Below are 72089 nucleotides of genomic sequence, written 5' to 3'. Positions count from 1 at the left end.
TATCAATTCATCTCAATGAGGACCTTAGACAATTTAGGGACTCAGTAAAATGCTATGTATTTTCAAGAAGAGAGCTAATTCACTTGTTATTGTTACATTGTGACTTTGTGAGTTTTGTATTCATTAATCATTTTACACAATCTGAGTAAGGACTTCTCAATCCCTGCAGGGAAAATTGCTTTCTATCCCTGATGGAAATTTCACAGGATAGTCTTTTACTGCTCTATTTTTGCCTGTGTGCAGTGAGCATGTTAAGTGAGAGATCAGAACTGTAGAGCCACTCTAATGTGAGTTGGGATATGTAGCATTTGCAATATTTCTAACTCCTTCTTATAGGGGCTCTGTAGTTCAAGTACCCAAATTCCATATGCATTTGTTACTAGGCGTATATATAAAGGTTGGAATCTGGGGGGCGGAGTCAATTGACACTTTCAAATTCATGTTTTTCTTACTTTGCCATTAAGCTTGAGGATATTTTCCCTCTTTTAGATTGTCAGGACACCATGTTGCTATGTGTATTAAAAAATATTTACTTCTTTTAAATCAAAATGTAGCATGTAAAGCAAAATTATACTCAGGATCTAATAATACTGAAATAAGAAAAGATACTGTAGTAAAGGAGCAGAGTGGTGGTTGAACATTAACAATTTCCACCTGGATTCAAGATCTGTTAATTCTTAGGCATGTGATCTTCATTTTAGATGAGTTTTCTTTTCTGTTAGAAAGTGAAGATGATTAACTAGATGACCTGTAATTGAGCTCCTATTTGTAATATCTGTAATTTTCTGAAATGAAATCCATTGAAGAAAGTAGAAAATGCTGGAGTCCAGGGCTTGAGAACCAATCCTGTTATTTTTGTGCTGTGTAACTTTGGCAAGACCTAGACTTGACTGTACTTAAATGGGCCTCAAAAGGCTCATTGACAAAATGGTGGGGTAGGGTGTGCAGGGATTCAGGGGTCTTCAGGCACTTTTCATGGTAAAATTGTAACACTGTAATGTTCTGCTATAGGTACTCCACTACTTTTTCTCAGATGTGGGCTTCAATTATAATTACTGTAAAACTGTATTCTGTAAACTCATTTATTTTCAACTCTAGACAAATCGTGTTACTTTCTTACACAACAATGGTACCATTCCTTCATGGATTCATATCATTATACACAGTTTAAGTCTATGTTTCCATTTTCCAATTGAGAGATAGCATGTGTGTTTGGTAATAAATTTGGACATTCTGAAGTGTGGGTCAAAAACAATATTTATTGCTATACATAAAACTAGTATCTAGTTAAGCTCTCGGCATGGTATCTAAGAACTGGCCTTTTTATCTTCTCTTCATTCACTACCAATATGTAAGGCTAATGAATAATCACTACCCTCTAGGGGTGCTGGGGTAACGTGATGGCAATTAGTGTGATGATCCCCATGCCACAACAGTGCCACCATTTATCTAGGATTTATAAACTTTAAATAAACAACAAGTATAGAAGTATTAACTGCCTCAAACATATTTTTGGAATGTTTCCCTTATATAATAAATGGGTTCAAGGAATACATCTTAGTGAATTAAAATTGAAATAAATAAGTTCATCACCTATTCTACAGAGGTAGTAACTTGTCTTTTTCACAGTTAACATTTGCTGTTTTGGACATTTAAAGAGTCTCTAAAATAGATGTTGTTCCCTCTGAAAAATATGTCATAGAAATAAATTATACAACTGGGAAGTGAGCCCAAGTTCAGCCTAGTTTTTGCCCTTCTGCAGCCATCATCATGTGGCCATTTGGGGTAACACGTGTGCTTCAATGTTGTCATGGGTTTGAGAACTCAGGAGAGCCTCCGAGTGTGTTCTTTACACATATCAACATGCTTCTCTACCCATATCTATATAAAAGAGACATTGGGAATGTATTTTGAATAAAAGAATTAAAGCAAATGTGTTTTGAGAGAATTTCACCCATAAAACTGGAAACCCTTAACAACAACATGCATATTTATTGAGTGGCAGTCAAAAGGAAGAAATGATGAAGTAAAAGAGCTGAACAGAAGATTTCAAAGAGCGGCCCGAAAAGACAAAGTATTATAATGACGTGTTCAAAGAGCTGGAGATAGAAAAGCAAAAAGAAAGAACATACCCAGCATTTCTCAAGCTGAAAAAACTGAAGAAAAAAGTCAAGCCTCGAGTTGCAATAGTGAAGGATTATAGGGGGAAAATATTAAACGACGCATGAAGCTTTAAAAGAAGAGTCACTATACCAAAAATAATTGATTGACGTTCAACCATTTCAGGAGGTAGCACATAATCAGGTACTGATGGAAGAAGTCCAAACTGCACTGAAGGCATTGGTGAAAAACAAGGCTCTAGGAACTGGCAAAATATCAATTGAGATGTTTCAATAAAGGGATGCACTCCTGGAAGTGCTTACTCGCCCATGCCAAGAAATTTGGAAGACAGCTACCTGGCCAACTGGCTGGAAGAGATCTATATTTATGCCTATTCCCAAGAAAGGTGATCCAACTGAATGTAGAAATTATTGAACACTATCATTAATATCACACTCAAGTAAAATTTTGCTGGAGATCATTCAAAAGCATTTGCGGCAGTGTATCAACAGGAAACTACCAGAAATTCAGGCCGGATTCAGAAGAGGATGTGGAACCAGGGATATCATTGCTGATGTCAGATGGATCCTGGCTGATAGCAGAGACTACCAGTGTTTTACTGACTAGGCAAAGGCATTCGACTATGTGGATCATAACAAATTATGGATGACATTGTGAAGAACGGGAATTCCAGAACACTTAATTGTGCTCATGAGGAACCTGTACATAAAGAGGCTGTCATTGGAACAGAACAAGGGGATACTGTATGGTTTAAGTCAGGACTAAGTTGTGGGTCAGTGTTTTATCCTTTCACCATACCTATTCAGTCTGATACTGAGCAAATAATCCAAGAAGCTAGACTCTATGAAGAAGAATGGGTCATCAAGATTGGAGGAAGAATCATTAACAACCTGCATTAAGCCGATGACACAACCTTGCTTGTCAACCAGTGTGATAACTTGTGGTGTCATCCCCACCCATGGATGGACCTCCTCCCATACTAGACCATACAGAGACCTTAGCAATGTTTTTTGTACTCATGTTACTCATAATATAATTCTCATGTATCATTTCTTCTTTTCCTTTAATTGCTACTTCATTCTCAAAAAAGTTCTTAATATAGAATACTAATTACCACAACATTATAGCTAAAACACCGGAAAAATTTGACAAAATCAGCCACTATAAAAACAGTGGCAACAACAAAAAAACAGCAGCACCTGCTTGTAATGAGTGCAAATGAAACCACATGATTCAATGCTTCATTGTAATTGAGTAATAATGACAGCTCTGAATGGAGCACGTTAGAAGGTCCAAAAAGAAAATTAGCATAGAGTTTTAGCCTTGTAGGTATATTGATACATGTAAGCTGGGCTTACGAAAACTGTTTTTGTTGTTATAACTAACTACAGGGATATTTTTACAAAAAAATAATAAATTTCTGCTGGTACACTGTAAAAACATTTTATAGACACTCCTTCTGGTGTCACTCCCTCTGATGGTGCCACCCAGTGTGGGCTGCATCCCCGATAGTCCCCTGTGACACCATTGTGGTAGGCCCCTGTTCTCCACCTTTCCTGTACCCCCTTTGTTTGCAGTATGACTGTGCACCTTTTCATCAAAGAAACAGAGCAGATTTCTCCACTTCTTCAATTTGGACAATAGAAATGGGAGGAGTGATGTGCAAAACTCTAGGCCTAGGTGTCAATGGGCCATACTCACTTCTGTGCTCTTTCCCACTTCTCTGCTTCAACCAAGTGTTCTAGCTGAGCCATCAGACATGTGTGAGAGCCCAGCCAAGACTGACAGAGCCACATAGCTGAATGCAGATGCATGAGGGAAATCCCCTACCCCTGAACCCAGCTCAGACCAGCAGAACCATCCAGCTGATCCACAGACTGTGAGAAAAATCAAATGCCTGTTGTTGCAGGCCCCTGAGGTAATTTAATTATTTGTTACACATCGATATTGTGGCCATAATTAGCCATTATACTGTGATTTTATGCAAGTCATCAGCCTTTTTTTTTTCTAGCTTTATTTTGTTGTTGTTGAGAATATACACAGCAAAACATACACCTCAATGGTTTCTTCACGTACAATTTTGTAACACTGATTGCATTCTTCAAGTTGTAAAACGATTCTCACCCCCCTTTTCTGAGTTGTTCCTTCCCCATTAATATAAACCTACTACTCCCCCTAAGGTTCCTATCTAATCATTCCAGTCGCTATTGTCAATTTGATCCCATATAGATAGCTCTTAAAAGAGCATAAAGCTCATGGTGGTCCTGCATTAGTTAAGCTAAATTATTGTTTGGTTTTAAAGTCATCAGCCTCTTGACTGGTGCAGCCTGCCCAATGACAGCAGACATTGGTGTTCTCTCAGAGAAGTCCTGTATGAATGTTATGTGGGTCTGCAGAACAGGGCATTTTAATGATATGGTATCAGATTGTAAGGTACCTAATATCCTTTACTGTCAAAATTTTGGGTGAGGAGGGTAAGGAAAAACTGACATACAACCCTAATAGGATCCTGATTTTCTGATAGATCACAACCTATATGTTTGAAGTTATTGCCAGACTAAGATGCACTATGAATAAAGGACTGGCAATCTATTTCCAAAAATCAGCCAATGAAAACTCAAAGAACTACAATGGTCTGATCCTCAACTGATCATGGGGATGGCACAGGACAGGACATTGTTTTGTCCTGTTGTGCCGAGGTCATGATGACCCGGGGGCTAACTCAATGGCAGCTGACAACAACACATTTCTCCTGTAAGTTCTTCCCGAATGAGAAAGAGAAAAAGTGATTTAGAGACAAAGAAGACAGAGAACAGTAGGACGAGGAAGAGAATGAAGGGAGACAGACTTTTAATTCTAAAATAATAAGAATTATTTGCTTCTTTGATGTTCCCTCACTACTTCTTCCTCCTTGGCTATGCCAGGTGTGTGAGATGCAAACCTCACAGATCATCTAAGCCATATTACCAGTAGACTTTAAAAATCATACTATTGAATGGAACAATTCATGACAATTCTGATAGGAATGAAGGTTTGATCATACATTAATAGCTAGTGCCTGGATACAGTGCATAATGTCATCTGTATATGGACATTACATAAATAGGCTGGGCAAGGGCGACAGAGCTTTTTTCCTTCTCAATACTTTTCTTTGTAATCTGACCTCAGCCTCACTATAGGCAAGAATTTAATCTTCTGGGCTTTGCAGGACCTTATGAGTATAGTTTCTTGACTCTGACCTGCATATCTTTTCTTTTCAACATTGATAAAACCCAAACCAAACCCGCTGCTGTCGAGTCAATTCCGACTCATAGTGACCCTATTGGACAGAGTAGAACTGCCCCATAGAGCTTCCAAGGAGCCCCTGGCAGATTCGAACTGCTGACCTCTTGGTTAGCAGCCACAGCACTTAACCACTATGCCATCAGGGTTTCCTTCCATATTGATAGAGTTCTCAATTTCTCCCTTACAGAAAAATGTGCCCCTTCTTCTTAGATTAACCAGCCTTACAGCATTCCTATCCTAATTGTCCTTCAGTTTCACTGATGAAATGTGAAAAATAATATCTACCTTTTCTAATATTTCAGGGATATTGAAATGATCAAACAAAATAAGATAAAAATAGATTTATTGTTGTGGAACTCTGTTGGATTCTAAAATGATTTATCTACAGGTACTGTCCTTCTATTGTGGAGGTAAACTTGCATAATTCATGGATTTGCCCCTAGTTTATCTTCCACCTCCACACTGTTAGTAGTTATTATAGAAATGAGGATCTTTGTAATAGGAATCTTTGATAACTGTCCCTCATTAGAAAATGGAGGTGGTGGGACCAAAATGGCAGAGTAGTCAGATGTTTCCTGTGGTCCCTCTTACAACGAAGACCAAAAAAAACAAGTGAATCAATTACATATGACAATCTAGGAGCCCCGAACATCAAAGACAAAGTTCAGGAATTGGACTGAGCAGAAGGGAGAGAGAGAGATGGATCAGAAGTAGAGAAGAGTTGCCAGACCTGACCTGGCGGTAACAAGCACCCTGCAGGCCAGATCCACTGGCGCAAATGCAGTGAGGCAGGCAGTGGCGTTCGAGACGCGTTTTCCACATCAGGAGAGACTGAGCGGCAGAGAGCCCTCTCACACCTACAGAATCAGCAAAAAGTGGCATGCAATTGGCAAAAGGTAAGTACTTACATCTAATCTACCCTGTGGAGCAAAAAACATCCCTTTGGGAAAAAACTCTCTCCCATTTACCTGAATCCTCCCTGCTCTGCAATGGGTTCCCAGTCAGCTTCAGTGATAGCCACTTTCCCTGGGCCAGAAGTTGGACCTGTCGCACACCCTGACCCATTCTCCCAGCCTTGGAGAAAGAACAAATTAACAAACAGGGGAAAAAAAAATCTGCTGACTCCCCTAAGCTGGGAACTCAGGGCAGAAACAGCTCCTTTGCCTATGTACAAGCATAAGGGGTCTACAGGCTTTGAATGCCTTTCACCTTTGGATAAACCTGTGTGGACTCATTTCAACAGTGTAGGCCCTCATTAGCACAGCACAACAGGGTATATACCTGAAGTCTAACTTCAACTATTTCAGCTAGAGGTGGAGAGGCAGGTTTGTGACATTTGACACTGCTCTGACCATTAAGCAGGGTCCTCACTTACCCACATCAGGGGCCTTAGGACTGGTGGCTCTGCCCATGCCACCTAGCCACCTGCAATAAGGGTCCAAGGATAAGTGGTGCCTCCCAGTTCTTACAGCCAACAGCATTGGGTGCCTATAGTAAAGCTGCAAAACTCACCCACCTATGCACTCTAGGGAAAAGGAACATGCTTTCCTCACACAGTCTCAGGGGCAGTTGTCAGCATCGTACCTTGCTCAGTGTGTGACCTCCTACTGCATCCAGATACCTGTGCCTACACCAATCACCTCTGCTCGTCTAAGACTGTAGGTGAAAGCCTGCACCACACACTTGGTGACCAACTACCTGGACACCTGAGTTGAACCCATACAAGAAAATTAAACAGACTCCTGGGCTTATATACCTAGTAACAGCTCTAACCACCTGGTGACAGGATGTAAGAGCATCTAAGGCACCAATAATCAAACAAACTCACTCGAGCAACCTATTTGGGCATATCAAAACAAAAGACACAGTAAGCAAAACTAAAATAAATAAATATAATAAAATTGATGGCTTGGAGACAACAGTCAATATCAAATCACATAAAGAGTCAGACAATGATGGCTTCAGCAAACGTCGATAACAAAGAATCAAAAAATCTTCTGGATGAAGAGAACTTCCTGGAACTACCAGAGGTAGACTATGAAAGATTAATTACTACTACTAAAGGTATTTCAGAGCATAGAAAAGGATGGAATACTCCCAAACTCATTCTGTGAAGCTAGCATAACCCCAATACAAAAACCAGGTGAAGACACCATAAAAAAGAGAATATTGCAGACCAATATCCCTCATGAACATAAACATAAAAATCCTCAACAAAATTCTTGCCAATAGAATTCAAAAACATATCAAAAAAATAATTCACCATGACCGATCAGGATTCATATGCAGGGATGGTTCAACATTAGAAAAACAATCAATGTAATTCATCACATAAATAAAAGACAAGAACAATGTGATTTTATCAATTGATGCAGAAAAAGCATTTGGCAAAGTCCAACACCCATTCACGACAAAAACTCTCAGCAAAATAGGAATAGAAGGAAAATTCCTCAACATGATAAAGGGCATTTATACAAAGCCAGCAGCCAACATCATCCTAAACGAAGACAGTCTGAAAGCATTCCCCTTGAGAATGGGAACCAGACAAGGATGCCCTTTATCTCCACTCTTATTTGACATTGTGCTGGAGGTCCTAGCCAGAGCAATTAGGCTAGATAAAGAAATAAAGGACATCCAAATTGGTAAGGAAGAAGTAAAAGTATCTCTATTTGCAGATTATATGATCTTATACAGAGAAAACCCTAAAGAATCTACAAGAAACCTAATGGAACAAATAGAAGAGTTCAGCAAAGTATCAGGATACAAGAAAATATACAAAAATCAGTTGAATTCCCCTACACCAACAAAGAGAACATTGAAGAGGAAATCACCAAATCAATACCATTTACGATAGCCCCCAAGAAGATAAAATACTTAGGAATAAATCTAATCGGAGATGTAAAAGACCTACACAAAGAAAACTACAAAACACTACTACAAGAAACCAAAAGAAACCTACATAAGTGGAAAAAAATACCTTGCTCGTGGATAAGAAGACTCAACATTGTAAAAATGTCTATTCTACCCAAAGCGATCTATAGATACAAAGCAATCCCGATACAAATTCCAATGACATTTTTTTAATGAGATGGAGAAACAAATCATAAAATTCATATGGAAAGGGAAGAGGCTTTGAATAAGTAAAGCGTTACTGAAAAAGAAGAACAAAGCGAGAGGCCTCATACTACCGATTTTAGAACCTATTATACTCCCATGGTAGTCAAAACAGCCTGGTACTGGTACAACAACAGATACATAGACCAAGGGACCAGAATAGAGAATCCAGATGTAAATTCACCCACTTATGAGAAGCTGATATTTGACAAAGGCCCAAAGTCTGTTACAACAAAGACCTGAAAAAACAAATGAAATGAGTATATTTATGACAAGCTAGGAGCCCTGAACATCAAAGGCAAGGCTGGAAAACAAACTGAGGGGTAGGGGGAGGAAGACACAGTTGAGAAGCAGAGAGGAGTTACCAGACCTGAATCCCCGGGAGCCCCCAGGCACCATTCCCTGGAGTGGCTGTGGTGGCTGGTACTAGCATTCGGCCAAAGTTTCCTCAGGAAGAAGCGGCCAGCCACACAGCCTACTCATATCCCTGGAATCAGAGAAGAAAGGTGCTCTCCGCAAAACTAAGTACTTCTGTATATTTTACTATGCCCCCCGACCCCAAAGCCTGCTTCAGAGGCTGATTTCCCTGGGCATGAGATAGGCACTGTTGAGTGCCTAGAGCCATCCTCCCTGCCTTGGAGAAGGAATAAATTTGCAATTCGGGGAAAAAATAATTTGCCAGCTACACTAACCAGGGGAGCTCAGGACAGAAGTGGCTCCTGTCCAGGCATAAATGGTCCCTGGACTCTGAGTAGCTTTTCCCTCTGCACGGACCTATGTGGGCCTACTTCAGGAGAATAGGCCCTTGTTGGCAGACTAGAACTGTTTCAGCTCTGCTGCAGGAAGTTGGGTGTTTGATGTTTGACATCGCTTTGCCTATTAACCAGGGTCCTCACTTACCCATATCAGGGGTCTAAGGACTGGTGGCTCCACTCGGGTCACCCAGCCACATGTGACAGGGGTCAAAGGATAACTGGTAACTCCCAGTCCTTACAACCAAAAACGTTGGGTGCCCGTGCTCTGTCTGCAGAGCCCACCCACCTGTACGCTCTAGGGAACAGGGACACGATTACCTCAGAGACACTCAGGGGACAATTCTCAGCCCCCTGCCTTGTTCAGAGTGTGAGCCCCTATCGCAATCAGATACCGGTACCTACACCAATCACCCCTGCCCCTCTAAGACTGTAGGACAGAGCCTGTACCACACGCTTGATGATCCGGTACCTGGACACCTGAGCTGAATTCATACAGGAAAAGTGAATGGATTCCTAGACTGATATTCCTGATAACACCTCTAGCCACCTGGGGACAGGACATCAGAATTCCAAAGGCACAAATAATCAAGCTAGCTCACTCAAGCGACCCATCTGGGCATATCAAAACAAATCAAAACAAGAAGCTATGACACAGTAAGCAAACATAAAATGAATTAATACAATAACTTATAGATGGCTTAGATGCAACAGTCAGTATCAAGTCACATAAGGAAACAAAGCATGACTGCTCTCAAAACAAAGAATCAAGGGATCTTCTAGATGAAAGTGTTTCCTGAAATTACCAGAGGCAAAATACAAAAGATTAATATACAGAACCTTTCAAGACATCAGGAAGGAAATCAGGCAATACACAGAACAAGCCAAGGAACACACAGATAAAGCAGTTGAGGAAATTAAAAAGATTTTTATTCAGGAACATAATGAAAAATTTAATAAGCTGGAAAAATCCATAGACAGACACAGAAAAAAACTTTCTTTTTTTTCCAAAGATTAACAATAAAATTACAGGAGTAGACAACTCAGTAGAAAGTCAGAGGAGCAGAACTGAGCAAGTGGAAGGCAGAATTTCTGAACTCGAAGATGAAGTACTTGGCACCAACATATTTGAAGAAAAGTCAGATAAAAGAATTTAAAAAAAATAAAGAAACCTTAAGAATCATGTGGGACTCTATCAAGACAAATAACGTATGAGCAATTGGAATACTAGAACAGGGAGGGATAACAGAAAATACAAAGAGAATTGTTGAAGATTTGTTGGCAGAAAACTTCCCTGATATCATGAAAGATGAGAAGATATCTATCCAAGATGCTCATCGAACTCCACACAAGGTAGATTTGAGAAGAAAGTCATCAAGACATATTATAATCAAACTTGCCAAAACCAAAGATAAAGAGAGAATTTTAAGAGCAGCTAGGGATAAAGGAAAAGTTACCCTACAAAGGAGAGTCAATAAGAATAAGCTTGGACTACTGGGCAGAAACCATGCAGGCAAGAAGGCAATGGGATGACTTACACAAAAAATTGAAGGAAAAAAATTGCCAGCCAAGAATCACATATGCAGCAAAACTGTCTCTCAATTATGAAGGTGAAATTAGGACATTTCCAGATAAAAAGAAGTTCAGGTAATTCGTAAAAACCAAACCAAAACTACAAGAAATACTAAAGGGGGCTCTTTGGTTAGAAAATCAATAATATCAGGTATCAACCCAAGACTAGAACACTGGGCAGAGCAATCAGAAGTCAACCCAGACAGGGAAATCACAACAATAAATCAAGATTTAAAAAAGCACTCAAAACAGGGAAACGGTGATGGTATTATGTAAAAGAAGACAACATTAAAACAATAAAGAGGAACTAAGAAATGTAGTCATAGATCTTCCATGTGGAGAGGAAGACAAGGTGATACAAAGAAATAAAAGTTATGTATAAATTTAGAAAAATAAGGGTAAGTAATAAAGTAACCCCACAGGAGACAAACTATCCTATGCATCAGAATAAAATACCAGAAAAAAATAGAGACTCAGCAGACAAAAAATCAACAAGAAATATGAGGAAAGGACAATATGTAAAGGTAATCTACTAAGCATATAAAATGAAGTGGGAAAAAGAAACTGTCAACAACACACACAAAAAAGACATCTAAATGATAGTACTAAATTCATACCTATCCATAATTATGCTGAATGAAAGTGTACCTGATGTACCAATAAAGAGACAGAAAGTGGCAGAATGGATTAAAACACACGATCTGTCTATATGCTGCCTACAAGAGGTACACCTTAAGAGTCAAAAACAAACTAAAACTCAAAGGATGGAAAAAAATATACCAAGCAAACAACAATCAAAAAAGAGCATGAGTAGCAATATTAATTTCTGACAAAATAGACTTTAAAGTGAAATCCATCATAAAAGATAAGGAAGGACACTATATAATGATTAAACCCTGGTGGAGTAGTGGTTAAATGCTACAGCTGCTAACCAAAATGTCGGCAGTTCAAATCCACCAGGTGTTTCTTGGAAACTTTACAGGGCAGTTCTACTCTGTCCTATTGGGTCGCTATGGGTCAGAATTGACTTCACGGCAGTGGGTGGGTTTATACCAGGAGGATATAACCATATGAAATATTTATGCACCTAATGACAGGGCTGCAAGATACATAAAACAAACTCTATCAGTGTTGAAAAGTGAGATAGACAGCTCCACAGTAATAGTAGGAGACTTCAACACACCACCTTCGGTGAAGGACAGGACATGCAGAAAGAAGTTCAACAAAGACACAGAAGATCTCATGCCACAATAAACCAACCTGACCTTATAGACATACACAGAACACTCCACCCAACAGCAGCCAAGTATACTTTCTTTTCCAAGGCACAGGGAACATTCTGTAGAATAGACCACATATTAGGCCGTAAAGCAAGCCTTTATAGAACCCAAAGCATTGAAATATTACAAAGCATCGTCTCTCTCTTACCATAAGACCATAAAAGTGGAAATCAATAACAGAAAAAGCAGAGAAAATAAATCAAACACTTGGAAACTGAACAATGCCCTGCTCAAAAAAGAATGGATTATAGAAGACATTAAGGATGGAATAAAGAAATTCATAGAATCCAATGCGAATGAAAACACTTCCTATCAGAACCTTTGAGACACAGTGAAACCAGTGGTCAGAGGTCAATTTATACCAATAAATGCACACGTATAAAAAGAAGAAAGGGCCAAAATCAAAGAATTATCTCTACAACTTGAACAAATAGAAAACGAGCAGGAAAAGAAACCCTCAGTCACCAGAAAAAAAAACAAATAATAAAAATTAGAGCAGAAGTAAATGAAATAGAAAACGGAAAAACAATTGAAAGAATTGACAAGGCAAAAAGCTGGTTCTTTGAAGAAATCAACAAAATAGATAAGACATTGACCAAACTGACAAAAGAAAAACAGGAGAGGAAGCAAATAACTTGAATAAGTAATGAGATGGGAGATATTACAACAGACAGAACTGAAATTAAAAGAATCATATCAGTTTACTATGAAAAATTGTACTCTAATGAATTTGAAAATCTGGAAGAAATGGATAAATTCCTAGAAACACACTGTCTACCTAAACTAACACAAACAGAGGTAGAACAACTAAATAGACCCATAACAAAAGAAGATATTGAAAAGGTATTCAAAAAACTCCCAACAAAAAAAAAAAAAGCCCTGGCCCGGATGGCTTCACTGCAGAGTTCTACCAAACTTTCAGAGAAGAGTTAACACTACTACTACTAAAGGTATTTCAGAGCATAGAAAAGGATGGCATACTCCCAAACTCATTCTATGAAGCCAGCATATCCCTGATACCAAAACCAGGTAAAGAGAACCAGGTAAAGACACCACAAAAAAAGAAAATTACAGACCTATATCCCTCATGAAGTTAGATGCAAAAATCCTCAGCAAAATTCTAGCCAATACAATTCAACAACATATCAAAAAAATAATTCACCATGACCAAGTGGGATTCATACCAGGTATGCAGGGATGGTTCAACATTAGGAAAACAACTAACGTAACCCAACATATAAATAAAACAAAAGACAAGAATCACATGATTTTATCAATTGATGTAGGAAAGGCATTTGATAAAGTTCAACACCCATTCATGATAAAAACTCTCGGCAAAATAGGAACAGACGGAAAATTCCTCAACATAATAAAGGGCATTTATACAAAGCCAATAGCCAACATCATCCTAAATGGAGAGAGCCTGAAATCATTCCCCTGGAGATCGAGAACCTGACAACAATGCCCTTTATCAGCTCTCTTATTCAACATTGTGCTGGATGTCCTAGCCAGAGCAGTTAGGCTAGGTATAGAAATACAGGGCATCCAGACTGGCAAGGAAGAAGTAAAAGTATCTCTTTTTGCAGATGACATGATCTCATACACAGAAAACCCTAAGGAATCCTCCAGAAAACTACTGAAACTAATAGAAGAGTTCATCAGAGTATCGGGATACAAGATAAACATCCCAAAATCAGATGGATTCCTCTACACCAACAAAAAGAATATTGAATAGGAAACCACCAAATCAATACCATTTACAGTAGCCCCCAAGAAGATAAAATACTTAGGAATAAATCTTACCAGAGATTTAAAAGACTTATACAAAGAAAACTACAAAACACTTCTGCAAGAAACCAGAAAAGAACCATATAAGTGGAGAAACATACCTTGCTCATGGATAGGAAGACTTAACATAATAAAAATGTGTATTATACCAATAGCAATCTATAGATTTAATGCAATTCCAATCCAAATTCCAATGACATTTTTTATTGAGATGGAGAAACAAATCACCTACTTCATATGGAAGGGAAAGAGGCCCCGGATAGGTAAAGCATTACTGAAAAAGAAGAACAAAGTGGGAGGCCTCGCTCTACCTGATTTTAGAACCTATTAACCACCACAGTAGTCAAAACAGCCTGGTAACGGTACAACAACAGATACATAGACCAATGGAACAGAATTGAGAATTCAGACATAAATCCATCTACATATGAGCAGTTGATATTTGACAAAGGCCCCGAAACAGTTAGCTGGGGAAAAGACAGTCTTTTTAACAAATGGTGCTGGCATAACTAGATATCCATTTGCAAAAAACTGAAACAAGACCCATACCTCACACCATGCACAAAAACAGGCTCAAAATAAAATCTAAAATGATAAAGATCATGGAAGAAAAAATAGGGACAACTTTAGGAGCCCTAATACATATACAAAACATAACTAACAATGCAGAAGAAAAACTAGATAACTGGGAGCTCCTAAAAATCAAACACCTATGCTCATCCAAAGACTTCACCAAGAGTAAAAAGATTACCTACAGAGTGGGAACAAGTCTTTAGCTATGACATTTCCAACCAGCGCCTGATCTCTAAAGTCTACATGATACTGCAAAAACTCAACTACAAAAAGACAAATAACCCAATTAAAAAATGGGCAAAAGATATGAACAGACACTTCACTAAAGAAGACATTCAGGTAGCTAACAGATACATGTTGGAAATGCTCATGATCATTAGCCATTAGAGAAATGTAATTCAAAACTACAATGAGATTCCATCTCACTCCAACAATGCTGGCATTGATCCAAAAAGCACAAAATAATAAATGTTGCAGAGGCTGTGGAGACACTGGAACACTTATACACTGCTGGTGGGGTGTAAAATGGTACAACCACTTTGGAAATCGATTTGGCACTTCCTTAAAAAGCTAGAAATAGAACTACCATATGATCCAGCAATCCCACTCCTTGGAATATATCCTAGAGAAATAAGAGCCTCTACACGAACAGATATATGTACACCCATGTTCACTGCAGCACTGTTTACAATAGCAAAAAGATGGAAGCAACCAAGGTGCCCATCAATGGATGAATGGATAAACAAATTATGGTATATTCACACAATGGAATATTACGCATCGATAAAGAACAGTGATGAATCTGTGAAACACTTCATAACATGGAGGAATCTGGAAGGCTTTATGCTGAGTGAAATTAGTTGCAAAAGGATCACTATTATAAGAACTAAAGAAATAGTTTAAACAGAAGAAAATATTCTTTGATTGTTGGTGGGGGGAAGGAGGGTGGGAGAAGGCTATGCACTAATTAGACAGTAGATAAGAACTACTTTACATGACAGGAAAGACAACACACAATACAGAAGAGGTCAGCACAACTGGACTAAACCAAAAGCAAAGAAGTTTCCTGAATAAACTGAATGTTTTGAAGACCAGCATAACAGGGGCAGAGGTTTGGGGGCCATGGTTTCAGGGGACATCTAAGTCAATTGGCATAATAAAATCTATTAAGGATACATTCTGCATCCCACCTTGGAGAGTGGTGTCTGGGGTCTTAAACGCTAGCAAGTGGCCATCTAATGATGCATCAATTGGTCTCAACCCACCTGGACCAAAGGGGAATGAACACCACCAAAGTCACAAGGTAATTACGAGCCCAAGAGACAGAAAGAGCCACATAAACCAGACACTACATCAGCCTGAGACCAGAAGAACTAGATGGTGCCCAGCTACAACCGATGACTGCCCTGACAGGGAACACAACAGAGAACCTCTGAGGGAGCAGGGGAGCAGTGGGATGCAGGCCCCAAATTCTCGTAAAAAGACCAGACTTAATGGTCCTTCTGAGACTAGAAGGACCCCGGTGGCCATGGCCCCCAGACTTTCTGTTGGCCCAGCACAGGAACCATTCCCAAAGCCAACTGTTCAGACAGGGATTGGACTGGACAATAGGATGGACAGGGATGCTGGTGAGGAGTGAGCTTCCTGGATCAGGCGGACACTTGAGACTATGTTGGCATCTCCTGTCTGGAGGGGAGATGAGAGGGCAGAGGGGGTTAGAAGCTGGAGAAATGGACAGGAAAAGAGTAGAGGGAGGGAATGGGCTGTCTCATTAGGGGGAGAGCAACTGGGAGTGCGTAGCAAGGCGTCTATAAGTTTTTGTGTGGGAGACTGACTTGATTTGTAAATTTTCACTTAAAGTACAATAAAAATAAAAAATGTCTTCTAACGTCTTCGTAAGTTTTCTGCCTTTCTCACAGCCCGTATTAGCTCACCTGACCCTGTCAGGAAGGTCGGACTTCAGGAGCCTAAGTGCTACATAAGCCTGTCTTGCCCTGGAAAGCAAGAATATTTTTTACACTTTCATATATAGTATTATGTAGTACTTAAGATCCCCTCATATTTTGGCACATTTTCATTGCAATCTTTTCTTAAGCAATTTTTTCCACAGGCCCTCCCAAATGTTTTACTAAAAGCTTCTTGGTGGCTTATGGTGTAGAACAGGGGTTAATAAACTACAACCTGTGTGCTCACTGCCTGTCTTGTAACTAAAATTTTATTAGAACACAGCCATGCGCATACATTTACATATTGTCTAGGACTGCTTGTGTACTACAACAGAGTTAGATAGTTGTGACAGAAACCGTATGGCCTCCAATCCTAAAATATTTACTGTGTGACCCTTTAAAAAAACAATTGCTGACTCCAGGTCTAGAATAATTGCTTTCAATCATTTTGGCCATCCAGTGCTATCTTTAAAGGGAATCTTAAATCTAATGTGTAAAATAGATAAAAGAAGAGCTGTTCTGGTTGACGGTGGCAGCACTAGAACCCTTCGATGTGGCCCCTAAAATGTTGGAAGCTGGGGTAACTTCATGGAACCCCAAATGCTCCTTGAAGTACCATTTTTAAATTAGGGTTCCTAGGAAGATGCTCTTCAAAAGGAGATGACCAGTTAAGCACGTTTCCCAAAATACTATTCTTAGTGAAAATGTGAACACTTACAGGACATAGTTTTAACTTTCTCAAGTTCTCTTAGCATGGGATTGACTTGTCTACAAAATTGAGATTGCAGTCCCTAGGTGGAGTCTTATGTAACATCTATCACACAGAAAATCGTAACCCAGCTATTTCAGATGAAACATCTCACCTAATAAATTGCTACACTATGAACCTATATTTATGTTGGTTTTTAGTAACAAAACCATTCCTAATTAAAATTCTTGGAAAAGAAACAACAGGATGAGTATCAACATTGTATGTGTTGTTTGATTTAGTAAAACAAACCCAAATCCTGATATTGTCCCATATAATTGATCGTGCTCTTCTGTTTTGGTGTTTTTTGAAATTCCACTTGGGAAAAGAGACAAATACAATATGATTTTGTTTCATAATGTATGTGCTTAGACGGCAGTTAAGCAGGGAAAGTCCATAAAGGATACTCATAGTGGATGAAGCCCCAACCCCAGTTGTATCAAAAACACAACTAGCCGCCAGGGCAGGGAAGAAACCACTTGCATGTTATTCTTCACTGGTGAGAATCTTGGGACCAGATGTAAGGCACCGGGAGGAGCCTGCAGCACAGACATGAAGGGAATGGACCTGCCTCAATAATTTTGCTAACCCCTATGTTTCCTGGTCTTTGGTCTGCAATTTGAGATGTTCATCAAAGATTTGGGGGACATGGTGATCCTTCTGCACCCCTGATTGACGCTGTAACAGTGGTTACTTCTGGAGAGGTGGAGAAATACTCTCACCAAAAGAATTTCAAAGATGGAATCTTAATGCCTTCATGAACATTCCAGTCTTCAAAATAATCAACGGTAAGAATTAGTGTCCAAAAGCACCTAAAGCTTACACGTGGGAGTAGAATGCTTTTTTACAGAAACAATGAAAAGCCAAATGAAATAAAGGAAGGTAAGTTATCATAAATCTCTGGGGCTTTAAAAAATCTTCCCTTTTTCCAAATCAACTCTTGTTTATTTCCTTAGGAATGATTCAAACAGAATACTGTGACAAATAAATCCAGAATTTTTTCCCACTTGTACATGTTGAGTCGGAACTGACTCAACGGCAATGGGTTTTTGTACATGTTGAGTCATTACCGGTAGTAAATAGCTCTTTTGCATGCAGCATCCATGAAAGATCTAGGAAAATTCAGTCCTGAGCAAGGCTTCAATTATTAATAATTAAAGTAAGAAAAAAATTCCTATCACGCCATTTGTTTCTCGTTAACTCTTTCATACTTCAGTTAATCATTCTTGATTTTATGCCTCCAAGATCACAATTAAGGGGTTATTCCGTGTTTCCTGATGGGGAAGTCAAATGTGATAGCTTATGTATTTTGTTCCTGGTGATTTAACATAAATTAATAGATTTAAAATTCATAACTCTTATGTTAGAATTATTTCTCCCATTTTACAGATTCATTAACTGAAGGCTTCTAATCTCAGCAGCATCACATGATACATGGCTAATATGTGGTGAACCGGGACCCGAATCCAGGTGTGGTTAATTATTCTATGTCACTATTCTCTAGATAATGACTCCCTTTATTCTGAAAAAGTATGAGTCTATTTCTTCTTATATTGGGTAATATCTTCCATTCTACTTACTGTCCCTTTCAGCATTCTGGTATGTCTTTATTAAAGTAATTGATAAAATATACTGCTAGCACCAGAGCCCAAGAGAGAGAGCCCAGAAACTTACATCTACAGATTCAGCCACTAGACTGATGTAGATCCACAAGAGATACTCTCTGAGTGTGTTTGGACATTCATTCATATTCTGAAGGTCTTAGCTGGCTCCTTTCCTGGTTTGTGTGTCTGGATGCAGTGGGTCGAACTGTGCCTCCAAAAAAGATATGTTCAAGTCCTAACTCTTGGTATCTGTTAATGTGACCTTATTTGGAAATAGGGTCTTTGCACATGCAATTAAGGCCATACCAGAGTGGGGTTCACCCTAATCCAATCACTGGTAACCTTATAAGCTGATAATAGGCACCACACACAGAAGAAGGCCATGTGATGACAGGGGCAGAGATTAGAGTGATACAGTTACAAGCCAAGGACCACCAAGAATGACCGCAATCACAAGAAGGTAGGAAGGGGCAAAGAAGGATCCTCCCCTAGGGCTTCAGAAAGGAGCGCAGTCCTACCAACACCTTGATTTTGGACTTCTGGCCTCCAGAACCATGACAGTAAAATTTCTGTTGTTTTAAGCCACTCAGTTTGTGATATTTTGTTATCACAGTCCTAGGAGACTAACAACATTGGTATATCACCACCCACACTCTACTCTTTATTAGGGAATAGATTTTCTACATGCCATCCTCCCTCACTAGCATTTACCTGAAGATAAATGGCCTGTGAGTTATTTATCTCTGAGTCCCAGGGAGATACTACTCCAGGGTACAGCAATTAGTAGGGACGCAATTGCACTGAAGTTAATATCCACTGTATGTTAGAGCTGGAAGAATCCTTAAAGACCATCTATTGTTCAGATAGCAAAACTGGGGCCCAGTGGGATTACTGACAGAGATAAGTATGGGTTCTTGTTGTTTTTAGGTGCCGTCGAGTCGGTTCTGACTCATAGCGACCCTATGCACAACAGAACGAAACACTGCGCGGTCCTGAGCCATCCTTACAATCATTGTTATGCTTGAGCCCATTGTTGCAGCCACTGTGTCAATCCACCTCGTTGAGGGTCTTCCTCTTTTCTGCTGACCCCGTACTCTGCCAAGCATGATGTCCTTCTCCAGGGACTGATCCCTCCCGACAACATGTCCAAAGTATGTAAGATGCAGTCTCGCCATCCTTGCCTCTAAGGAGCATTCTGGCTGTACTTCTTCTAAGACAAATTTGTTCATTCTTTTGGCAGTCCATGGTATATTCAATATTCTTTGCCAACATCACAATTCAAAGGCGTCAATTTTTCTTCAGTCTTCCTTATTCATTGTCCAGGCTTCACATGCATATGATGCAATTGAAAATACCCTGGCTTGGGTCAGGCACACCTTAGTCTTCAGGGTGACATCTTTGCTCTTCAACACTTTAAAGAGGTCCTTTGCAGCATATTTACCCAATGCAATGCGTCTTTTGATTTCTTGACTGCTGCTTCCATGGTTGTTGACTGTGGATCCAAGTAAAATGAAATCCTTGACAACTTCAATCTTTTCTCCATTTATCATGATGTTGCTCATTGGTCCAGTTGTGAGGATTTTTGTTTTCTTTTATGTTGAGGCGTAACCCATACTGAAGGCTGTCTTTGATCTTCATTAGTAAGTGCTTCAAGTTCTCTTCACTTTGAGCAAACCAGGTTGTGCCTCCTGGATAACACAGGTTGTTAATGAGTCTTCCTCGAATTCTGATGCCTTCATATAGTCCAGCTTCTCGGATTATTTGCTCAGCATACAGATTGAATAAGTGGTGAATGGATACAACCCTGGCACACACATTTCCTGGCTTTAGACCACGCAATATCCTCTTGTTCTGTTTGAACAAATGCCTCTTGGTTTATGTACAGGTTCCTCATGAAGAAAATGAAGGGTTCTGAAATTCCTATTCTTCACATTATTCATAATTTGTTATGATCCACACAGCTGAATGCCTTCACATAGTCAATAAAACAGAGGCAAACATCTTTCTGATATTCTCTGTTTTCAACCAAGATCCATTTGGCATCAAGAATGACATCCCTTATTTCATGTCCTCTTCTGAATCCATCTTGAACTTCTGGCAATTCCCTACTGATGTACTGCTGCAACCACTTTTGGATGATCTTCAGAAAAATTTTACTTATGTGTGATATTAATGATATTGTTTGATAATTTCCACATTCTGTTGGATCACTTTTCTTTGGAAGGCGCACAGATATGGATCTCTTCCGGTTGGTTGGCCAGGTAGCTGTCTTCCAAATTTCTTGGCATAGGCAATTGGGCTCCTCCAGTGTGGCATCCATTTGTTGAAACATCTCAATTGGTATTCCATCAATTCCTGGAACCTTGTATTTTGCCATTCCCTTCAGTGCAGCTCGGACTTCTTCCATCGCTACCATCAGTTCTAGATCATATGCTAACTCCTAAAATAGGTGAACATCAACTAATTCTTTTTGGTACAATGACTCTGTGTATGGAAGTAGAATACCTAATTTTTTTTTTAGTTTTCATTATCATTGCCTTTTATTATCAGTATCTTCATAAATCCAACCTTTGTCTTTGGGGGTTGGAAACATTACATATAAACTTATAGATATATACACGCAGTCCCTGGGTTATGAATGTCCAACTTACATATAACGTAGTTACGAACCAAACCCCATAAAGCCTATATTAATAATTTGAGGTATGTACAATGGTTCATAATAACAAACAGGTGCTACTTTGCAACATGCATCAAAACATTATTACTACTGTAATATTATGTTAAAGGTGTTTTAGTGTATCTGGAAGTGTTTCTTTAATGTTTCTTATGCATGGAAAGGTATGCTATATACTACACACTAAGACAAATATTTGACTGACTGATGTTAGATATGAACCATACCTCTTTTGACTTACATATAAATTCAACTTAAAGACAGACTTAGGAACTGAACTTGTTCATTATCTGGGGACTGCCTGTATTTTCATACATACATAAAACATAAAAAAAACACACAAATCATAAAAATTTACTCCAAAGATGAAGAGTTGGATGATGTTGGCATGTTATCAGTTACAGTAATAACTCCACTTGTAGAAGGTTCTGTATTATTGGATTATCCTGGGAATGGGAATGGCATTCCTAGTCAGAAAATTAAGAGTTGTCTGTAGGGTCCTTTTCTTTTTCTCTTCACATATTTTGCAGTAACATCTCACTGCTTCCCGAATCTGCCTGTTGCATTAGCAAAGTGATCAGTGTTTGGGTCCATGCTTTGAAGCAACTGAAGTCTCTGATTTAGTTTAGTAAGCTAAATCTACACAGCAGTGTTTTGAACAGTAAGTCATAAAATTGAACATCTACAAGTGAACATCTGAGAATAATACTAGCAAATTACACACTACAGCATTGCATGTAGTATATATTACTAATAAGATGCACAAAAAAAAAAAGGACTGTCATAAGTGTAGTTTGTCGTAACTTGAATACATCTTCAAGTTGGGGACTGCCTGTATATATGTATGTATAGTTTAAGCTAAGCCCAGGTCATTTCAGTTTAGAGTGAACCCTTTTATTTTCCTATACTATTACTAAACAGAACAACTACTCTTTTTTGTGCAATAAGTAGAGTTACAGAAAAGATTAATGATGAACTGTTGCTAAGAATAATTTTTCCATATAAATAATATTTGTATTATTATAACACAGGTATATTTTTTAACTTTATAAAACATTATGAATAAATATATTATCTTTAATATAATAAGTACAACCTCACCACATGAGAAACTGACCCTTAGCATTATGTATATTATCTTCCAGATATTGATACACAGAAAAAATATATGTGAACTAGAAAACAAAGATATTTTCACAAGTGAGTTCTAATGGCTGCATAGTATTTGTTTTGATGTACAATATACTGTATTTTTATGCAAATAATGTGCATGTTATACATATCTTTTGCCACTCTCACAACTCCTTCATGCATTATTTTCCTGGGCACACTACGCACATTATGTGTGTGGATAAGTTACTTACGGGGACTCACATTATTTGTGAAAAAAATACTGGATTATTTTAACCGTTCTCTATTGCTGGGTATTTAAGCTGATTCCAATTTGTCACCTTTTTCAGCAATATTGAAACAACTTCACAGGTATGTGTTCATATATTTGCACAATACATCCTGGAATCCCTCTTTTAAATAAGATTGTTTAAAGGGATTGGGAGTATTTTAAGTCACCCAATGTTGTTGTTGTTAGATACCATCTACACATATTATTCAGTACACAGGTTACATTTTTTTTTTCTATTGCACAGGGTTTATTTCTTTTACGAAAGCAGAGTAACTATAACAACAACAACACTAATCTACATGGCTGATGTGGTCAGTGCCCCATCCATATGTATACATGGGTGCTCCTGAATGTTCCAATTTCCCAAAGAAACTCTTTCTCTGGGTTCTCCTCCCAGGCCTTAGGTTGTCTATTCTATGTCTCAACTCTATGGTTTTATCCCAGATGGCTATGAATTGTTTGTGGGCCTTAACAGTGTTTTTAAGCAATGCCTGCTGCTTTTCCACCTGAGTTTGAGATAGTTGAAACTAATGAGTGTCTTGTCAGTCCTTCAGGTAATCCCCTACACAGGTTAGAATAGATGAACACAATAATCTGCAAAGGTCTACTCTGCTCCCTCCAGAGCTGGGGACCCACTCTGGTTGTGGGCTGCTGTCTTCAAGACTGCTGAACCAGGGAGGGGGTAAAGTACTGTGCAGGCAAAAAAAAGCCTCAAAGCTTTCCTGAGGTTTTTAAGTTGCCTTTTTCTTGATTCAGCATTTGTTTCCTTCTATACTTTACTGTTCAGTTCCAGAATTTTCCAAAATTCTGACAAGTTGGTTCTGACAGTTTCTGCTTGTTTTTCAATGTTTCTGTGGACACACAGGAGTTTGGAGCTGCCAGCTCCACCACCTTACTGACATCACTCCCAGAAACTTCTGAACTAACCTGTTTTGCCTGCTGTCTCTTTCTCCTCAGTTAACAAATTGCAAACAGCAAGTGGTGATCCAGAAATACACAAGACCCCACTGGCCATGGGTGGAACAAGCGTACCTTTTCACCACCCAGCAACATGTCCACTCTAAAAGCCACCACCTGCTGATCTATTCTAGAAGAGGTTGCTAGCTGGAAATCAAATGTGATTTCTTCCTGGAAGGAATCAAGAGATTGGTCAGCTCTGTGAGACTGGGATGTGGGTAAAGGGGTAAGAAAACCCATGAAGGGGGTGGACAGGGTGGGACAAGAGAGTGCAAGGCAGTTCCATGCTTCTCTGGGCAAAGCCAATAGGAGGGAGAACTTGGCCTTGGACCCTCAAGTCTGCAACTCTACTATGGCCTCTATTCATCAATGGTAAATCTGCTGGGGACTTAGGGTTTATGACTGTTACTGGAGCCAGCACCCCTTCCCCTAATCCCACGCTTACAGAGATACAGCTGAGGGAAGGAGGGACTGAGTCGCTGCAGAGCAGGCCTGGGGCAGCAAAGAGGGAGGTGGTAGACAAGAACCTCTGGAGCCAAGTGTAATACCTAGTCCACAGTAGGCACTCAGCTGTTGAAAGGATAATGCAGGGGGTGGGTGCAGGAATGGAGAGCAAGAGCTCAGGGGGGTTGTAGCTTTAGACACAAGAAACCAGGGCTTCGAACCAGTTTGAACCTGTTCAGTCATGGCTGACAAAGTAAACCAGAAGAGACCTGAATTTCTAAAATTTTGGTGGTCCAGAACCATAACAGAAATGGGAAAAATTGTAAGTCCAAGCCTTGGAATGGGAGACTCAGAAGAAGTATAATGAGCCCTTTCAGAAGCCTGATGTGTAAGACTGCATCATTACTAGGACTGAGGAGAGCAACATACATTCAAAGTGCTGTAGCTGGCCGCCATCTTTAAGCCAGGCATTGCTGTTTCTGACTCTACGCAGAATCCAAAGGGCCAGAGATTTGGTTGCTATGCAACGCACATGCTACCCTTGTTTTCTAAGAATGAGATTAATTTTCTAGCAGGGCTTCAACCCATATTTTTTCCCGTTCCAATTATGATATCAGGTCACCCAAATTTTTAAAAATGCGGTCTGCTCCATTGTCACCTTCTTGACCTTGACTGAACTCGGAAGAACCAGTTCAAAGCCCTGTAGGAAACCTGACTCTGGGCATGGGAGGGAGACTTGTCTACTAAAACACACAGGCCTCTTTTTTCTTGGGTCTCAGCCTTTAAATTTAGCAGAGAAGATTAACAGGCTCTAATTAAAGGGCAAAGGCGACAGGCACTCCTTTCACCAGTCCAAAGTGGAAGAGGGGGCAGGGCTGGGAGGACCCTGGGCTTCAGGAAGATGCAAACTCTGGGAAGTCCTTTCCTCCACCATCCCCAGAAAAAGGGTGCCTCAGTCACCCCTATCACAAACCAGGCCTGATGGTCCTGAAGGTTTTTTTCATTGCAACCTGCACATCACTGTCTTTGGACCAGACTGAAGGAGCCCACCTTAACGCAATCTAGGAATGTTTCCTGAGGGCAGCATCTCAGGGTGGGTGGGGGGGGGGACAGAACAAGAATGGGATTCCAATTAAAGTTGGAACGGATCTTGGAGTTACAAAATGAGATAGAAAGCAAGAGTGAGCAAGCTCCTATGCACAATCTCTCAGAAGCCAGGAAAGCAGGCTATGTTCTCAGAGGGGCTGAGAGGCCTGGAGGAGAACTTGGCTTCCACCTGGACATAAAACAGGCTGCAAAATGGGTGTGTCCACCGGCCCTTCCCATTCACAGGAGACTTTTTTTTTTTTTTTAGCACTGTTTAAGTGTACTTTATTGAATACAACATAAATCCTTTACATTTGGTGATCTGGGCACAGCAGAAGCTCTAGCCTGGCCTCACTGGGTGTGTTGCTCCTGCTGGCACCACCTTTGCCCAGTTACCCAGGCATGAAAGCTTGGAGACGGCATGCTCTCCTTCCTTCCTCTCACTCTCCCAGCCAGCTAGTTACCAGGTTCTGCCACCTTCCCCTCTCCAGTCATCCTACTTCACATTCGCTTTCGTCATCACCTGTGCCTCTCTCCACCTGTCTGATCCTTTGGCAAGCAAATACTCTTCCCGCTCAGCTAAAGAACAGAAACCACCTCCACGTGGAGCTCAGCAGGCACCTGGAGGTTACCTGGTACTGGAGCACCAGGAAAGAGGAGAGGTCTATTGGAAAGGCAGATAAAACCTGGGCTTTCTCCACATTCAGGCAGGAGGTGAGCCAGCCTTGAGGAACTTGGCCAGCAAGGTGCTCAGCACAGAAAGGGCAGGTGTCACTCCAGGGACTTGAAGGCAAGCCAAGGGCAGAATCAGATTCCAGCGCTAGGGTAACCCTGTTTTTACTCCTGTGGCAAGTCAGAGGGTCTGTATAGGGATGCGGTATGGGGATGAGGGGAGGATAAGGCAGGGGTTTCCTTGTGCAAAGTCACTACAGTCCATCCTTGGGCACAACGGGAGTTGTAGGAGATATAGACCAGGCTGGTAGGCACCCAGAGTACAGGGAAAGAAGAGAGGTCACTGCAGGTGAGGTGTCAGCAAGTGGGGCACCGATGAATTTCCCCGACAGTCCACGTACTCATAGCTCTGGAAAACCAGCTGCTCTGAATGGCTCAGGTAGGAACTCGTCAGGGTGCCCCTGGACAGGGAGAAGCTTTGTTGCCAGGCTGTGCTATCTGGGGAGGGTCAACTTCTTCAGACAACACCTTCCTTGCTCTGCCAGGGTACCCGGGAAAACTGCTCCACCTGTCCCAGTAGCTTCTGAACTACCCTGTGGCTGTCACCACCAAGGTGGGACCTAGAGAAGGGGCGGGGCTTGCTATTGCCAAGAGCCAACATAGATTCCTAGAGTTGGCTTGGATGACTCTGAGAAGGAGCTGAGGTGGGACAGGAGTCGGGGGTGGGGAAGGGGAAGACCAGGGCCCCAAACCCTACTTACTGGATGTGCAAAAACACATGATGAACTTTGATTTTCAGCCAGGTACAGGTTTTGCTGAGACAGAGAGGGAAAGACTGAACATGGGACCCAATTTCACATGAAGCAGCCCGTCAGAAAGTTCAGAGGAGACCTGCAGGTCTCAGCTTCCTCCCCTCCCCTCCTGGCCCCCTTCCATCAGAAGCCTGCAAGATGCTCCTCTCAACCTTCCCCTTTCCCTCTGCCTAAGGAGATCATGGAAATCCTGGTGGCATAGTGGTTAAGTGCTATGGTTGCTAACCAAAGGGTTGGCAGTTCAAATCTGCCAGGCACTCCCTGGAAACTCTATAGGGGCAGCTCTACTCTGTATGAGTTGGAATGGACTGCACGGCAATGGGTTGGGTTTTTTAAGGTGATCATGGCACTCTTGCTGCAACATCACCAACCCAGCCCCCACCTGGTTGGCCCAGGCACATTCTGGCCCCACCCTTGGCAGAAAGCAAGGCACTCATCTTTCTCAGTGAGTCAGGCTGAAGAGCTCAAGGTCACACATTGTAAGGACTAACAGAACTCCAGCTTGTTTTTTGTTCCAATCTAGGTCCAAACAGGCAGAGGCTGAGGACAACCGAGCCCTTGCACATTACAGACTTGGCCACAAGAGGGCAGGTCAAACACAGGCTGCAGGGTTTGCTAAGCAGGAAAACCCCTAAAGGAGAAGAGATCAAGGGATACTCACTATGTATTCTCATCCCATATCCTGCTGGCCACTGTGTAAAACATCTGCCAACCAAATGGGCACAGGGTCAATGCCAACGCTGGCTGCTCCCTTCCTACCACTACACAGATCCACCCACTAGTGGGCAGGCTGGCCAGGGAGAGGGGAGTCACCTGTTCACTGGTCAAAGGGCCAATGGGCAGAAGGAGACTCTTGGAGACCTGCCCCACCACGAGGGACATGTAGAGGACCTGGATGGCCAGCTGGGTCACAGTGATGGGGTAGTAGTTGCGATTGGAGATGTTCAAGACATTCTGGGGATGAAGACGAGGAAAGAGAGGGATGAGAGTAGCCATCCTTGAGGGGAAAGCCAACAGTTGCAGAAACCTGGCTCCCCAGCCTAACTGAGCCCCAGTCCCCATGATGGGTCTCAGGTGTGGAGGACCGGTAATAGGGAGCCCCTCAGAGGGGTGCTTAATGGTGAGGGGTCAGCTTTAAGTAGGACGTTAACCTGGCGCAGGATTTCTTCTCCATCCCACATGGTTTCTCTTCACTTGGTCCTACCCCAGAGTCTCAGGTACCACCACCCCTCCTTGCACCCTATGATTTATCTGGTCTTGATTCTGACCCCTCACTGTATACAGTCTCAATCCTACACAATCTTCTAAGAGGCTCATAGCTGCCCCTGCTTCTCTCCAGGCTCCCAACACCCTCTGGGTGCCATCAGATCCCTAGCTACCCATTCCCAGGGTTGCAATGCTGAACATAGGCTACAGAGAAGGGTTGCACTGAAAGTGGGGTTGGAGCCCAGGAGCATCCACTCACCGTTATGCTGAGGTGGATATCAGCCTCGTCAAAGGCCACTGTGGAGGAGTTGAGGCCCGCAGGCTGTACAGCGAGGGACCGGGGAAACAGGAAAAAGAAGATGAGGGCAGAAGTCACCAGGCACATAAGCACTGCCAGAAACAGGAAAAGCTTCCTGTGGGAGAGCAGGACCAGGGGTAGAGGAGAAGTCTGAACATGAGGGAACTTGAGGGAGAGGGTTCAGATACTCTTCTCCAGCCGCAAGGCTCTCCCCTCGCCTTCCTCCCCACAACTGCACATTTAGCTTCCAGATGTGGAAAGCGAGCCCAGGCTCCAATGTGGCTCAGAGTGGGTAGGAGCCCCGAACAGGGAGGCAGGCCATCTGCTTCCATTCTCAGCTCTCTGTACCTACCAGCAAATAACTCTGAGCAACCTACTTGACCTCCCTAAACCTCAGTTTCCTCATCTGTAAAATAGAGATAATAATTGTACCTACCTCATAGAATTTGTTATGGGCTAATGTATGAAAGGAATCCCTGAAGTACAGGTGGTTAATGTGCTAGTAGAAATAAGTCCACATGAATTTTGAGAGTTCTGAATTTTAACATTAATATTCAGAACAGGAGACCACCCATCCACCCATCTAACTCAAAATTGAGATATGTATGAAAGTAACAGGAGTCCCTGGGTTGTGCAAATGTTTAAGCACTCTACTACCAGCTGAAAGATTGGTGATCTGAACGTGCCAAGAGGCACCTCAGAAGATAGGCCTGATGATCTGCTTCTGAAAACTCACAGCCTTGAAAACCCTATGGAGCACTTCTACTCTGCACACATGGGATCACCATGAGTCAGGATCAACTCAACCACAACTAAGAACAAGGAAAGAGACAACACCTTGTTAGTGTCTTAGTAGAATCAGTTTCTGATTCTGGGGCAGTGGTCAGGGAGGGCTGGGTGGTGGCTCCCAGGCTAAAGCTGAGGACCTCAGGAGGAGGTGTCAAGGATTTGTGTCCAATGGACCCAGAGGAAAATCAGAGTCACAGGCCCCCGGTGAAACCCAGGGCTGCCTCTGAGGCTCTGAAGTGTTCCAGCATGGTGAGCAGCTGGTTTTCCATCTCTACTGTGAAGAGAACAATCTGGCCTCAACTGCCACAGCAAGGGAAGCTCTTAGGAAAAATAAGTTCCTCAAAGCAACGGCAGCCAGGGCCACTTCCACCCTCGTGGGAGAACTTGCAGAGTCAGGAGGTCCTCTGTGTGTGCCAGAGGGGAGCAGTGATGCTCAGGGAAGGACACCAAGGGAGTGTCTGCTGTGCCAGGGGCTTCTGAAACCAGGAAAATCCTTGGTAACAGAAGCTAGTATGACTGAGCCCAGTGAGGCTCAGGCTCTTTGGGAGAGGACCAACGAAGAAAAGTTGGGGGCAGCAGAATGGGGGAGACAAATAAGAGGACATAAGCCCCATGGGGCAACAGTCTGTGGAGTTGGGGGAGGAAAAGGAGCTTACATGTGTCTGGGCTTCAGCCTCTGGTCCCCGTAGGGGATGAGGGCCACCAGCTGTTTCTCCATGTCTGTAGAGAGAAGAGGGGGAGAGGGAGGGCCAAGAAGCAGCCATGACCAATGTTTCCTGAAAGACCCGTCCACCTCAAAGAGCAATGTCAGAAGCAGGCTGCCTCTGCTCACTCACCCCCCACCCCACCCCAGCAGGACTGGGAACACTGAGCTGCACTAGTGAAAGAGTCAGCTCAGCTTTCCATCTCTAGAATGGAAGTGAGGTTTTCATTGACAAGTGTGAGGAATCTTTGAAAGTCATCAGTAAATCAGAGACGCCCAGCTTTGGAGAGGTAATTTGCAACTTCCTGAATCCTAAGGCACAGAGCTTTGCTCGGGCAGCAGAGTGTCTGGAAAACCCCAGCTGGGGATACAACCAGGGCAGGAAGGGGTCTCTGCAGCAAGCCCTGGGGTAGTTGGCCTCTCCCTGGCTAGCCTGAGACTGGGTGACCAAGAGCTGGGAGCAGGCCCAAACTCATTCAAGGAGCATTCAGGGGGTCTGGCCCTGGGCCAGCTCAGAGCTCTTCTTGAATTTCAGGCTATTTCCAGAGCCTTGGCCTACTCACCTCGGGGGATCTGCCCACTGCCCTGGCAGGTGGGACAAGTCAAAAAGCTTCCACCAACAGCCCCTTCACAAGGCACACATGAAAAGAAGTGCTTGCTGTTATGGGTGCTGGGGTAGCTGGTGGCTTTGGCGCCAATGGCTGGATCTGGCGACAAGGTCGACTTGCTCTCATCCTCCCAAGAGCCCAGCTGGGAGAAGGTCTCATCCATCCTCCAGGGGAATTGTCACTAATGAGACAAGAACAAAGTTCAGCCTCGGCTTGTTAGCACCGACACAGAATGTAACTGTAGTTTGAAGTTCTCAAGTTAGGCAAAGAGTCCCAATAACTGCAAGCCTGAGGAACACAAAACCAAAAACCAAACCCATTGTCATCAAGTTGATTCTGACTCATAGCAACCCTATAGGACAGAGGAGAACTGCCCTATAGGGTTTCCAAGGAGTGCGTGGCAGATTCGAACTGCTGACTTTTTGGTTAGCGGCCATAGCTCTTAACCACTACACCACCAGGGTTTCCTGAGAAACACAGGGCATAAAAAACTGAGCGGTTACCCAGGACTTTGAGATCAGAAATCGCAATGCATTCCAGCTCCTCTCCTCATTGTAGAAGAACTCAGACTGCCTGCAAAAGTTATTTCACATTAAGGGACTTCCGTAAGTGAATGGTAGAGCTTCTTTTTTTATCCCCCCTGAGAACGTTGCTGAGTTGACATTCATTTCAAGAGAAGGAAGTTGCCTAGGGCTGGGCTGCAGCAGTCTGGAGAGTCCCTTCAGCCTCTCAACAAGAGAGTTCTGAAGAGGTCTCTACAGTACCAAGCAGAAATGCCTGAGGTATCCCAGCCCAGTTATAGACGGACAGCTGCCATTCCTAAGCCTGGACAGAAGCAGGCTTAATAGAAAAACAGGGACCCTTTGAAACAAGGAGAAAGCAAGTGAGCGAGGTGTGGCTAGCAAACCTTTGGACCTGGGACCCCTGCACTGAACAACCTCCTAGACCCAGAAAACAGCTGTATCACCGGAGACAATGCAAGACTGCAAGAAGTGGCAGCAAGTAGGGTAGAGAGCTGGCAGCAGCAGAACCAGGAGACTGGTGTAAGACAACACAGAGGGCTTCCCAACCCAAGGAGTGAGGCAGCTACAGTGGGTATGCTGACCCATACAGCGCCTTCAGGCCAAGGCCTACTGGTGGAGTAGGGTGCCCTCAGGCACTTATTGGCAGAGCTGAAGAGATTTGAAACAGTTGCTCTAACAGGGCAGAGGCCAGCAGAGGGAGCAAGGGTCAGAGAGAGAGGCCTGCCTGCAGGCAAGGCTGACAAGAGGCTGTCCTGATCCAAGAACTGTATCCTGAGTCATTTCTGATCCTGAATCAAACCCATCGCCGTTGAGTCATAGCGACCCTATAGTACAGAGAAGGACTGCCCCATAGGCTTTCCAGTGAGCAGCTGGTGGATTCGAACTGCTGACCTTTTGGTTAGCAGCCAAGCTCTTAACCACTGCTACCACCAGGGGCTCTGATTCTGAATCAGGGGCAAATTAACCAGTAAGTAAGATATGCGCTAGCTTAATGCTTAATTACTAATCTGTCTGTAGTGCACAATTTCACCTGGGTTTCAGTGCAATTGTACACTACAGATTAGTAAGCACAAGTAAGCCTGTGCACACCTTGTTTATTGGGTAATTCGTCCCTGTCCTGAATTATAACCTGCCACTTTCAACGGCACTGGGTGGTTTTTTACTTCCCTATGAGTCGGAATCTACTCAACGGCAACAGGTTTGGTTTTTTTTGTTTGCTTGTTTTGTTTACTTCCCTAATAAACCGCATAATCACTGAGTATTGTCTCTGAGTTGTGTGTGGCCATTGCAAGAACTAGTGAATGGAGCAGAGAAGTAGAGTGCTGTAGGAGGGAGGGCTGGTGCCAGGATTGGTAAACAGGTTGGAGAGAGGAGGAGGAGGCATTATCTGACCTCCACTTCATAGGAATCAGCCTTGGGCTGCTGATGCTGATAATAACTTCCTCTCCCCCTTGTGAAGTTAGACGAGGTGGTCTGACACTGCCACCACGCCAGTTTTACATCTTTCACATGCCACGTCTTTCATGTGAAATTGTTCACTACGGATTAGTAAGTACGCACAAGTAACCCGTGCTTACCTTGCTTAATAGGTTATCTGCCCCCTGGAATCTGGGCTGAAATAAAGGGAGCCTCACCTGGTTCAAGTCTGGGATCTCTGTGACTCCTCTCAGCTGCAAGAGGACAAGGTTTCTGGAGTGCATCTTTGGGGAGAAGGACCTCTGGGGCGGGGTGGTACTGGGGCCACCCCAGCAACGGGCCCCCTTCTGCAAGGTCCTGGGGGAGCGAATGGGCCTCATGGGAGTAGGGAGCAGGGACCTCGGTCTTCAAGGAAACCAAAGCTGTTTCCAGTGCTCCTTAGGTTGGGCTAGCGAGGCAGGCGCGGATGGAGAATCTGGGACTTCACTGAGGGAGGATTTCTAGTCCCACCAGAAACCCCAATAGTCGGGCTTGGTACCCGCGTGTCGCTGCGTAAGGCTAAGAAGAGAAACACAGGGCCCCTTGGCCCTGGCCTCTGAAAGGCGAAAGATGTTAGGAAGGTTCGGGAAGTATCTTACCCCCGGGAGACAGCTGCGACAGAACCGACAGCAAGCAGAATTCAAAGCGCAAAGTCGCCCCACCGCAAGCTTTGACTCGTTGCCTCGGGAAGCCCCGCCCCGCCCCTCCTCAGGCCCCGCCCCCCGCCCGGGCCGTCCTTTCCCCATGGACGCAGAAAGAAGCTCTCCTGCTCCTCAAGCCTGAGATGTCGATGAGGCTTCCGCATGGACCAGGCAGTTCCGGTAGGAGTTTCAAAGAAACTTTATTTCATCATTCCCTGAGTGGTTATGTGCAAATACAGCGGGATGGACGCCCGAACCTATCGCTCTCCTAGACTTCTACAATATGACTCAGGTGGTCAAGACGGGTCCAGCCAGGAAGGGGCTCCACGCACCTCAATTACACACACCTGCTGCTCAGCCTTCTACCCAGAAGCCCCATAAAAATCTTTTAAATAGTGAACAGCCTTTTTTTGGTCTGAATCCTGGTTTTATTTAATAGCATTCAACAACAACAAAAAAAATTCAACAGTATACTGTAAATAAACATTATGGCTAATGATTAATTAAGATCACAATTCATCATAAATACCAACCAGGTTAAATAATACTATTTTAACTATCCTTCCTCCTTCGAGCTGGGGGTCAGATTCTTTTTTTCTTGAACAGTCATTTTCCTGAATAAATATTTAACTTTTTTTGTTACTCTTTCTGTCCTTTCATCAACTGCACCCAAGACTCCCTTCTGTAAGTGGAGTAAGGACCTGGGCTCTAAGAAGCATGGTCTTTCCCACTCATCCTAGGATTAAAACAAAACTTTGTCAGTGAGTTTGCCCCCAAATCAAGTTTCACAAAATGCTGTCCTAGGCTCTGTGGGACAAATACCTTTAAACCAACTTAAGACACTCAAGAACTCACCACAATACCTCACACACACTCACTTGCCCCCCGCCCCCGTGGAACTTTACTGAGATTAACACAGGAGCCTGCCTTTCATTCATGTTTCTATTTCCCTCTATTCTGCTATGAAATAAGATCTGCCCTGGTGGCCTAGTGGTTAAGTGCTAGGCCGCTAGCCAACGCGTTGGCAGTTTGAATCCACCAGGTGCTCCTTGGAAACCCCATGGGGCAGTTCTACTCTGTCCTATAGGGTCACTACGAATCGGACTCGACGAAACAGGGATCTTTTTTTTTTCTGACATTAAAAAAAGATAATTGTTAAATTTACTTTTCCTTCAAGTAATAGGGAGCCCTGGTGGCATAGTGGGGTTAAGACTATGGCTGCTAACCAAAAGTTCTGGCAGTTCGAATCCACTAGTCGCTCCTTGGAATCCCTATGGAACAGTTCTACTTTGCCCTATAGAGTCACTGAGTGGAAATCGACTTGACTGTGATGGGTTTGGTTTTTTTTTTTTTTTTTTTCGAAGTAATAGAAGGGTTCTTTTCTTCCCCTATAGGATTAGCAAAATATATCACACTACCTACTTAACAATTTTTTTTCCCCTTAAAGAAAAGAAAAATGTGTGCAAAATTACTGCAGTAGACAAAGCTCAATAGGTGCTGGTGGGTTAATTATTTGGCACACTCCTCCCTCCTTTCGTGGAAATGTGGAGACCTAGAAAGTGGGTCTTTCAATTACTAAGTCTTGCAGGAAAATGACTTTCTCCTTGAGATAGGAAGGGTAACAATATTTCTGTCATGCTCTGGGTGTCATTTCAATCCACATGGCTATGAGGCTTGGAGTAGTGTTAGATAAATTATAAGAATAATTATCAAAAACAACTGATAGCCTTTCTTCCAATGTTCATTTTTCACTTAAAAATTGACAACAGATATCCCCATAAAAACATCTACATTAACAAAATACTCAGGTTCAACACAAGCAGAAAGAAAACTGGGTCTATAGAAGGTTCAACTTATACTCTTCAATATACTAAAACGGAGAATGAAGTTTTATCTAGATCACCTGAAAGACTGCCTGCCCACTATTCATCCAGTGTCTAAAGTGAAAATTGAAGTTCTGGTCTTTAATTGGCTCCAACATATACCGTATGTCTTGATAATTCAATGATGGGCCATATAAATATTCATCAGATTAAAAAAGGAACAAAGGCTTCTACCGCACACCCCAATGACAGAATAAAGATCATCTCTGAGCAGCAGGCAGTTATTTAATACAAGGAAACTCTTCAGTAGCAGTGGCTGGACCAGTCATTGTTGACCTGACGGAGTTCTTTCATAGCCTGTAGGATGTTGTAATTGTGTTTCTTCAGCAGCCTTAGGTTCAGCTGCCTTTTATAGAATCTCATGTCAACGAGATGGGCTATCAAGGCTGCTGCCTGGTCTTCAGAAGCTACCGGCTGTGTATAGACAAAAAAGTGGGACATTTTCTGTATAATTTCAGTTATCTTGTAAATTTTTTAAAGTTAACAAAAAATTGTTTACCTTGTAAAGCATAGCATACTCATCTTCCTAGATTTATTCAAAATACTAGGTAATGAGATACAAGGGTGTAGTGTACTCACCTACCTTGTACTGATGGGGCTTCTGAGGGGTAAGGAGGATTGGGAAGGCCCTGCTATAGATTAGGTATGTTTGTGCTAGAAGGAGAAAGGAAACCAGGGGACTGATGAATTGTCCTTAGAACTAGGAAGAGGACACTTCAGAGGGGACCTTCAGAAAGAAGCTCTCTTTGGCCAGATGAAATTAAGCCCTGGAAACCTGTTGAAGATAAACCCTTATTTATGAAAATGGAGATACAAAATAGCTATTTTGCCGGGTCATTGAGAGAATTGCAATGAGAAAGTCTTTAAGCGTGTTGAGCACAGTCTCTGGCATCTCCTTCTACACCGAATTCCATTGTTCCCTTCTTCGCTCTTATTTCAGAATAGATTATCCATCCTCCTTTCCAGATTAATCCTTCCACTATAACTTTGCTTTGTATCTCATTACTTCTCCCCATCTCAGAAATCTTTTTCCATTAAAATTCTCTCTCTAATCTTCATGTTTAACCTCTTGTTCTTTTCCTTTCAAGAAAACAGCTCAAGTCTCACCCATCTTTAAATATGTCTCCGTCTGTCTTATGTGTCCTTGCTTCCCTCTGTCTTTTTCCATTTTTGCCCAGCTAACATACGGCATACAAGGAGCTTGATGATCTGTCTCCTGCCTACATATCTGATCTTTTCCTATTCCTCTTCTTGGAACAAATGGTCCTGTTGCCCAAATTCACCTTGCTCTCTTATACTTCCAAGACTTTTCTGTCTACAATGCCCTTCTTTCCCTTTTTCATGGCCACCGCTTGCTTTGTCCTTCAGGACTCAGTTCAGTACCATTTAACAAGAAGCCTTCCATGGCCCTACCAGCCTAGGTGCAGTGCTCCATTTGTCTCACAGCACCAGCACAAGATCTTACCCTGTACTGTAAGTGTCTCTTTACCTGTCATTTCCCAGGCTTTGGGTAGTGTCTTAGTTATCTAGTGCTGCTATAACAGAAATACCACAAATGGATTGCTTTAACAAATAGAAATTTACTCTGTCACAGTTTAGGAGGCTAGAAGTCCGAATTCAGGGTGCCAGCTCTATGGGAAGGCTTTCTCTCTCTCTCGGCTCTGGTGGAAGGTGCTTGTCTTGTTTCAACATCAGTTGCCTGGACATTCCTTGGAAATCTCCATGGGTCTTGGCATCAATCTTCCCCTGGGTCTAGGAGCTTCTCAGCACAGGGACCCCAGGTCCAAAGGACACACTCTGCTCCTGGCTCTTCTTTTTTGGTGGTAATGAGGTCCCTCTTTTCTCTGCTCACTTCTCTCTTAAATCTCAAAAGAGTTTTACTCAAGATACAACATAATCCTATAGATTGTGCCCTACCTGATTAATATAACTGTCTCTAATCCTATCTCATTAACATCATAGAGGTTAGGATTACAATGCATAGAATTATCAAATCACAAAATGGAAGACAACTACACAACACTGGGAATCATGGCCTAGCCAAATTGATACACATTTAGGGGGTATAAAATTCAATCTATGACATTCTACCCTTTGGCCCTCAAAAATCCATATCCTTACCACATGCAAAACACAATCACCCCATCATATCATCCCAAAAGTTTTAAATCAACTCCAAGTCCAAATTCCATTCTGGGGCAAAATTCCTGTTCATCTGTGAAATCTAGAATACAAGTTACCTGCTGCCAAAGTACGATGGTAGAACTGACACAAAGTAAACATTTCCATTACAAATGGGACAAATTGGAGGGAAAGAAAGGATAATAGGTACCGACCAAGTCAACAGAACCCATTAAATTAGCTCTCAAGTCTTGAAAATATTCCTATGTTCTTTGAGACCGTTTAGGCAATGACCTTGCCCTCCAGACTTTGGGTGTTGGTCACACACTCTGGATTCTGGGTGGCAGACCATTGGCCCTGGACTTCAGCTGTACCTTCCAGGCCCACTGGAACAACAACTCTGCCCCCTTGGCTTTGGGTGGCCTTGTTTCCCTAGTCCATCTGAGCGGCAACCCCACCCACTCAGCCCGGCAGGCCTTGTTTTCCTGCCCCTTGGGTATGGCAGGACCTCCTGCCCTTAAGAGGAAGAGTCAGGAATGGATCACATCCTTAGGACCTGGGGTCCCTGAGCTGAGAAACTCCAAGACCCAGAGGAGGATTGATGACAAGGCCCTGCCCCCAGAGCCGAGAGAGAGAGAAAGACTTCCCCTGGAGCTGGTGCCGTGAATTCAGACTTCTAGCCTTCTAAACTGTGAAAGAATAAATTTCTATTTGTTAAAAACCTCCACTTGTGGTATTTCTGTTATAGCAGCACTAGATAAATAAGACAGGTAGGAACTGGTGTATTATTCGTCTCACAGCCCCAGATATAGTAGGTTCTCAACAAACATTAGGTCTTTTTCCTTCCTTCCCTTCAAAGTGGTGGAGTTATGCACTAACCACAGACTACATCTAAAGCCCTTGCTCTTTCTACAATGCCATGCTACTCTCTAACCCTGAGGCCATTGTTTTCATTTGTGGTCAGGTTTGGTTTAGGAAAATAAAATATACAGTGATCTATGCAGTGACTGGTGGCCCAGCAAACAGGACCTTGTATGCAGAGGCAGCAACAGACAAAGCCCCCTCATTAGTCCTCCAGCAATGCTGCTCCCATGGTGGTGCCTGTGGAGGAAAACCAAATTATCCCCCTAAAAAAAAAAAAAAAACCATGAGCTTCCTACAAGGTAATCTGAGCTCTAATTGAATCCTTGAAAGAAAAAGACATTTCCTTAAGAGAAAAAATCAGATATAAAAAGAGAACATGATTGATTGTTTTATCAGTTTTATAGCTACAAATCTTGGTTTAATATACGGCAAGGTCTACTGCTACAAGAGATGGGCACTGTAGAAAATACACCACTCTGGAGAGCGTGCCAGCTTTTAATTCTAGCTGAAAAATAGCATGGTCAAGGGCACACACTGGGGTACTAACTACTTCTGCTTGGTTGTCATCTCAGAGGAAACACCTAGAGGAAATGTGATTTTCTGGATTCTGTAGGGAAGATCCCATCTTGACCCTGCTCTGAGGTGACTGGCAACAGAGAAGCATGTGTGTTTAAGAAAAAGTCATTAAGATGCACACTGGGCTTGACTTTCCTTCCTTCTCGGGCACCAAGTGTGAAGTAGATACAAGACTCTCAGGGTACTCCTTTCCGGTCTGGAATGGGAGCACTCTTAATAAGCATCAGCTGTGACCGTTTGCTCAGTGTTGTTCTAAAGTTTAGCAGGAATAAGAACGAGAATGAATGACAGCTCTCCTTCCTGGTCTCATAGGATCTTTAGGCAGAAACAACAGTAGGATATCCATCTGTTTCTGAAGAAGAGACTGCACAAGGTTCAGTTATCTTGAGTGGTCATAGCTCTTCTGTCTGCGGTTTACAAGTCCTGATGAGCCTCTGAGGTCTAAAAGCAAAAGAGCTATTGGTTAGGTGCAGCATCCCTAAGCGCCAAGTGTTCCCTAACTCGCAGCAAAGTTATTTTCAAGGCAACTGATTAAAGCATTCAAAGCTATTTTTCTTTTTTAAAGTATTTGGAAAACTTTGTGGGGGGCTGGTTTAAGTAAGTAATGAGAAATTGTTTGGAATATAATGTAAGGCAAAACTTATTGAATCACAAAAATAAATTCTACAATCCTAGCATACCTATTTATTAGTTCATAGGGATTTGTATCCAGAAGTCTGCAAGGAAGACCAGTTCATATAACTATTATTCAAATTTATACACCAACAACTAAGGGCGAAAGATGAAGAAATTGAAAATATTTACCACCTTCTACAGTCTGAAGTTGATCGGACATGCAATCAGGATGCATTGATAATTACTGGTGATTGGAATGTGAAAGGTGGAAAGAAAAAAGAAGTATTGGTAGTTGGAAAATACGCCCTTGGTGATTAAAACAATCCCAGAGATCCCATAACAGAATTTTGCAAGACCAACAATGTCTTCCTTGTGGATACCTTTTTTCAACAACATAAATGGTGACTATACACATGAACCTTGCCGTATGGAATACATAGGAATCTAATTGACTACATCTGTGGAAAGAGACGATGGAAAAGTTCAATATCATCAGCCTGAACAAGGCCAGGGGCTGACTGCAGATTGTACCATCAATTACTCATATGTAAGTTCAAGTTGAAACTGAAGAAAATTAGAACAAGTCCACAAAAGCCAAAGTACGACCCAGATTATATCCCACCTGAATTTAGAGACCATCTCAAGAGTAGATTTGACACATTGAACACTAATGACTAAAGACTAGGCAAGTTGTGGAATGACATCAAGGATATCATACATAAAGAAAGCGAGAGGTCATTAAAAAAGCAGGAAAGAAAAAAAGACAAAAATGAATGTTAGAAGAGACTCTGAAACTTGCACTTGAACATCCAGGAGCTAAAGAAAATGGAAGAAATGGTGAAGTAAAAGAGCTGAACACAAGATTTCAAAGGGTGACTTGAGAAGACAAAGCAAAGTATTATAATGACATGTGCAAAGACCTGGAGTAGAAAGCCAAAAGGAAAGAACATGTTTGGCAATACTCAGGCTGAAAGAACCAAAGAAAAAATTCAAGCCTCAAGTTGCAATAGTGACGGATTGTATGGGGGAAATATTATATGACACAAGAAGCATCAAAAATGGAAGGAATAGACAGAGTCACTATACCAAAAAGAATTGGTTGATGTTCAGCCATATCAGGAGGTAGCATATGATCAGGAACCTATGGTACTGAAGGAAAATGTCCAAGCTGCCCTGAAGACATTGGAGAAAAACAAGGCTCCAGGAATTGACAGAATACCAATTGAGATGTTTCAACAAACAGATGCAGTGCTGTAAGTGCTCAGTCGTCTATGGCAACAAATTTGGAAAACAGCTACCTGGCCAACTGACTGGAAGACATCCATATTTATGCCTGTTCCAAAGAAAGGTGATCCAACAAATTGTGGAAATTATCAAACAATATCATTAATATCACACTCAAGTAAAATTTTGCTGAAGATCATTCAACAGTGGCTACAGCAGTATGACAGGGAACTGTCGAAAATTCAAGCTGGATTCAGAAGACAAAGTGGAATGAGGGATATCATTCTTGATGCCAGATGGATCCTGGCTGAAAGCAGAGAATATCAGAAGGATGTTTACCTGTGTTTTACTGGCTGTGCTAAAGCATTCGACTGTGTGGATCATAGGAAATTATGGGTAACCTTGCGAAGATTGGGAATTCCAGAACACTTAACTCTGCTCACGAGGAACCTGTACATAGATGCAGAGGCAGTCGTTCAAACAGAATAAGGGGATACTGAGTGGTTAAAGTCAGGAAAGGTGTGTGTCAGGTTGTATCCTCTCATCATACTTACCCAATCTGTATAATGAGCAAATAATCCAAGAAGCTGGACTATATGAAAAAGGATGGGTCATCAGGATTGGAGGAAGAGTCATTAACAACTTGCATTATACTGATGACATAACTTTGCTTGATGAAAGTGAAGAGAACTTGAAGCACTTACTGATGAATTTCAAAGACCAAAACCTTCATTATGGATTACACCTCACCATAAAGCAAACAAAAATCCTCATAACTGGAGCAATAAAGTGATAAAGGGAGAAGACTGAAGTTCTCAAGGATTGCATTTTACTAGGATCCACAATCAATACCCATGGAAGCAGCAGTCAAGAAATCAAATGACACATCGCACTGGACAAATCTACTGCAAAAGACCTCTTTAAAGTGTTAAGAATCAAAGATGTTACCTTGAAAACTAAGGTGGGCCTGACTCAAGCCATGATATTTTCAGTCACCTAATATTCATGTGAAAGCTGGACAATGAATAAGGAAGACCAAAGAAAAATTGAGGTGTTGGAGAAGAATATTGAATATACCATGGACCGCCAAAAGAACCAACAAATCTGTCTTGGAAGAAGTACAGCCAGAATGCTCCTTAGAAGCAAGAATGGTGAGACTTTGTCTCACATACTTTAGACATATTATCAGGAGGGACCAGTTCCTGGAGAAGGACATCGTGCTTGGTAAATTTGAGGGTCAGCAGAAAAAAGGAAGACCCTCAACAAGAAGAATTGACGCAGTGGCTGCAACAATGGGCTCAAGCATAACGATTGTGAGAATCGTACAGACCAGGCAGTATTTCATTCTGTTGTACATATGGTCACTATGAGCCAGAACAGACTCAGTGGCACATAACAACAGCAAAGACTTTTCAGTTTTATTGTTTTATTTTTTATTGGACTTTAGCTGAAGGTTTAGAGAACTAGTTTCTTGTCAAACATTTAGTACATACACTGTTCTGTGACATTGGTTAACAATCCCACGACATGTCAACACTCTCCCTTCTCAACCCTGGTTTCCCTATTACCAGCTTTCCTGTTCCCTCCTGCCTTCTAGTCCGTGCCCCAGGGCTGGTGTGCCCCTTTAGTCCTGTTTTGTTCCATGGGTCTGTTCGATCTTTGGCTGAAGGGTGAACCTCAGGAGTGACCTCATTACTGAGCCAAAAGGGTGTCCGGGGGCCATACTCTCAGAGTTTCTCCAGTCTGTCAGGCCAGCAAGTCTGGTCTTTCTTTTTGAGTTAGAATGTTGTTCTACATTTTTCTCCAGCTTTGTCTGGGACCCTGTATTATGATCCCTGTCAGAACAGTCAGTGGTGGTAGACAGGCACCATCTAGTTGTACTGGACTTAGTCTGGTAGAGGCCGTGGTACATGTGGTCCATTAGTCCTTTGGACTAATCTTTCACTTGTATCTTTAGTTTTTCTTCATTTTTCCTTGCTCCTGAAGGGGTAAGACTGGTGGAGTGTCCTAGGTGGCTGCTCACCGAAGTCAATTTGAGAACATATTCTTTATGAACTTTGTTATGCCAATTGAGCTAGGTATTCCCCAAGATCATGATCCCCACAGCCCTCAGCCCAGCAATTCGGCCCCTCAGGGAGTTTGGGTGTATCTATGGAGTTGCCATGGCCTTGCCTTTTACAGGTTGTGCTGGCTTCTCCAGTATTGTGTACTGTCTTACCCTTCACCAAAGTTTCCACTTATCTATTGTCTATTAAGTGTTTTTCCATACCCACCCCTCTCCTCCCTCGTAACCATCAAAGATAGTTTCTTTTTGTATGTAAACCTTTTCATGAGTATTTATAATAGTGGTCTCAGACAATATTTGTCCTTTTGTGATTGACTTATTTCACTCAGCAAAATGCCCTCCAGATTCATCCATGTTATGAGATGCTTCACAGATTCATTGTTGTTCCTTATCATTGCTTAATACTCCATTGTGTGTATGTACCAAGTTTATTTATCCATTCATCTGTTAATGCGCATCTAGGTTGTTTCCATCTTTTTTGCAATTGTGAACAATGCTACAATGAACATGGGTGTGCATATGTCTATCCATGTGACAATTCTTATTTCTCTAGGCTATATTCCTAGGAGTGGGATTGCTGGATCATTTGGTATTTCTATTTCTAGCTTTCTAAGGAAGCGCCATACTGTTTTCCAAAATGACTGTATAATTTTGCATTCCCACCATCAGTGCATGAGAGTTTCGATCTCCCCACAGCTTCTCCAACATTTGTTATTTCCTCTTTTATTGATTCGTGCCAGTATGCCAGGGGAGATGGTATCTCGTTGTGGTTTTGATTTGCATTTTTTTTTTTTTTTAATGCCTAGAGATCCTGAGCATTTCTTCATGTGTTTGTTGGGTGCTTTAATGTCTTCTTTGGTGAAGTGTCCATTTCCTTTGCCCATTTTTTGATTGGATTATTTGTCTTTTTGTTGTAGAGGTGTTGGATTTTCTTGTAGATTTTAGAGATTAGACCTTTGTCTGATTTGTAGTAGCCAAAATTTTTTCCCAGTCTGTAGGTTCTGTTTTTACTTGTTTGGTGAAGTCTTTTGATGAGCATAAGTGTTTAATTAGGGCCTCTGGCATTGATCCTATTTTTTCTTCTATAAACTTGTAGTTTTTGGCTTAATGTTTAGGTCTTTGATCATTTTGAGTTAGTTTTTGTATATGGTGTGAGGTATGGTCCTGTTTCATTTTTTTGCAGATGGATATCCAGTTTTGCCAGCACCATTTATTAAAAAGACTGTCTTTTCCCCATTTGATGGACTTCGAGCCCTTGTTGAAGATTAGGTGACCATAGGTAGATGGATTTACATCTGGGTTCTCCATTCTGTTCCGTTGGTAATGTATCTGTGATTGTACCAGTACCAGGCTGTTTTGACGACCGTAGCTGTATAGCAGGTTCTGAGATCGGGTGGTCTGAGTGCTTCTGCTTTATTCTTCTTCAGTGGTGCTTTACTTATCTGGGGCTTCTTCCCTTTCCATATAAAGTCAATGATAAGTTTTTCTATCTCTTTAAAGAATGTTGTTGGTATTTGGATTGGTATTGCATTGTATTTGTAAATTCCTTTGGGTAGAATTGTCATTTTCACAATGTTGAGTCTACCTATCCATGAGCATCGTATGTTTTTCCATTTATGTAGATCTCTTTCAGTTTCTTGCAGTAGCGTTTTGTAGTTTTTTTGTGTGTAGGTCTTTTACATCCCTGGTTAGATTTATTCTGAAGTATTTCATTTTTTTAGGGGCTATTATAAATGGAGTTGTTTTCCTGATTTTGTTTTCATCGTTCTCTTTATTGTTATACAGGAATCCAACTGACTTTTATATGCTTACCTTGTATCCTGCTACTCTGCTGAATCTTTCTATTAGTCCAGTAGTTTTCTTGTGGAGTCTTTTGGGTTTTCTATGTATAGTATCATATCATCTGCAGATAGGGACAGTTTTACTCCTTCATTACCAATTTGGATGCCCTTTATTTCTTTTTCTTGCCTTACTGCTCTAGCTAGTATTTCCAGCACAGTGTTAAATAGGAGTGGTGGTAAAGGCCATCCTTGTCTTGTTCCTGTTCTCAGGGGGAATGTTTTCAGCCTCTCTCCATTGAGAATGATTTTGGGCGTTGGTTTTGCATAGATGCCCGTTATTGTGTTGAGAAAATTCCCTTCTACACTTTTTTATTGAGTTTTTTTTTTATCAGGAATGGTTGTTGGACTTTGTCAAATGCCTTTTCTGCATTGATTGAGATGATCGTGTGATTCTTTTTTTATTTATGTGGTAGATTATGCTCATTGATTTTTTAATGTTTAGCCATTCTTGCGTACCTAGTATGAATCCTACTTGATCATGGTGTATTATTCTTTTGATATGATGCTGAATTCTATTGGCTAGAATTTTGTTGAGAATTTTTGCATCTATATTCATGAGAGATATGGTCTGTAATTTTCTTTTTTTGTGGAGTCTTTGCCTGGTTTTGGCATCAGGGTTAAGCTGGCTTCATAGAATGAGTTCGGCAGTATCACTTCCTTTTCTGTTCTGAAATAGTTTGGGTAGCACTGGTGTAAGGTCTTCTCTGAATGTTGGGTAGAGTTCTCCGGTGAAGCCATCTGGGCCATGGCTTTTCTCTGTTGGGAGTTTTTTAAATTACTTTTTCAATCTCTTCTCTTGTTATGGGTCTTTTCAGATTTTCAGCATCACTTTGGGTTATTTTAGGTAGGTAGTGTGTTTCTACGAGTCAGAATCGACTCGATGGCACTAGGTTTGGTTGGGTTTGGAGTGTGTTTCTAGAAATTTGTCCATTTCCTTTAGGTTTTCAAATTTATTGGGGTATAGTTTTCATAATACTCTGTTACCGTCCTTTTTATTTCAGTTGGTTCTGTTGTAATGTCCCCCATTTCATTTCTTATTTGGATTATTTACATCCTCTCCTGTTTTTCTTCTGTCAGCTTGGCCAGTGGTGTGTCGATTTTGTTGATCCTTTCAAAGAACCAACTTTTGGTTTTGTCGATTCTTTCTATTGTTTTTCTATCCTCGATTTCATTTATTTCTACTTGATCTTTATTATTTCCTTACTTCTGGTGGCTGTGGGCTTCTTTTGCTGTTCTCTTTCTATTTGTTCAAGTTGTATAGTGAATGTTTTGATTTTGTTCCTTCTTTTTTGATGTGTGCATCTATTGCTATAACTTGACCTCGAGCACTGCCTTTGCTGTGTCCCAATGGTTTTGGTATGATGTGTTTTCATTCTCATTTGATTCTAGGAATTTTTTGATTCCATCTCTAATCTTTTGTTACCCAGCGTTTTTTAAGCAGGGTGTTATTCAGTTTCCATGTAATTGATTTTTTTTTTTCCTTACTCTTCCTGTTAATTTCTACCTTGATAGCATTGTGGTCAGGGAATATACTTTGTAGTATCTCAATGTTTGGGATTTTGTTGAGGGTTGCTCTCTTTCCTAAGATGTGGCCTCTTCTGGAGAACATTTCATATGAGTTGGAAAAGAATGTGTACTTTGCAGCTGTTGGGTGGAGTGTCTGTTAGGTCAAGTTTGTTGATTGTGCTGTCTAGCTTTTCTGCATCTTTGTTGAGTTTCTTTCTAGATTTCCTGTCCTTTACCAAGAATGGTATGTTGAAAAAAAATGTGAAGCCTCCTACTATTATCATGGAACTGTCAATTTCTCTTTTCAGTGCTGTTAGAGTTTTTTTGTTTTTTTTTTACATATTTTGGAGCCCTGTCATTGGGAGCATAGATGTTTATTATGGTTAACTCTTCATGATGGATTGTCCCTTTAATCATTATATAGTGTTCTTCTTTGTCTTTTATGGTGAATTTTGTTTCAAAGTCTATTTTACCTGAGATTGGTACTGCTATTCCTGCTCTTTTTTGGTAGTTGTTTCCTTGATATATTTTTTCCCATTCTTTGATTTTTAATAAATTTATGTCTTTGTTTCTAAGGCGTGTCTCTTGTAGATAGCATATTGATGGATCCTGTTTTTTTTGTTTGTTTTTTTAATCCATTCTGTCACTCTGTGTCTCTTTATGGGTGTATTTAGGCCATTTACATTCAGTGTAATTATTGATAGGTGTGAGTTTATTGCCGTCATTTTGTAGTGCTTTTTTTGTGGTGCTGGCATTTTCTTTGTTCGTTTTACTCTCATGTGCTGAGTTCCTTTTGTTTGTGGTTTCTTTTGGTTTTGTAGATTTTGTTTTTATTGAGACTGTGTTTTACTTCATTCCAATGAGTAAGTTTGTTCATGGTCTTTGTGGTTGCCTTGAAATTTACCCTTATCTTCCTAGTTTTGAGCCAGTCTATTATTACTTGGTATCTCCTTGCCTTCCTCTCAGTTAGAAACTTCTATACCTACACCATTTATTCCCTCTTTTATTGTTCTTACGTTGTTGTCATTTACAAATTAAACTCTCTGGTTGCCTGTTGCAATTCTTTTGGTTTTGAATAGTCCTTGAGAGTTCATTTCCTATGTTGTATCTGCCTGGTACAATCTTGCATCGTAGATTCAGGTTCCAGTCTGATGTTTGTTCTCAGACCAAAGGGCTCCCTTTAATAATTCTTGTAGGTTTGGTTTGGTTTTTACATATTCCTTTAATTTCTGTTTATCTGGAAATGTCTTAATTTCACTATCGCACCTGAACAAAAGCTTTGCAGGATATATTATTCGTGGTTGGCAATGCTTTTCTTTCAAGGTTTTATATATATCATTCCATTGCCTTCTTGCCTGCATGTTTTCTGCCAAATAATCAGAGCTTAGTCTTATTGTTTTTCCTCTGTATGTGACCTTTTGTTTTTTTCAAGCTGCTCACAGGATTTTTTTCTGTGTTTTGTTTTAGTGAGTGTGATTATGACATGTCTTGGTGCTTTTCTTTTGGGATCTATCTTATATGGGGTTCACTGAGCTCGTTGGATGGTCAGCTTTTCATCATTCATGGTATTAGGGAAGTTTTCTGTCAGCAGTTCTTCAATGATCCTCTCTGTGTTTTCTGTTTTCTCTCCCTGTTCTGGAACTCTGATCACTTATAAATTTTTGCTTTTTATTGTATCCCACCTAATTCTCAGGGTTTCCTCATTTTTCTTCATTCTTTTTTCGGATTTTTCCTCAGAGTTGTATCCAAGTATTTGTCTTCAGTTTCACTGGTCCTGTCTTCTGTTATTTCAAACCTGCTCCTCAGCCCTTCTATGACACTGTCCATTTCTGAAATACTGTTGTTTATCTTTTGGATTTCTAATTGTTTTTGTATGATTTCTAGTTGTGAATTCATTTTGGCATTTTGTTCCTGTATTATTTTCCTAAATTCTTCCATTGTTTTTGTCTGTATTTTCCATAAATTTGTCTGCCTTTTCCATAAATTTGTCTATTTTTTCCCCATTTTTGTCTGCTTTTTGCTTCAACTCTTGGATAATTCTGAATATTAGAGATTTGAATTCCCTGTCAGGTAGTTCTAGTGCCTTTTCTTCCACTGGAAAGTCATCTGGTGTTTTATTTTGGATGCTTTCTGGACACATTCTGTCTTTTTTTATGTGTTTTGGTATTTTCTACTGTCTTCAGGACATTCAGTAGTTATTTTCTTCATTTCTTGATTGTAGATTTGTTTTTTTCCTCCTGGTTTTTTGTTTTATTTGGTTATGTCTGAGCAGACAGATTGTGAATTCTTTGTTGTTTGCTTGTCTGTAGTCGTGATACTTTTCACCTCCTTGTCCAATGTGTGGGGCCAGTCATTCAACTATGGTGCAGCAGGGCAGGTCCAGCACACGGTACAGGTAGGCAGGAAAAGGGGGGAGGTTGTGATGTATTGAGCAAGTATGGGTATGAGAAAGAGGAGAGAGAAACAGGAGCCAAAAACAAACAAAGGGAAAACGCACACACACACAAGGAGTGCAAAAGGAGCTTGCCATTGGAGTGGAGAGTTAAGAACCTGAGAAATGGAGAGAAGCAAAAAGGAAAAAAGGGGGGGAGGGAAGGAAATAAAAACTGGATAAAAGTTTGGAAAAAAGAAGAAGAAAAGAAAAGCCCCCAGGGGTCCCACCAGTGTGGCTGCAAAGACCAAGGATGTCTCCCAGGTTGTGCAGTATAGCCTGGCTAGAGGAGGTATAGATGTCACACAGCACCAGGTATTCAGGAGACAGGAAAAGAAGGTAAGTATAGACAGACAAGACTCAAAAATGATGAAAGACAGAAAAGGAAAAAGAGAGAAGGAAAAAACAGAAAAGAAATGCCCCCAGGGATCCCACATACGCAGCTGTGTAGATTGGGGGAGTGGCTCCTAAGCCAGGCAGTGCAGCCCAGCTAGAAGGGGCTCCCAAGTGTGAAAAGAGAAAGAAAACAAACAACAAAACAAAACAAGGAAAAAAAAAAGCCCCAGGGATCCCACCAGCGTGGTGTTGTGGGGCCAGGGGATTGGATCCCCAGTTGAGTGGGTCTTTACAGCTTTCAAGAAGAAGCACATATGGCACACAGAGCCAGGTGTTTGAGAGAAAAGAGGGGGAGGTGGTGGGAGGCACAGTAGAAACCAAAAGAGGCGGAAAGAAGCAACCCCAGCTCGGGGACCCAACCAGCATGGAGAGGGCTAATCCAAGCTGCCCAGGTTGGAAACAGTTGCCTCCTGGCCAAGAGACTGTGGCTGGCGGGAAGCAAAGGAGGCCAAAGGGCAGGTGGGGGAGAGGGGAGGGAAGAAGGATGAGGGCTAGGAAAGCATATATTGCTGGTTACCAGGTGCTCTGCTTCAAGCTGGGAACTTTGTGAAGCTGCTTTCCTGTACTCCCTGTCCGCCAATCTGCAATGTGGGTGAGGCAAATCCAAGCAACACAGATGCTGCACTTCCCAGCCGGCCAAGCCACTGCAGCCAGCCAAGAAGCTCAGAGATAGAGCAGTGGGGAGAGGATGGGAGTGGAAAAGCATGTATCGCTGGTTACCGGGTGTTCTGTCTCCTGCTGGAAGCTCCATGAAACTGCTTTCACGGGCTCCCTGTCAGCTCCAGACAGGAGTCCAAGATGGTAAACCCATGTTGTATTAGCTGATAAGGAACCTCGGCATGTATTTCTCCTCGCTCTCACTCTGTCAGTTTCTTATTCCATTTGGTGTTTGGCTGAGTTCTTTATCTCTTCGTTTGAGACTTTGAGTTCCAGGAATCATGCCTGTCTGTTTTATGTAGTTTTTTGGGTCTTTGCTGTGGAGACCGGTGTGGTGCATCTGTCTATGGCACCATGTTACCCAGAAGCCTTGGTTTTATTTTTGGAGGGAAAGAGTGGGAATTGACTTTGAAGATCTACTCACAACAACTTCATGGTGCTACTCTCCTTGTTTTTCAGATGAAGAAATAGACCTACAGGTATTATATACCCACTGAACTGCTGCAAAGTTACACGGTGAGGAAAGTTGGAGCTGGGGCTGGAACCTAGACTTATCTGGTTCCAAGGCCTGCATTCTTCCCACTATAGTACAATGCCTACCTCTATGATGTCTCATTTAATAAATATTAAGCTACCCAAACCAGTGCCATCGAGTCGATTCCAACCCATAGTGACCCTATAGGACAGAGTAGAACTGCCCCATAGAGTTTCCAAGAGCACCTGGCGGATTCAAACTGCTGACCGTTGTTTGGTTAGCAGCCATAGTACTTAACTACTACGCTACCAGGGTTTCCTGCAAATATTAAGCTAGAGAATAGAAATAAGAATATGAGGGAGGAGCACAGAATGAGTGAAAGGGCAAGTTCCTAAAAATTGCCAATAATCACAAAGACAGAGAGCCTATGTAATAAAAAAACCTGGTTTCTATTTGCAAGGAGCAGGAAAAAAAAGACAAAGCTCAGGCTGGTCCTCCTCTGATCTGATCAGGAACTGAAGAAACTTCTGGGATGGTAACTGGTAAATCCACTCCTGGGGAACCATGATGCTGTACACAAGGAAGTCTCCTTCTAGAAAGACACAATATTGAAAGTTGAAATGGTAGCAATGGTAATGGTAGAGAACAGTAGACACAGCATAAAACCAAAAGACCAAACCCATTGTCATGGAGTTGATTCCAACTCATAGCGACCCTATAGGACAGAGTAGAACTGCCCCATAGGATTTCCAAGGAGTGCCTGGTGGATTCAAACTGGCAGCCTTTGGTTAGCAGCTGTAGCTCTTAACCACTACGCCACCAGGGTTTCCAAACACAGCATGGCAGTGCCAAATTCTGTACACACACTTCACATTTCTGATCCAGATCACACGTCTGAATTTAGGGATCAGGTGAGAAGGGCTTCATTGTACTCCTTTTCTTCTTTGGCCACAGCCAACCTAGAAAGATCGCCTTCAGACTGTCCACTTATTCTGTACTTAGTGGGGCGGATAAAGCTAAATGTCTAGCTCACTAGGAGAATTGTTTAAACTATAGTCAAGGCTCTAGCATCTTCCACACTGTAAGAGCAACCATGCAGATAGAGCCAGTAGAGAATTCAAAATAATTGGTTTAATTTCACAGTACTTTCCCCCTCCCCCACCATAAAAAAAAAATTTTTTTTTTTTTTAATGGCTTTAAATTCCTAATTATGCTTAGGAATTTTGGGGACTAATATAAGAATGCATTTTCCTTGCCTTTGCTCATGAACCAATAGAATAAGGAGGGGAGGTACATGGATTTTTGTATTTAAAAACTGCCTCTAAACAATCAAAACATAAGTAGATTATACTCAGATAATTAAGGTTGACTACAACTACTATTTCTTTGGATACAGAATCCACAAACGCCGGGAAGTACAACCTTCATTCATCTAAATTCAGACTTTACTAAGGGAAATAGTCTCTCCCCATGCCAAAGAAGAAACAAGTTTTGAGATCAAGTTGATTCCTCTCACTCTTTATTCTACCTCTGAAGAACACCCCCACTGAGGGGGATGTGGATGGTACATGGGCAACAGAGGTGGAGGTCACACCACCTCTGGAGTTAGGGGCACTGCTTCCAGAGTCTGTGAGGTCATGATGTTGTCGTCGATGCTGTGCCCCTGTGACTGGTTCTTCCTTCCAGGGAGTCTCTCCCTGGCCTGGGCTGGTTCCTGTCCAGCCTTAACCCCAGGCTCGCCTTCAGCCCCTAACCCAAGGCCTGACAGAAAGAGGGTAGAGCTATACATGGAGTCCCCCAAGGGTGGCTGGTATCAAAGCACACCTAGGCAGAATGATGATGTAGTCCTTTGAGGAAGCGGAGGATTGATTCTGAACTTCCTCTTTAAGCTCCTCCTCCTCCTTCTTCACAAATTCTTCAGCCATTCAGACTATCTCCTCTCTCTCATCATTAAGTGGTCCCTCTCCTTCAGATGAAGAAGATTTCACTATAGGAGAAAAGCAACCAATTTTAAGGTATAAGCTAAAATCAGCCTCTGGTGCTACCCTTAGATGGTAAACCTTGTGGGTCATGGGCTAGAATTATGAATGTCAGAGAAAACGGAAGGACCCAAAGAAGGGCTGCTGCTGGAACCGTGGCCATATTCTAAGTCTGAAGCCCACACAAACTGGATAGATCCAAAGTTCACATAAACAAGGTAGGCAGAAACATTCAGGCTTCAGAGAAGTACTATGAATCTTAAAATGAGGAAGGCTCATCCTTTTTCCTCTTCCTATGATGATTAACGTATTGAGACAGGGTTCAAAACAAACTGATAAGCTAGCTAGTGGTGCTATAAAATAAAAGCAAGTGTTAGGTGATGAGTACTGTATGCATACTTCCCCCTCTTCTTGACAAAATAATGCATGTTCATGGTAGAAACTTGGCAAAATATGGATGAGGGGGAAAAAAAAAAGCACCCATAGCCTCATCAAAAAATAACTACTGTGAACATTTTGGTCTCAACTCTTCCAGACTTTTTGTTATGCATTTGTACACATGTATATTTTAAACAAAAATGTGACAAATCATATTTGAAGGTACAGGAAAATTTCATTATAGTAAACTCAGAGATTTTCCATATTATTTTGATGCACTAGAATTTGAATTTTTAGATAGTTCTTGAAAAACATAGTATTGGATCTACCTGATATCTAGAAGTTTTTGATATAATGGAATATATACAGCAGAATTTAACCTTGAGAAATTCAGTTTGGTACTCCTGTCTCTACCCACTGTTTCCTGGACTATCACCCTAGGAGAAAGCAGACAACTCAGCCGCCAGTGGGGACCTCTGTTGAGGCACTCAGCCAGTTTACAGGAAGACACCTCACTGCAGAATCCAGGCAGCATGGGCTGCTTTTCCTCTGTGGATGGCAGCTGAAATTCTGCCCCTGAGAATGTGCAGAGAGGAGGTAACTGAGGCTTCTTCGTTCCTAAAGCTATAATTAGTCAGGCAGCTTATGGAAAGTATGAGGAAACAAACGTGACCAGAATTTCTAACAAAAATCACCCTACCTTCATTCTCAGGGAAGAGCACATCTCACTAATTATGTTTGCCAATCACCATTCAGGTGCCACCCTACTAGATGGGGGGAATGTAAGGACATTCACTCTGCAGGGACTTTTGTCGCCAAGGTGGGTTGTGATCAGAGGCAACAACCGAGGTAAAGGATCGGATCACAGTCTCACACACAATCCGGGTCCCACTCAGGTTGTCTTCTGCTTCCTCCACTGAAGCAGTGTTCTCAGCTTTACTCTTCACTGAGACTGTGGAAGCTGAAAGAGTTGAGACCCTTGTCTGTGCTCCATATTTAAAATGTTGAGGTGCCTTTGCCATGGTTAGTCATTACCCATGGTTAGTCATTACCCATGCCAAGGAATAACTGTTATCTGTGCCATCTAAAGGTGAGGTGGCTTCAAAAAAATGAGATGCTGCAGAAAACCCATTCATGCCAAGGTCAGATTAGTAGTGGGTAGGTATAAAAATAAGGTATGGCATGGAAAAGGAAAATGCAAATACCTTACAAATATTTAACTCCTTACCAGAAAGTTCTTTAAATCCCAACTATCACTTCCTTCCTGTATCTGTCCTTAGCCTGGGTTCTCTATTAAAGGACTCTCATGTGACAGAGGAGACATGCAGGAAGTCATATCTGAAGAATGAAGACAGAAAAAATATCACATCATCCCAGTCAGTGTCCAGAAACAGCAGCTTACAGGCTTCTTGCCTCCTGCAGGGCTAAAGTAAACCCAGGTATGCTTCAAAGCCTATTGTAAGGAATTTCTCCAGGCCATGAGGTGTACAACTATCTCAGATAGACCAATTAATCAATGTAGGAAGGATCATAAAGAGTCATCTGGCCTGGAAGGTCATAGCCAAGTCATAGAACCACGAATGTAAAGGAACAAAGGGACACAAAACCTCTAGAGAAAAATGGAAAAGAAGGTTCCTTTATAGTGGGGAAGCCTCGCACAAACTTGTATCATTGCCTCTGACAGACAATGGGGAAAGAAGGAAACTGGACCCATGGGTACAGTTTTAATATCACATTGTGGGAGAATAAAACGCTAACCACTAGAGTCCATGCTGCAGTACTTTTGGGTCTAATAAGAAAATAGACAAGATGAACATAGTAATGTTCTTACCCACAGCAGTATTATGGGGCACTCTCTCCAACTCTTGGACAAAGTTTATATCCAACAGCTCAGAGGACAACAGGTCCTGGAAAAAAAAGACGGGCAACATCAGGCTGCTGGCAGTGTACACTGAGACCACGTTCTGTCTCAACAGGACTTGCAGGCCATTGAGCTCCACACCATCCAGATCCAGTGTTCAAATTCATGTCTCACATCAGCCAAGTGAAAAGGAGAAGAGTTAAATGGGAACTAAATGTTCAAATGACCAAATTGCTGGAAATAGAGGAAATGTGGTAGGTATGAAGGTGAACCAGATGAAATGCAGAGGCAATTAAAGGGAAGTTGTGGGGAAGCACAGGAGTGAGGTCACAATTTAAAAAGGAAATATTTAGTTTAGAAATTGTTTCCATGGGTGAGCTCCCCTGCCACAAATGCATCTGATTGGATCCAGGGGGGCATAATCTTGACCATCCTGGGCACCACCTATGGCTACCATCTTCTCATCGATGTGGTAAAACACTTTGTCCAGTGCTCTCTGTCCCTTGCCCCTCAAAGTGTTGAAGCTTCCACCTGGGCAGTCAGAAGGTCCAAGATGGGATATAGACCTCCTTCTCGATGGCACCATTCTTTATCTTCTGAGGGATGCAGGTTCCTGTTCCTTCTGTCTGCTTAGTCGCTTCACGAAACTGAATTTCTTCTTTGGCCAGAAGAAAAGCTTTCTATAGAGATAAACCATCTGGACAGATTTCAGGCCCTCAGTGGGCTGATGGACCCCCATAAAAACAACAACGTTGGCGTGATGAACTTCACAGACACAATTCCCACATGGTCAGGAGGGAACCAAGATATCCTTCTTTTCTGTTGAAGCCAAAGTTAGGTTTCACCACATGAACTTGAGCTGAAAAGGACAGTGACAAGAGAAAGAAATTGTGTTAGCTGAGCACTCAGCCACTTGAAATCACATCATCTTCGTGTTTTGTGGGAAAGAATACTGTCTTAGGCAGGGTTCTCTAGAGATGTAAAGCCAATAAAGTGTATTAATATATATAGAGACAGATTTATATCAAAGAAATGGCTCATGTAGTTGTAAAGACTGGAACGTCCCAAGTCCATGGGTCAGGTTAGAGGCTTCTCATGATTCACATAGCCATAGGGGCTGGTGAACCCAAGATTGGCAGGTCAGAGAGCAGAGCTCTTGCTCACAAACTGCAAAGATCGACGAATCCCAAGATTGTCAGGCAAGCTGGTAGCTCAGGTCCCAAAAAACCAGAGGTCAAATGAACAGGGGCCAGTTGCAGGATACAGAGCGAGCAAAAGTCAATGGCCTTGCCAGAATGTCCACTTATGTTTGAAGCAGGCCACACGTCTGAGGGAAACTAACCTTCTAACTGATTGGCTACTAACAGCAGCTCCCATCATGGAGGTGATCATATTATATCAAATGTCATCATGGAAGTGATCACAACATCATATGACTGTCAAACTACATCATATGACTGTCAAACTACATCATAACTGCCAAACTACTGAGCATCGTGGCCCACCCAAGTTAACACACAACCTTAACTATAACAAATACTTTTGTGTCTTGTGGTGCAGTGAATTATTTAATATGTTCCTTTGAGCTGTAGTCTTTATGACTCTCACACAATGATTAGTTTTTTTTTTTATGCAAATAAAGTGCTTGTGGCCCACCAAGGGGATTGGGCAGCTTGCTGCTAATGCAAATAGGATGTATGGAACCTGTGATGCTTAAGGTTATATATCAAATGGCTGGCCCATGATTTTCAGTGGTTTGGCAGTTATATAATGATATAATTTGGCAGTTATGTAATCATGTAGTCATCCTCCATTTTATGCTCTGATATAATTGTTCTCCATTTTGTGATCTAATGTAATTATCCTCCATTTTGTGATGTGTTGTAAATCCTAGCCTCTATGCCTGTGATAATGATCCCATTTGGGAGTTGTCTATTATGTTAAAAGGCAGGATTAGGATGGGATGTATCTTAAGTCACCATCTTACTAGAGGGTATGAGTCAAGCCACCACCCTTACTCCAGTCACCACCCTTAACATTCTTATTCAAGTCACACCCTTGCACTGCCTTGCTCAAGTAAGGAGAGTTTCCTTGAGGGTGTCATCTGCATCCAATATATATATGAATGCTCTGGCAAAGTTCTCTCCTGCACTCTGGATCCTGCATCTGACTTACCATCACCTGACCTCTGGTTCTTAGAACTTGAGCCAGCAAACTATTGCCTGACCTGACTGACCAGCTTCCATAGTCTTGTTGAGACAGGCAAGAGATTGGACTGGCTATAATTAAATAAGCTCTGATTCAGTATTCTTGGAATTTAAACCTAAGTGCAGACCACTATATAACTTTTACTGCTGGCACTCGAGGACTACTTGTGACTAACAAACTAGGAGCTTAGACAAGATAAGGGGCCATATTTCCTCTCCCTACATGCTTGATCACCTATAAATTACTGATAACCCTCCGGAGTTGTTTTTCAAGTCCCTCACCAGGTGCAGAGCATGTGCAGTAAAAATCAAGGTAACCTATGAATGACCTTCCACATGAGATAATCATGAACAAAGATCCCTTGCTGGGATCCGAACCATGATCCAGAAACATCACGCATGCACAACATCCCAGAATAAGTCCTGTTCCTCATCCTAGTACCCTTTGTGACAGACTCCATCTTAATTCCAGCAACCTCTGCGAGGAAATCCATCTTGAATTCCAACTGTGCACGCATTTGATTTTCATAACCCGTCCCCTTCTCCTAGAAATCTCCACCCATCTAATGAATGAAGAAAACCTTTTATAGACCCTAGGAAATCCTTTGTTGATGAGAGACTGGAGGCTAGTGTAGGTGGAAACCCCTCTCTATCTCTCCCTCGGGAGTCTTTTTATTTTCTTTCTGTCACTAATAAACCTTTGTTTATGTGGAATCTCTGAGCCTCTCCTGGTCATTCTTGGTCGGAAGAAGGTAAGAACCTAGGCAGGGCTTAGTCCCAAGCTGGGAGCCCTGCCCTGTAACAGAATTTGGCAACCACAGCAGGACAGATTTTTTTTCCTCAGACCTGGATCTGGGGGCAGATAAGGAGACCTACTAAACCCTGACAGATGGACAAGCAGCTGCCAGGACACCATTTGTCCTGTGTCCCTCCCTCTGGTGAGTAGATCTCCATGCCTGCTCCTCTCATCTGGGTTTCCATAAGAACAAAGGATGTTTCTCTCTTTCTTGACCTGACTGTTTGTTTTTCCTGAGCCTGAGAGACTCAGCGTTTACAGTGAGGGGCTTGGCCCCATGGTCTGGTAAACCTGGTAAATCAGGCATGCTTAATAGATACTCTTCCCAGATTGAGTTGAAAAGCCTCCTGCCCGGACCCGCACAATCTGGGAGTCTCAAGGGTGGAGTGATTCCCCTTGATTGAGACTTGGCATCTGTGGTGAGAGGGTCACCCCAAGATGCGTTAGACTTGGTGTAGTCTGCGGTGAGGGGGGTCACCCCAAGATCTGTTAGGCCTCATATAGTCTGCAGAACTGGTAATTGACTCTCCTCTGTATCTCATTTTCCTCTCCATTTTATTTTCCTTTTGATTAAGTGCCGGCTGCTGGGTGATAGCCCTGGAGTTTTGCCCAGTTAATGCGTTCCTACCAGTTCAGTACCGTTATTGCATTTATGATCACAAAGAGGGACTCTTGGTGACTCTAGAGTTTGGGCAGATGTAATAACAGCCATCAATTTTGTGTGTCTGGACGTTGTCCATCTCTGGCTCGTGCACCCTGGTTCTGGGGAATGGATGTAGACACCTCTATCTGTTTAGACTGGGAGGTTGAAATACTCCCATCTGGTATTGGGGATAGGAGGTATCTAGAGGATTGAAGTGGAGATTCAGATATTCCTAATAATGTGTTGAACCTCACTAAAATCATCCTCGTTCCCCCTTTCCCTTTCTGGCTTGTGTGGTCCGAGTGCTCTCTGTTTGTCTGTTTGTCTTATGTGTGAATTTTATGTGTGACCAGGGCTGCCTGGGAGGTTGAAACTGCAAAGTTGTCTCTGTCGTCTATGTCTGTGTCTTATGTGCCATTTATGTGTGATGCATAGAAATTAATTGGTGAAAAGAAATTCAGGTTAAATTAGAATATACTTACAGAGACTCCTGAGAACTTATTGATTGGGCTGAAGAAAGAGATGTAATTAGACAGAATCAGAAATCAGGAGAACATACTAGGAGATTCACCACTAGGATGGATTCTTAAACATTGACAATTCTTTTCTTATGATCAATTAAAGAAAAAGAAAACTTCAAAAAAAGAAAATTATAGGGTTAAAAATCCCTTGGCTAATGAGACTGGCCTGCCAGGTTTACTCTAACTGAGATAAGGAAAAAGATTTACAGACCAAAATGTAAGGCAGCCTTCCTAACTGCTGCTTTGCAGGCTAAAGACCATCCCCCAAGAAAGCAAAGAAAAGGAGGGAGACCAAGGCCACAGAAGCAGAGAAAGCCCCTCACCCATTTGGAAAGAGACCAGTGTACCTGGTGTAAAGAATAAAAGATAATTTTGTCTTAAAATAAAAATAACAGTTCCAGAAGAGTAAAGGGGAAAGAAATTAGTTATCTTTTGCCTCTTAAAAACATCTAGGTTGACTTAAACATATGTAAATGATTAGAATGACCTAATCTTATTTTCTATCAAGAGTTAAAAGGTAGGTAGGGTGGAGCAAGATCAGGGCTTCTTAGCCCCCAGCCCTAGTCTCCAGGGTCCTATAGCTCCAAGGAACCTTTTGAAAGACTCTTCAACTACGTGGAGACCCTTTTAAAACAAAAGATAATTGCTGTTTTACTATGGTTATCAGAAATTGGGTAGACCCAAATCATTAAAAAAAAAAAAAAAATTACTTGATGGTCAAAAGTTTTATTTGTCTGTTTAATGGTTTAATTTAGGAGATTTTACTGAGTTAAAAAATTAATCTCTTCTGCTTCAAAGACAAACGTTCAGACTGTCATTAGAAAAAGATTCCTGAGTCAGAAACCAAGCCACATGGCTTTAGGGAAAAAGAAAAAGCTAAGGTTTTTATTTTAAGATCTTTGGTTAAATAACTAAAATATTGTTTCTTGATAATTTATGATAAACTTCTGACAAGTTTGAAAGCCACAAAAATTTTTTAATAAAGAAAAAGTGCTAAAAAAGATTTATTTAACATGATATAAATTACATGGAACATGTTAAAATCAAGAGAAATGCCTAATTCTCTTCAGGTTAAAATTTATGTGTTAGTGTTTCCTCTTGTGTTTTTGCCTAATAGTAGGCAGTAAATGATTGCTAATTTGGTTGAAACTTTATGTTTTGGAATCTAACAACATCAAAGCCAATGGATTAATTAAAGAATTACTACTCAGGTATTTAGAGACTTGATAATCTTGGAATGTTCTTGATATATCCTGACTATATGGCATTATGGAAACCTGGTTGCATAGTGGTTAAAAGCTACAGCTGCTAACCAAAAGGTCTACAGTTCAAATCCACCAGGTGCCCCTTGAAAACCATATGGGGCAGTTCTACTCTCTCCTATAGGGTCACTAGGCGTTGGAATTGACTCGATGGCAATGGGTTTTGGTATATGGCATTATGTCTCAAGATTATTATGTGTTACATTTGAAGTTCTTTAAAAATCTGGTTAATGGTTATTACTGAAAATATTTTTATCTGAAGTTTTTTTAACTGATTTTATTTGGCCTTTGTGTTGTGCTTGTAATTGATTTCTATCAGGTCTTTCACCATTAAGAATTATGTTTATAAATTAATCATGCTCATATTAAGTTTTGTCATCTACAGGTAAGTTTTTACTTTGCTGATTTTCTGAAAACATTTGACCAGAATATCTCAACAAAACGGATGGACTATATTGGATTTATGAAAGGGACTGTGACTAGACTCAATCAAAATTTCCTGAACTCTCATACAGATGCTGGTGGATTCACAGACTGTGGCTGATCCAGTATCACATGCAACAGAAGTTAACTACATAAGACTGAGTAAATTAAATGGTACTATGGGTTTTATGTGAGAATATTGCTGATGTTTTAAGGTCTTTCTTTCTGGAAATAAGAAATGCTTTAAGCTCCTACTTTCTAGAAATAAGAAACCATATTCCTCTTTTCTCCTAAATTATCTAACCGGTGAATTTAGATATTGTAACTCTTGAATTAAAAGTTCCTGTTGATAAAGTTATAAATATTATAACCAGAAAAGTGTCTGAAATTTGAGCTATGATTTTACAAATTAGAATAACATTAGATTTCCTATTAGTTCTCTCAGAACAGTTTTGTGCCTTAATCCCAATTACCATTTATTGCGCATTTTTCATCAAAAGATTCTATAACAAGATCATAATCCAAAGGAGGGAACCATAAAAGAGTTGTAATTCTCCTGAAATTCAGATTTCTGGCTTTCATAGAGATTGGGACAACCTACACAGGCCATCGCCTTTGGGTGTCCTTTTGAACCTTTGCTCTGAAGAAAAACTGTTTCCTGAAGCCAATTTAAGATAAACAGTTGTCCAGATAAATTAACAAGACAGCTTTGCTCTGAGCATTGTGTTTTTTGGAAGAATTCAGTCTGTTTTGAGAAACTGACTCCAAAGAGTAGACTGAGTTATGTTTAGGGTAAATCAGTAATCGGTTTAGTCAGTCTTCAAGACAGTGTTGTACAAAATACCTGTCTAATGTTTGTAATCAAACTCTCACCCTCTTGCTATACAGAAAATTGTGTATCTTAAAGAAATCAGGTTCTCAGAGGAGATTAACCTTATGGCTCAGACTCCATTTTGTCTGAGATTCCACTTCTGCTTCTCAGTAAGTGATCCACGACAGTTAATAAGTAAACCAAGGAAGGGCAGCTTGCCCTCAGGGAGAACACATAATATGTTCTGGACGGATTAACTGGAGACTTCCAACAGAAGCCCATCCTGTATTATATTGCTAATCAGGAATTCTCTAATGCAAATTTGGTTGTCACATGTAAGTTTTTCTGTTTTCTCCAGACAAAACTCGTGTGTTTGTTTACATGATCCCTTTCCACCTGAATTTACGTGGACAATTTCTTGTTTAGATTCCTGATAAATGTGTAGACAGTACACGTTGAGAACTTTAGGATTAACCTTAGATATTCATAATAAATACTAGAAAGGTAATGTCAAATTTGTTGGTGTTGTTGTTAGGTGCCGTCAAGTCGGTTCCGACTCATAGCGACCCTATGCACAACACAACGAAACCCTGCCCGGTCCTGTGCCATCCTTACAATCATTGTCATGCCTGAGCCCATTGCTGTAGCCACTGTGTCAACCCACCTCGTTGAGGGTCTTCCTCTTTTTCACTGACCCTGTACCCTGCCAAGCATGATGTCCTTCTCCAGGGACTGATCCCTCCTGACAACATGTCCAAAGTATGTAAGATGCAGTCTCACCATCCTTGCTTCTTAGGGACATTCTGGTTGTACTTCCTCCAAGACAGATTCGTTCGTTCTTATGGCAGTCTATGGTATACTCAATATTCTTCGCCAACGCCACAATTCAAAGACATCAATTCTTCTTCGGTCTTCCTTATTCATCATCCAGCTTTCACATGCATATGATGCAATCGAAAATACCATGGCTTGGGTCAGGTGCACCTTAGTCTTCAAGGTGACATCTTTGCTTTTCAACACTTTAAAGAGGTCTTTTGCAGCAGATTTGCCCAACGCAATTCATCTTGATTTCTTGGCTGCTGCTTCCATGGCTGTTGATTGTGGATCCAAATAAAATGAAATCCTTGACAACTTCAATCTTTTCTCCATTTATCATGATGTTGCTCATTGGTCCAGTTGTGAGGATTTTTGTTTTCTTTATGTTGAGGTGTAATCCATACTGAATGCTGTGGTCTTTGATCTTCATCAGTAAGTGCTTCAAGTCCTCTTCACTTTCAGCAAGTAAGGTTGTGTCATCTGTATACTCCAGGTTGTTAATGAGTCTTCCTCCAATCCTGATGCCCCGTTCTTCTTCATATGGGTTATTTGCTCAGCATACATACTGAATGAGTGTGGTAGAGGATACAACCCTGATACACAACTTTCCTGATTTTAAACCACTCAGTATTCCCTTGTTCTGTCAGACCAACTGCCTCTTGATCTATGTACAGGTCCCTCATGAGCACAGTTAAGTGTTCTGGATTCCCATTCTTTGCAATGTTGTCCATAATTTGTTATGATCCACACAGTTGAGTGCCTTTGCATAGTCAATAAAACACAGGTAAACATCCTTCTGGTATTCTCTGCTTTCAGCCAGGATCCATCTGACATCAGCAACAATATCCCTGGTTCCCTGTCCTCTTCTGAATCCAGCCTGAATTTCTGGCAGTTCCCTGTCAACATACTGCTGCAGCTGCTGTTGAATGATTTCAGCATAATTTTGCTTGCATGTGATATTGATTATATTGTTCTATAATTTCCACATTTGGTTGGATCACCTTTCTTGAGAATAGGCATAAATATGTATGTCTTCCAGTCAGTTGGCCAGGAAGCTGTCTTCCATATTTCTTGGCATAGATGATTGAGCACTTCCAGCACTGCATCCATTCATTGAAACATCTCAATTGATATTCCATCAATTCCTGGAGCCTTGTTTTTTGCTAATGCCCTCAGCGATGCTTGGACTTCTTCCTTCAGTACCATCAGTTCCTGATCATATGCTGATTATAGATATATAGACCAATGGAATAGAATTGAGAGTGGAGGAAAACCCCACACATCTATGATCAACTGATTTTTGACAAAGGCATTCAGTTCATTCAATGGGGAAAAAAGAGGCTACTCAATAAATGGGAAAATTGGGTTTCCACATGCAGAAAATTGAAAAAAGACCCATGGTTCACACCATACACAAAACCAAATTTAAAATGGATTAGAACCTAAATGTGCAAACTAAAACCATAAAATTCTTAGAAGAAAATTCAGGGGTAGGGCTCTCAGGCCTAGCTTTTAGCAATGGATTATCTGACGTAATAACAAAAGCACAAACAACGAAAGACAAAATGAGTAAATGGGACCTCATAAAAATTAAATACTTTTGTTCATTGAAAGACTTTACCAAAAAAGTTAAAGCTCCTGATTGGGAGAAAATCTTTAGAAGCCATATATCCAATAATAACCTAGTAACCAAAAATATATAAAATTTTGATAATTTAACAATAAAAAGATAAGTAACCCAATAAAAAACATGGGCAAAGGACTTGAACGGACATTTCACCAAAGAGGATATTCAGATGGCCAACAAACCCATGAAAACATGTTCAGTATCATTAGCCATTGGAGAGATGCAAAATCAAAACCACAATATCATTTCACTTCCATTAAGACGGTTAAGGTAAGAAAAAACAGAAAATAACAAACGTTGGTGAGGATGTGGGGAAATTGAAAACCTTATCCATTGCTGATGGGAATGCAAAATGGCACGGCTGTTGAAGAAAACAGTGCAGCAGTTCATCAAAAAAAAAAAAAAAAAGAACTACCATTTCACCCAGCACTGCTAGAAATATACCCAAAGAACTTGAAAGCAGTGACACGAATGTACACCAATGTTCATTGCAGCACTATTCACAATAGCCAAAATGTGGAAACAACTTAAATGCCTATCTACAGATGAATGAAAAAGCAAAATGTGGTGCATACATACAATGGAATACTACTCAGCCAGTTGTGGAAATGAAGTCTTGATACATGCTACATCATGGATGGAGCTGGAAGACATGTTGAGTGAAATAAGTCAATCACAAAATGACAAACATTGTATAACCTTACTTCTATAAAAAGACAAGAAAAGGAAAATGTATAGAAACCAAATTTATTGGTTGGTTATCAGAGGTTGGAGGGAGGGGAAAAGTGGCATTATTGCTTATGGAGCACTGAGATTTTGTTCATGGTGATGGAAAATTTGCACTGATTAAAGGGCAATGTTTGCACAGCCAATTAATGTAATTCATGTCAATACATTTTACATATGTAAATGGTTTTTGACAAACATTTTGTGGTATATATTTTTACCAAAAAAGCAGCTGCTGAGACTGCTTATGTGTGACCAAACACCTCGTGGGATTTGATTTCTTGGTTTGAAGGTTTAGGGTCATGGCTTCATGGCATATTCCAGTTAATTGGCCTAATATCATGTTTAGTACTTCTGTTCTAGCTCCTAGCTTATTGCATAGTTCCTGGAGTCTTAAAAGCTTGCAAGTGGCCATACAGGGCACAGTAAATGTTCTTTATTCTCCTGGAACAACACAGGAAGAAGGAGAGTCTAGAATAGGAGGAGGAAAAGAAATACATGGCTAATTGTCTTCATGAACAACTGCCTCCTTTGCCATAAAACCAGAAGAACTGGATAGTGTTCAGCTACCATTACTGAAAATTTTGATCAAAGATTCTATAGAAGGATCCTGACCAAAAGGGGGAAAATGCAGAACATAATTTCAAATTCTCATGAAACCCAGACTTTCTGGAGCCATTAAAGCTTGATGGACCCACAAAACTATTGCTTTGAGATAATCATTAAACTTTAAACCAAAAATATCTCTTAAAGCCTTCTTTAAACCCAACAATACCCATTGCCATTGAGTTGATTCTGACTCATAGGACCATGTAGAGCAGAATAGAACTGCCACATATGATTTCCAAGGAAGCAGAATGCCCCATCTTTCTCCCACAGAACAGCTGGTGGGTTCAAACCATCAACTTTTTGTTAGCAGCTGAGCACTTAACCAACGTGTGACCAGGATCCTTAACCCAACAATAGTTTAGCTTAATTAATAAAGAATGTCTGCCTTGAGCATTGTGCTCTTTTAAAGAATTTTCTATATAGAATCAAATTGAGAACAACAACTTGAAAAGTTAGAAAAGAAGATGGGCGGGCAGTGAGTTTCTGTTAATGGTGGAGGGGTAATTAGAAGAATGACAATAAGAATGACTGCACAACTTGAAGAATGCCACTGAATTGTAAGTGTAGAAATTTTTGAATTGGTATACGTTTTGCTGTATATATTTTCACCAAAATAAAATAGTTATTAAAAAAAAAAAAGGAAATGGGAAAAAAGAAACAGCAAGAGTAGATATCTTTATCTTGTTCTTGATCTTGGGGGTTGGGAGAGGAGTTTGCAGTCTTCCACCATTAGGTATGATGTTAACTGTGGGATTTTTGTAGATGCCCATTATCGGGTTAGGGAGGTTCCCCTCTATTCCTACTTTGTTGAGTGTTTTTTAACATGAAATAGGTTGGATTTTGTCAAATGCTTTTTCTTCATCTGTTCAGATGATCGTGTAATTGCCCTTTTTTCTAGTAATATGTTGTATTACAAATGGTATTCATTTGTCAAACCAACCCTGCATTCCTAGGATATATCGTATTTAGTCATGGTGCATTATCCTCTCTTTATGTTGCTGGATTCAATTAGCTAGCATTCTCTTGAGGTTGTTTGCATCTAAATTTATAAGGGATACCAGGCTGTAGTTTTCTTTTGATGTCTTTTTCTGGTTTGGTATCAGGGTAATAATAGCCTCATCAAATGAGTTGGGTAGTGTTCCTTCCTCTTCTAATTTTTGTAAGAATTTGAGAAATATTAGTGTTAATTCTATTTAAATGTTTGGTATATAATTCACCAGTAAAACCATATGATCCATATGGGCTTTTTTATTGTAAGTTTTTTGATTACTCATTCAATGTCTTTACATGTTATAGGTCTACTTACATTTTCTATTTCTTCTTGAGTCAGTTTTGATAGTTTGTTTCTTTCTAGGGATTTTTCTATTTCATCTAGGTTATGCCTTTCATGACCTGACATATATACAGTGTATCAGCCACTTTTTCTGGTTCTCAAGTTCTTTGGTAGTGTACTTTTACCACTGAAAGTATTACCTCCCCTCCAGTGGGGACTTGCATAATGGTGAAAGGTGAAAGAAATGTTAGTTAAAGCAAAATAGCTGGGGTATGAGGCTTGCAAGTGAGGTAGTGTGACCAGGAAGTGTGACTGGTGGCAAAAATTTTGTCTCTTTTGGCTTCTGTATCCCTAGATAAGTCTCATAAGCATGTTTATGGTTTCCTTTGTGAAAGTTAGGGAGCTCTGATGGGTTTTGGTTTTTTTGTGTGTCATATTTGGAAAATTGGAGGTTCCCCATGTAACGTAGTAAAGGATGTCATGGAAAACATCAGCAACCACTAATTCAACAGTTTCTATATTTACCATTTAATGATAATTGATTACATTCTTTGAGTTGTAAAACCATTCTCACCCTCTTTTCCTGAGTTTCCTCCCCCATTAACATAAATTCACTGTCCCCTAAGGTTCCTATCTAATCTTTCAAGGTGCTGTTGTCAGTTTGATCCCAAATAGATAGTTCTTGTCTTAGTCATCTTGTGCTGCTATAACAGAAATACCACAGTGGAGAGTTTCAACAAGAGGAATTTATTCTCTCCCAGTCTAGTAGGCTAGAAATCCAAATTCAGGAGGCAGCTCGAGGGGAAGATTTTCTCTCTCTGCCCTGGAGAAAGGTCCTTGTCATCAATCTTTCCCTGGACTAGGAGCTTCTCCACACAGGAACCCCAGGTCCAAAGGATGTGCTATGCTCCCGGCACTGCTTTCTTGGTGGTATGATGTACCCATGTCTCTCTGCTCGCTTCTCTCTTTTATTTCTCAAAAGAGATTGGCTTAAGACTCTATCTAATGATGTAGATCTCACCAATATCACTGCTGCTAATCCATCTCATTAACATCTTAGTAATAGGATTTACAACACATAGGGAAGTCATATCAGATGACAGAATGGTAGACAATCATACAATACTGGGAATCATGGCCTAGCCAAGCTGACAGATATTTTTAGGGGACACAATTCTACACGACAGTTCTTAAAAGAGCACAATGCTCAAGGCAAACATTTTCTACAAGTTAAGCTAAATTATTACTCGGTTTTAAGAAGACGTTAGGAATATTTTTGTTTTAAGGTTTCAAGATTATCTCAGGGCAATAGTTTCAGGGATTCATCTAACCTTCGTGGCTCCAGGAAGTCTGAAGTCCATGAGAATTTGAAATTATGTTCTGCATTTCCCCCCTTTTAATCAGGATTCTTCAATGAAAACTTAGATCAAAATGTTCACTAAAGGTAGCCAGGCACCGTCCAGTTCTTCTGGTATCACAGCAAAGGAGCAGTTGTTCATGGAGGCAATTAGCCACATATTCCATATCCTCCTCCTATTCCTGTCTCCCCTTCTTCCTCTGTTGCTCCAAATGAATAGAGACTGATTGTTGTGCCTTGGATGGCCATTTGCAAGCTTTTAATATCCCAGGCACTATGTATCAAACTAAGAGGTAGAACAGAAACACTAAACATGTTAATAGGCCAATTTACTGGGATGTCACATGACACTATGACCCTAAACCTCCAAACCAAGAAACCAAATCCCATGAAGCTTTCAGTTGTACATAAGCAGCCTCAGCAGCTACTCCTTTTTCCTTTTTTTTTGTCTTTGTTATAAATATATCTAAGCCAAACCCAGTGCCATCGAGTCGACTCTGACTCATAGCGACCCTACAGGACAGGGTAGAACTGCCCCATAGAGTTTTCAAGTTGCGCCTGGCAGATTCGAACTGCCGACCTTTTGGTTAGCAGCTGTAGCACTTAACCACTACGCCACCAGGGTTTTCCAATCTGTCTTGGAAGAAGTGCAGCCAGAATGCTCCTTAGAGGCAAGGATGGTGAGACTGCATCTTACATATTTTGGACATGTTGTCAGGAGGGATCAGTCCCTGGAGAAGGACATCATGCTTGGCAAAGCACAGGGTCAGAGGAAAAGGGGAATACCCTCAACAAGGTGGATTGACACAGTGGCTGCAACAATGAGCTCAAGCATAACAACGATTGTGAGGATGGCTCAGGACCGGGCAGTGTTTCGTTCTGTTGTGTATAGGGTCGCTATGAGTCGGAACCGACTCGACAGCACCTAACAACAACAACATAAATATATCTATTACACAACTTTTGCCAGTTCAACTTTTTTACGGGTGTACGACTTATTGACAACAATTACAACAATTGGCCGTACAACCCTGCCCTTAATCAATGTGATATTTCTATCACTGTTAACCCCCCCATTTTCTCTCAACCTCCCACCCCTTAATGAACTTGTTCTCTATACATTTACCTTTTCTTGTCTTTTTCTATAAGTGAGATCATACAATATCTGTCCTTTTGTGATCAACTTATTTCACTCCGTATAATGTTCTCCAGCTCCATCCATACTGTAGCATGTAACAAAACTTCATTTCTCATACTGGGTGAGTAGTATTCCATTGTATTTATGTACCACAGTTTGTTTATCCATTCATCTGTTGATAAAGACATTAAAAAAAATAGATGAAAATAACAAATGTTGACGAGGATGTGGGGAAGTTGGAAACTTTACCCATTGCTGGTGAGAATGCAAAATCGTACTGTCATTGTGAAAATAGTATGGTGGTGCCTCAAAAACTAAAACAGAACTACCATATGACCCAGCAACTCCACTCTTAGGTATACACTCAAAAGACTTGAAAGCAGAGACTCAGAGACTTGCATACCAAGGTTCATTGCAGCACTACTCACAGTAGCCAAAAGGTAGAAACAACCTAAATATTCATAAACAAAATTCACTCTTTTAATGTGAAAAATTCAGTGGTTTTAGTATATTCACAGAGTAGTGCAACCATCACTACTCTGTAATTTCAGAATGTTTTCATTTCATCAAACAAAAATCCCACACTCACTAGCAGTCACTCCTTACTTCCCCTTCTCCTAGCCCATAGCATCTATACTCTGCCACTGTGTATTTACCTAGTCTGCATATTTAATGCAGTTTATAGATAAACTGAATCTTACAGTTGAGTGTGTTTTCTAGCTTCTTTCAATTCCACTAATGTTTTTGGAGTTCATCCATGTGGTAGCATCTATTTCTTTGTTCCTTTCTATAGCTGATAATATTTATTGTATAAATATACCACATTTTGATTACCATCTCATCAGTTGATAGATATTTATATTGTTTCCACTCTTTGGCTACTATTGATAATGCTATTATGAACATTCGTGTGCAAGTTTTTGCATGAATGTATTCTCAAGGATATATATACCTAGGAGTGGAAATGCTGGGTTATATGCTAACTCTATGTGTAACATTTTCTGGAAGTGCCAAGCTGTTTTCAAAGTGGCTGTACCATTTTACATTCCCACTAATGAGGAATGAGTGTTCCTATCACTTCACATACTCCCAACACTTTTTATTGACCATCCCTTTGATTGTACCCATCCTAGTGGGTATGAAGTAGAATCTCTTTGTGGTTTTATTTTCATTTCCCTAATGACAAATGACATTGAGTGTCTTTTCATATGCTTATTGGCCATTTTTATACCTTCTTTGGAGAAATTGCAATTCAAATCTTAGTCTGCATGTATTTTTCCAATTTACTGCTCTTTTTTTATTTTGTGTTTCCTCACTTAGTTTTTGATATGGCAATGGTTATCTTTTTTTTTTTTTTAACATGTAACTTATCACCTTTCTATCTTATGGCTTTGAGCGTTTTAGAATGTGTTTCCTCATTATCAGTAAAAAAAAGACTAAACAAAACTCCCATATTTTCTGGAAGAATTTTTATATTTTATTTATTTATTTTTTTTATATCCTCATTTTTCATTTTATTTACCTTCTTGCTTTATAAATGCATATGTAGACAGGGCGGTAAGGTTTGCCCTTATAAAAACAAGCTCAGTTTCGATAGACTTCTTGTTGCAGTGCATGCATTTCTTTCTTTTTTTTATTAACTTTTATGGAGCTTCAAGTGAACGTTTACAAATCAAGTCAGACTGTCACATATAAGTTTATATACACCTTACTCCGTACTCCCACTTGCTCTCCCCCAATGAGTCAGCCCTTCCAGTCTCTCCTTTCGTGACAATTTTGCCAGCTTCCCACTCTCTCTATCCTCCCATCCCCCCTCCAGACAGGAGATGCCAACACAGTCTCAAGTGTCCACCTGATATAATTAGCTCACTCTTCATCAGCATCTCTCTCCCACCCACTGACCAGTCCCTTTCATGTCTGATGAGTTGTCTTCGGGGATGGTTCATGTCCTGTGCCAACAGAAGGTTTGGGGACCATGACTGCCGGGATTCCTCTAGTCTCAGTCAGACCACTAAGTATGGTCTTTTTATGAGAATTTGGGGTCTGTATCCCACTGATCTCCTGCTCCCTCAGGAGTTCTCTGTTGTGCTCCCTGTCAGGGCAGTCATCGATTGTGGCCGGGCACCAGCTAGTTCTTCTGGTCTCAGGATGATGTAGGTCTCTGGTTCATGTGGCCCTTTCTGTCTCTTGGGCTCTTAGTTGTTGTGTGACCTTGGTGTTCTTCATTTTCCTTTGCTCCAGGTGGGTTGAGACCAATTGATGCATCTTAGATGGCTGCTTGTTAGCATTTAAGACCCCAGATGCCACATTTCAAAGTGGGATGCAGAATGTTTTCATAATAGAATTATTTTGCCAATTGACTTAGAAGTCCCCTTAAACCATGGTCCCCAAACCCCCACCATTGCTCCGCTGACCTTTGAAGCATTCAGTTTATCCCGGAAACTTCTTTGCTTTTGGTCCAGTCCAGTTGAGCTGACCTTCCATGTATTGAGTATTGTCCTTCCCTTCACCTAAAGCAGTTCTTATCTACCAATTAATCCCTAAAAAACCCTCTCCCACCCTCCCTCCCTCCCCCCCTCGTAACCACAAAAGTATGTGTTCTTCTCAGTTTATACTGTTTCTCAAGATCTTATACTAGTGGTCTTATACAATATTTGTCCTTTTGCCTCTGACTCATTTCGCTCAGCATAATGCCTTCCAGGTTCCTCCATGTTATGAAATGTTTCACAGATTCCTCACTGTTCTTTATCGATGCGTAGTATTCCATTGTGTGAATATACCACAATTTATTTAACCATTCATCCATTGATGGACACCTTGGTTGCTTCCAGCTTTTTGCTATTGTAAACAGAGCTGCAATAAACATGGGTGTGCATATATCTGTTTGTGTGAAGGCCCTTATTTATCTAGGGTATATTCCGAGGAGTGGGATTTCTGGGTTGTATGGTAGTTCTATTTCTAACTGTTTAAGATAACACCACATAGATTTCCAAAGTGGTTGTACCATTTTACATTCCCACCAGCAGTGTGTACGAGTTCCAATCTCTCCGCTGCCTCTCCAACATTTATTATTTTGTGTTTTTTGGATTAATGCCAGCCTTGTTGGAGTGAGATGGAATCTCATCGTAGTTTTAATTTGCATTTCTCTAATGGCTAATGATTGAGAGCATTTTCTCATGTACCTGTTAGCTGCCTGAATATCTTTTTTAGTGAAGTGTGTGTTCATATCCTTTGCCCACTTCTTGATTGGGTTGTTTGTCTTTTTGTGGTTGAGTTTTGACAGAATCGTGTAGATTTTAGAGATCAGGCGCTGGTCGGAGAGGTCATAGCTGAAAATTCTTTCCCAGTCTATAGGTGGTCTTTTTACTCTTTTGGTGAAGTCTTTAGATGAGCATAGGTGTTTGATTTTTAAGAGCTCCCAGTTATCTGGTTTCTCTTCGTCATTTTTGGTAATGTTTTGTATTCTGTTTATGCCTTGTATTAGGGCTGCTAAGGTTGTCACTATTTTTTCTTCCATGATCTTTATCATTTTAGTCTTTATGTTTAGGTCTTTGATCCACTTGGAGTTAGTTTTTGTGCATGGTGTGAGGTATGGGTCCTGTATCATTTTTTTGCAAATGGATATCCAGTTATGCCAGCACCATTTGTTAAAAAGACTATCTTTTCCCCAATTAACTGACACTGGGCCTTTGTCAAATATCAGCTGCCCATATGTGGATGGATTTATATCTGGGTTCTCAATTCTGTTCCACTGGTCTATGTGTCTGTTGTTGTACTAGTACCAGGCTGTTTTGACTACTGTGGCTGTATAATAGGTTCTGAAATCAGGTAGAGTGAGGCCTCCCACTTTCTTCTTCTTTTTCAGTAATGCTTTGCTTATCCGAGGCTTCTTTCCCTTCCATATGAACTTGGTGATTTGTTTCTCTATCACCTTAAAAAATGATATTGGAA

At 41.1% G+C, this 72089-nt stretch overlaps 1 protein-coding gene and 1 pseudogene across 1 annotated transcript; both read right to left on the bottom strand.

The window, feature by feature from the left end:
• Positions 1-26361: 26361 nt before the first annotated feature.
• Positions 26362-30600, bottom strand: LOC126081604 (transmembrane protein 106A-like). The gene is made up of 7 exons (XM_049893562.1): positions 30393-30600; positions 29783-29846; positions 28299-28452; positions 27647-27787; positions 27495-27538; positions 26783-26836; positions 26362-26482 (listed from the first exon to the last, which is right to left on the bottom strand). The coding sequence occupies exons 1-7, from the start codon at positions 30598-30600 to the stop codon at positions 26362-26364; spliced, it is 786 nt and encodes a 261-aa protein (XP_049749519.1).
• A 4583-nt stretch (positions 30601-35183) lies between these two features.
• Positions 35184-60391, bottom strand: LOC126081603 (next to BRCA1 gene 1 protein-like; annotated as a pseudogene).
• Between the last annotated feature and the right edge of the window lie 11698 nt (positions 60392-72089).

Source organism: Elephas maximus, chromosome 8 (genome assembly GCF_024166365.1).
Source record: "Elephas maximus indicus isolate mEleMax1 chromosome 8, mEleMax1 primary haplotype, whole genome shotgun sequence".
NCBI classification, from domain to species: domain Eukaryota; kingdom Metazoa; phylum Chordata; class Mammalia; order Proboscidea; family Elephantidae; genus Elephas; species Elephas maximus.
The sequence above is the reverse complement of the archived record's forward strand: the minus strand, read 5'-3'. Positions and strand labels throughout refer to the sequence as shown.

Excerpts from the sequence above, each read along its gene's own strand:
- LOC126081604 (XM_049893562.1), bottom strand. The coding sequence starts at position 30,600 with ATGGATGAGACCTTCTCCCAGCTGGGCTCTTGGGAGGATGAGAGCAAG. Across the intron at positions 27,788-28,298 it reads ATATCCACCTCAGCATAACG|AATGTCTTGAACATCTCCAA; the intron begins GTGAGTGGATGC and ends CTTCATCCCCAG. Across the intron at positions 26,837-27,494 it reads ATATGGGATGAGAATACATA|CAAAACCTGTACCTGGCTGA; the intron begins GTGAGTATCCCT and ends TCTCTGTCTCAG.